The sequence below is a fragment of the Haemaphysalis longicornis genome, unplaced genomic scaffold, assembly GCF_048455015.1.
Source record: "Haemaphysalis longicornis isolate Haplotype H1 unplaced genomic scaffold, Haemaphysalis longicornis Haplotype H1 scaffold_2, whole genome shotgun sequence".
In the NCBI taxonomy this organism is placed as follows: domain Eukaryota; kingdom Metazoa; phylum Arthropoda; class Arachnida; order Ixodida; family Ixodidae; genus Haemaphysalis; species Haemaphysalis longicornis.
In genome coordinates, this window is record NW_027526295.1 from 171,159,023 (window position 1) to 171,231,111 (window position 72,089).

At 46.6% G+C, this 72,089-nt stretch overlaps 1 protein-coding gene across 1 annotated transcript; it reads right to left on the reverse strand.

Moving 5' to 3' along the window:
• Nucleotides 1-18,553: 18,553 nt before the first annotated feature.
• On the reverse strand, nt 18,554-21,720 carry LOC144167521 (uncharacterized). Its single transcript, XM_077696766.1, has 2 exons — nt 21,278-21,720; nt 18,554-18,927 (listed from the first exon to the last, which is right to left on the reverse strand). The coding sequence occupies exons 1-2, from the start codon at nt 21,519-21,521 to the stop codon at nt 18,839-18,841; spliced, it is 333 nt and encodes a 110-aa protein (XP_077552892.1). The 5' UTR covers nt 21,522-21,720; the 3' UTR covers nt 18,554-18,838.
• Nucleotides 21,721-72,089: the final 50,369 nt, after the last annotated feature.

Sequence of the window (72,089 nt, forward strand, 5' to 3'; positions counted from 1 at the left end):
GGTGCTGATTTGCTGTTTGATTGCGTTCAAATTAGTCGTAGTTTCTTCATGGCAGTTCTTTAACAAAGTTAGAACGTCCTCGATCTTAGGCCCTGGGTTGGATTCAACGTCACCTGCACAAAGCAGGAGCAATGCCAAGCACGAGGACAGCAGTAGTGTCGAGGGCCTCGGACCGAGAACGCTGATTAAATTCATTCCAGCGGCGAAACGGCTCTGAGAGAGGCACTGTAGCGAACGACAGGCAAAAAACCTGCCGATGCGCACCCGATAGGTGCAGACGTCGACACCCATAGGAACAAAAGAGGGGGATAAGCGGCCACAGAAGCTTTCAGTACAAGAATTGAGTGGGAAAATTCCTACCTAGAAAGGCAGAACACAGCGGTTACACAGCTGCCACTTGTGGCCGCGAATCCCGAAGGGTTGATGCGTCGCCGGGGGTTTTATAGTGTCCTGGTGGCGCGTGACGTCAGAAGTGACGCCATGCGGCTTGGCTGGATGGGATGATTGTCGATGTCTTCCGTCGGTAATCAGCGGCCAGGCGGCAAGGAGCAGTAGGCACGAGGCAAGGCTCTTCTTGCTAGAAAGGCAGAACACAGCGGTTACACAGCTGCCACTTGTGGCCGCGAATCCCGAAGGGTTGATGTGTCGCCGGGGGTTTTATAGTGTCCTGGTGGCGCGTGACGTCAGAAGTGACGCCATGCGGCTTGGCTGGATGGGATGATTGTCGATGTCTTCCGTCGGTAATCAGCGGCCAGGCGGCAAGGAGCAGTAGGCACGAGGCAAGGCTCTTCTTGCTAGAAAGGCAGAACACAGCGGTTACACAGCTGCCACTTGTGGCCGCGAATCCCGAAGGGTTGATGCGTCGCCGGGGGTTTTATAGTGTCCTGGTGGCGCGTGACGTCAGAAGTGACGCCATGCGGCTTGGCTGGATGGGATGATTGTCGATGTCTTCCGTCGGTAATCAGCGGCCAGGCGGCAAGGAGCAGTAGGCACGAGGCAAGGCTCTTCTTGCTAGAAAGGCAGAACACAGCGGTTACACAGCTGCCACTTGTGGCCGCGAATTAGGGAGAGGTGGGAGCGTGAGAGAGGCTGCGTGCGAGTACGGGTGGAGAGCAGTGGGTGTGAGTGCGAATGGGTGCGACGGTTGAGGGCGAGGAGCGAGCTGAGGGGTGAGTGGTGAATGTGAGTGTGAGTGCCTGCGTTAAGAAAGACGGTTTTTTGGAGAGAGTGAGTGAGTGGCATCGAGTTTTGCTGAGGTATGCCGGTGCAGCAGTCATCAGAGAACAAGGTAGCTCAGCGCGGCAGTACTTACCGTACCGCAGTGGAGACTGAAGCAAAGACATCATCCACGGACGAACCTCGGCAGTAGGGAAAGTTGCCCGTCTACCCCAATGCACCGCAGATAACTCGCAGCAAAACTCGTCATCATTACTCGCAGCACAGCAGTCGAAGAAGGAGCACTCAGCGAGAGCGTTCAAAGGATATTATGCTTTCGCAATCTGAACTCATCACAAATGGTTGTGCCATCTGAGTTTGTTTTAATAATTTGCATAAAAGCGCGAAGTGTGCGCTCAGCGTATTTTCCAACCTATACTCCGTCGCTTCAACTCGGTCGCTTTAACTCGGTCGTTTAACTCTGTCGCTTTGAAGACATAACTCTTCAAACCTTTTTTTATAAACTGATCAGCAGGAGGGGCGGGGAAAGTATATCCGACGTGACGTTGCAGCGTAAAACCGTGAGAGAGGCATTGGCGTTATCACTGAATTTGGAATAATAGAAACGCCGGCCTCCATGCCCAGCTGTTTGTGACATCAGATTATTTGCAAGGTTTATTTGCTCGGGAGCTCTTGAGCTTATTCGAAATTCTCCAAAACAGTTATAAGTGACTGAAAAACCATACTTTCTGCAAAATATCCCGTTTTCTAGTAGTTCCACCATGTTCCATGGAGTTTGACATCACCAGGCATAACCCATGCAGGAAATGTCGGCAAATAATTACGCAAAACAAATGTCGCCTGTACGAAGCGGTTCTACTTAGTGGCTCAGAGTAGCACCCAGCGCCGAAAATAAAAGCTGAACGTGTACTTCTGAGGTACCTCATAGCTCCTCATGAAAATACTACTTTTGTTCAGAAAACGGACCTTTCATAGCCCGGGCAGTTTTGTTATCACCAAGAATAAACTTCACTCTGAGGTCGCCATAACAAGCACCAGATTTTCAAGGAGTCACGAGGAACAAAAATAAACGACACAAGAAAGAAATGGGACATTGATATGTTGCTGAAAGAAACGAGACCGCGCTAGCATAACCGCGAGGATATTCAACAAAGGCCCGGTCTCTTTTCACCATTTGAGAGCACTATGAAAGAATCCACAATTCAGGGCACGTTCATGCCAGCTAAAATGAAAACGGAATGGTGAAGCCGCACGTTTTTCAGTGAGGAGCACCCCAGTGAAATAGCACCGGCAGCCCCGGGAACGAAGGACCGAAATTGGTGATAAAAATTGTACTGCTTCTGAGGCACGCGAAAAACAAACCACAACGTAGAAGGAGCTGGCGACGCTGTATTTTGACTGACTGGACCCACAGATGCCCCCATACCTTACAGATATGAATAATGTGTGTACGTACGTTGGCGGTGAAGAACCTTGAAACTCGAGCGCGAGGAAGAAACGTTAGCAGGCAGAAGTTTTTGCCCTACTTCACAGTTTCAGATATTCGCTTCCTTTTTTTTTCGTACCATGGCGCAGAGTTCCTGGCAGCCATGAGTATCTAGTCATTCTCCATTCCCATCGGTAACGTTTGTAGCTTGGAGATAAAACCTCACGGGACTAATTGGTATTAGCGTCGCCCGGACCGGCTCATTTATCCCCTCTATTTTGAAGAAATACAGCCGTAAATTATCACGTATTCTTGCAGAAGCAACGTAAACTCTTCGTCGCGGTACACATTCTGCATTGTTCGAGCAAATAGCGCAGAAAGACATTTACCTCATATACAAGGATTACACCGTACGAACCGCGAAAAGCATATTCACAGGTATGTTATGTCTCAGTAGTAGGTGCTGAGTAAAACTACTTTAGAGAGAAGGCACTTTGTCTAAGGGGCGGGAAAAATAGGAAGGCGTTAGGCACAAATTTTGGAGTAACGGTGTCCGAAAGAAATGTTGGACTGACTGTGTCTTGAATTTCTTCAATTGTCGGCGCTGTAGAAAGTTTGGTATTGTTTCTTTAAGTACGCCACAGCCTCGTACACAAGTATGGACACCACGCGACAAGTTTGTAGAGCCCGCTTCTCCAAAAGACAAAAGAAAAAAAGGGGAGTAGGGATTACGCGAAAGGAATGCAATGTGCTGCCAGAAAATGAAAAGACTAAGGCGCAGGAACATTGAGTAAAAGTAAAAAAAGTAAAAGAGAGAGTAAAATATTCTGTTTTTGTCTTCTTTCCGAATGTCAAAGAAGCCGCCACTTATGCCGCGGTAGTACGGAGCTCAGATATTGGGTAGAAGCGGCAGCCCGTGGAACCACGCGCTCCAGCCTGTGTCGGTAGGCTTATTACTGCCGGAGCAAACTTTCCATAGATAGGAGTTCTCGCCGGCGTTTTGTGCACCCGCTCCAGCGGGCAGCAAGGCCTCCACACCGGAATCAGCTGTTGGCGGAAGGCGAAGTGCGACGCAACTGTATGTTGTGGCGCACAGCTGGCGGAACAAAAACGGGACGCCTTGTGATGACGGGAGTTTATAAATAACAAAATAGAACAAAGATGGAGGGAGAGTTCTACACCATATGCTGCTTGTACATCACCGGGGATCTTTCAGTTGTCCAACAGAAACTGAGTAGGAAAAGGTAGGTGGTGGTTGAACACGTCCTGGTGCATCCTTCCGGCGTGAAAGGAAAAAGTAGAGTGTTAGAGAGGTAGAGAAAGATATAAAGAGATAAGAAATAATAAAAGATGGAGCTCTCAGTCCGGGCACAACCGTCAGTAACACGACAATCCGGGCTACAGGCGCTCTGTGAGGCCGCTCGTCTCCAAGTAATGCAAAAGATGTGCGAAGGCTTCCCGTAGGGTTGACGCAGGCCCCTTCGGGAACAGAAGGTCCTCCATGCCGGTACTGGGAAGGCCTCGACACTAAAGCGCTCGGTGCAGCTCTGCTCTCAGCCCCGCGTGGTGGGGGCAGAAGGAGGGTAGGTGCTCCAGAGGGGATACAGGAACTAAACTTAGGATAGATAGACAAAACTTCCTTGTCTGAAGTTGGCGATGAAAAAAAAAATTATCTTTTTGCACAACCGTAGCCTGACCCGTTCGTTTGCGTCCTTTTCTTTTTTTTTCTGCTGCAGGCTTGTAGTACAAACCAATTGCCTATTCTAACATATCGTAATAATCATTCCAGACATGTTATTGTACGAACGAGGAAATGTTTCTTTTTGCGTTATTGCTTAGCACGCCACCGGGACAGACATTTCGTTGGAAAAAGGACAATGTACGTCGCAACTACAAGTTGTACAGGTATATCGGGCGCAAGCGAAGAAGACAGGCAGAACGTGGAATTCAACTATACACTGCTGATGATGGCGGCGCAGACACATCCATTTTCTGCTTTCCTCACAGAGGGCTTTCTGTGCGCACTGTGTGAGGTTATTTCAAAGCGTGATGGTTCCTATTCATGCAGAGTATATAAAATTCGAATAGCGCATTAAAAAATGACCTGGGTGACAAAAATCTCTTTTTGCGTTGCGGTGCCTGTCCGTGTCGAAGCTGGTTAAGACATCAAGCAGTTGCTCGCCACTTTTTCCAAGTGTATAGAAGTTAGGCCGACACTAGTTCCACTTCAGTCCCTACCCTTTCAACTACGCCTTCCGTTCTCCATCTCTTATTTGCCCATCTGAAAAAAGAGAAAGACTAAGGTCGAAAAGCATGTTTAATGGAGCAACATGGTTGCCTAATTGTAAAAAAAAATTCACTGACGGAATAAGTATTCCACAGCTGTTTGAATTTTTCTCATTTATCCTCAAGAATGGATAAGAAAACGAAAACAATGAGCCCCTTAAGTTCTCGCTTACGATGTCAGAATGCGCTAGCACCACACATTCTAAGTTATACCGTCGAGTTATATCGCTGTGATTATGGTGCGTTGTTAACTACTACTGCGGTTCTTGTTCCTGAGTGTATGATGTTGCCTAAAACTCAAGACCACGGACCGGGCATATTGTACCATCGCCCGTTTCCATTCACCTTTATTTCATTTGCGTCTTCCCCGTCTTCTCTTTGTTATTACCATCAAGACAGACACCCAGTTTCCCTTGTTAGGCCTATATTCAGGCTTAACGAAAGAAAACCTTAACTTTCTTTTTTCTCCGTCCCATTTCTATTGCGTCCTTTCCTTGCCTCCGTTACAGAGGCTGACAGCCTTAGACGATCGACGATGACCTGCATTTTGGCGAAATGTTGCGTAACCTCAACTTTAGCATGCCGATGTATCAAATAACGTGCAAGCGTACTAAGCTTGATGGTAGTTCCTGGCTTCACTGAACTCGCCAGCTTAAGGTTCGCGATTTCAAAAAAAAAAAAAGCAAAAATGTACTTAGAGGAAGGCCTATATCCCAATTTCTAGGTTTCACGTTCATTCTTTACAATTTGCAACCGGTATTTCCTCTAGCGCTCTTTGAGGCACCCATTAAAGGGCGCTTGATAGAAGCAAGATATGATCATTGGAGGCCAATTAAATGGTGTAAATGAACGAATTAGTGGCCCGTGGCCTAGTTATAAAATTAAAATGACAGGGGTGCCGTTGGGCATCAAGGGGAGCGGTAGCAACCGGCAGAAAGCTATTCTTGGCTGCGGGCTCGCAGCGGCTTATCGTTTCGCTACACAGATGTCGGACTCATGCCCCACACACTGTAATGCATGATGCGCTTTTTTTTTCTTGGGCGGTATAATTTTGCTTGTTGAACCTAATGTTTTTCTGTACTTAAGACCCCGCTTTCCCCCTGCCATAAGCAGGAAGAGAGATTACGCTGGCTGCCGTTTTTGATTGTGGAAAATGAAGTTTATCAATCGTTTTCCTACTCCTCCCTCCTCGGCCATTGCACTGCGAAAAAAAAGGGCTCAAACCTCAGCCGTTGAGGCTCGGCTGGTGTCGTCCGGACGAGGTTGGCCATGATTTACGTAGTTCTCGGCGAAATTCCCGCATTTCACCGCGAAGGCGGTGCGGTGGGCCCCCAACCCCCAAGCTCCTCCCCAGCTTATGATTTTGCCAAGAAAATGTGGCCTTTTACAGCCTTCCCATTCTAAAGGGACAATTTCCTGTGCAAGCCGGGTGAACTTCTCAAGCATTGTAGTACCCCACAAGGGCCGAGCGCCAGGACTGGGAGGCGCTTGTACCTGTCTTGCCGTTAGGTGCCCGACACCACAAAGGCACACGAATGCACATGGTGACTTCCACAGCCACGGTGGACACTCAACTTGGTGACCACCGGAGGATATGCCCCCAGACTCACCCCCCGGCAATGCGATGTTGCAGAAAGCCGGTGTTGCATGAATTCACCTTTCTAAGTTCCGCACTCGACCAGAGACGCCTGTACCCATTGAAAAAACCGGTGGGTGCTCGGGATTCGAATTCGATACTTCCCGCATACCAGGCGACTGCCGTACCTATGAGCTATTGCTGCGGTTCCACCGCCATACTACAGCTTATAATTTGCACATGATACACCTAACAGAATTGACTGAACTTGATGTGAGCAGTACCGCGGTCTTAAAGGGACACTAAAGACTGCAAGTTGGTCTATAACGACAGATTACGGTGCTCAGAATTTAAGCACACCATTCTCGCTACTACGAGTTTAATAAGGCAGGAAATGCCAGTAACGCAAAAACAGGTGAAGATGCTCCGTAAACTTTGAGGTATTACATTCTGTGACGTCAGCGAAGTTGAGAACGGTGAGCGCTCATTCGAGAAGCATCTATAAATGTTTCGCCAAAATAGGCAGTTTCGAAGTGATTGAGCGCGTTAAATAGATATAAATCAAAACTTTCCGTGAGCTGACCTAATTTCAAACACAGACTATAGGTTCCATATATATTGCAAGACTAGCTGCTTCTCTCGCACTGTAGCTGCAGTCATCAAGCTTTCAGTTTCGTTTTGGAAAAGCATTGGTGCGCAATTACCAAAGTCGATCATCCATGATGGTGAACATTTGAGTTTCGGGAAGCAGTATCCTCAGCAGGCAGTGGAAAATGAACAAGATCGACTGCAGGTGCTTTCGTTCTCCACACACGAATGTTGCTGTCAATAAAGCCTTACAGAGCCCGGTTCAAACTTTGTGGGCCGTAAATTGTCCAGGGTACTTACTGCAATGGTTAGCCTATCGGTCGGACCTTGTGCTCTTCCGTTCACCGGGAGCGGGCTGTTCATAAACAATCCTTCAATCACGCGTCGCGTAGCTCTACCCTTGTTACGTTTGGGCCTGGTGGAGCCTCTACCACGAGGACTACTCAACACGGGTGCCGGTAAGCGAGTGTGTATTTCACGCTAGGTTCACGTGAGAATGGAGATTATGAGATGGTCATGATCGCCAGACCTTCCGAGGTCAACGCCCCGCCTGAGCGCCGCCAAGCAGGGCAATCGCGCTTTCACAATATTTGAAATGGTTCCTCTCGCTTCTAAAGGGACTCCACTCGCGGCCTGCTTGAAGAGGTCTTGGTGTCCGGTGTTGGTGGGCATAGCGGTCGCTCTAGAATTGAAAAGCATTTCTCATTCTCTCGGTGCAAATAATAAAAGTCCAAGCCAGTCTCCCCGGCCACAGTTACCGGGGGTAGGTTATGGCTTGTAGGCGTAAAGCAACCGTTGCCAGTGTGAGACCGCCTAGCGCCAGCCCGTACCGGTGCCTTGCTCCTACTATGTGACGTGATGGCTACTTGACGAAAAAATAGAAGGAAACTTAATTCTCCTCAAATAACGCATCGTGGCTCGTCGAAGAAAAACCGAGGGAGCTGCGAAACGTATGGTCTTTCAGCTGAAAAAAAAAATTCACTCAGCCTTTAGTGTCTCTTTAAGCCACGTCCGGAAAACAAATCGCGCCTGCCGTGTGGTCTAACGACAGCATTGCTGCGTGTCGTAAGAGCCTTTTTTTAATGCGAAGCACTATATGTCTACCCTCAGTTTTCATTCCGATTAAGCCGATTTACTCGGCGCAGGTGCAAGCTCCTCCTCGCCACCACCGAAACCGTTTTTACAACTATTATTCCCCTCGCCAACACCGATGCCCTTTCACAAGCTGCGCAATAGAATGATAGTGGCGGTAGCACCCTTATCAGGCGTTACCAGAACAACTTGCCCGGTTTTACACCGTCGTGAGCCCATAATTCTTTTTCAGCATGAAAGGCTTTCCTCACAACATTTCCGCCCATGTATTTCAGGCCCAAGCACGCGCCCATTACCGGTTGCCGCTTTATGCGGGCACTCGTTGGGGTGGAAGCAGGCAGGCGTAAATGCACAACTATTGTTCATGCCGCAACCGATGTCATGCGCGTTGTGCTGCCGGCACTTGTAAACGGGGAATTCTCGCGGCTCACCGCGACCTCTCAGCTGTCCTCACTGGTCGAGCGATTTGGGTTTGGGTTGGTGTGTTACACAAATAGTGAGATGCCTACGACGCGGGACGGAAACGGACAGCCCCATGTCTGTCCACTAGAATAACGCTCATGACCTTCCAGTTTTTAACTGCCTATGGACAGACGCGTGTCGTTCGGTCAGAGGAATAACAGCGGGAATCGAAGGAGTGTCTGCCAGAATAGAAGAGAGAATGGGTGCGAAAACAACAGACAGCCGCTGCCACCGCTGTTTCAACCGAACGTTCCACCTCGCCGAGTCGCTGGGAATCCCTCCCGGATGAAGAGAAACATCTACGTGAGCCGATATTTCTTTGTGCAGCTTGAAAGGCTTGCAGAGCGACATTTTTGGCGGTGCGTTTCGCTTATAAGCAGGCGCACATAACTGGTTGCCGGTTTTTCAGGCACGCGTTGGGAGTGGAGGGAACGGGAAGGGGCGTTCACGCACAGATATAGGCTTCATGCCCTCTCTGATGACGTGTCCGCTGTGGTGGCGACAGGCTTAAGCGTGTAGGTCCACCACCCCAACGCAAACTTTCCGGTGTCCGCAGTGGTCGAGCAGAGTGGCTTGGTGTGTTACGCAGACCACAAGATGGCTGCGGCGAGGGAGTGAAAGACAGCTTCATGTTTGTCCCCTATAATAAATATCGAGTCCTGGAAAGTTTCATTGGGCTTAGGGCTAATTGCTCAATCGCAAGTTGGAAACAAAATTAACGTGCTTTGTTTCGTGCCTTCCGTGCACAACCTCCAGCTTCGTAGGCCGTCCTTCTTCACAGATTGGAAGGGCACGAATTTTTTGTGATTCTGAGTCTTGCCTGTAGAAACTGATTTGTGGAGTAAACGGTTGTGCGAGCGGACACTACTCACGATCAATGTTGGCTGGGGGGTGGCCGGTAGGAAACTCAGGCTGCGCCCCACATCCTCGGCGACATGTTTCTGTATGGTATTGGCGCGGTCACCCGAGATCGCCGCATTCTCGACATTATGGTGGATGCAAAGCAGATACTTAAAATGAACCCATCAATATTCTTCATTGGTGCTCAGGGCAGTAATACCTAGTCCGGGGCCAGTTATTACTACATTTTACGGACAACATCAAAGTAAGGCCGAGTCGTGCGACTCTTTTGCGTTTGCAAATCCAGAGATGAATTTCAATAGCCGGGAATGCAGCTTTCTCGCGTATTGGTGGATTCGACAAATTGAGGCAGCTGCTCCCTTTTATGCCTTTAGTTAAATGGTTATGCCAAACTATAGAAGCTTTCAACAGCTGTTAGAAACCCTCGATTGTCGGCGAAGTAGAGGTCGATATTATTAATTTCGCTGTTACCTTTGTCGTTTCATTTTCAAAATTTGGTTCTTTTCTATAAAGAAGTCAGCCAGGTAGGTTATTTAGGCAAACCCATCGCATGTCTCTTCGCTACCAGTATGTTCGGTAACATTTATAGCTATTTTCCATGTGGGGAGCAATTTTTCGACTTGCACGAAGTTAATGCCTACTTAGGGGCGAACAAGTCTGAAGAAGCGGGATGCTGGCGCCATAGCAACACGAGAACGCATAACGACTCCTTGTGTAGAACCCGTCGCCTATCGGCCAAAGCCCGTTCCCCGAACTCCCAAGGCAATTCCACAGATGGCTAGGGAAATGGAAGCAGATATTACGTTAATGCTCCTTTGGGTCTTCTTCGCCTCATCACGTCGGCTATCGAGTGGCCCAAGCAGGCCCAACTGGAGGAGCATCATGCTGCAAGCCGTCTACACTTTACTCGGGGAGCGTCACGTCTTTTCTATTAAAACGACCGAATAAGCCGTTGCTACCAATAGGGACGTCTCGATACAGAGATGACAAGAACTCTGAAGACGACTCCCTCAAATACTCGTAAAATCGTTGTCGGTACAAAGAAATGGTGTTATTAAAATTTTGTATTATACAAAGCCGTTTACAGTTATTTGTTTTGTCTAACCTGGAAAACTCGGGAGACTAAAATGAACAAAAATAAAGAACTAGCCAAAATAAGAGCATGACTAAGCTAAGCGAGAGGCTGCAATGTTTAAAGCATATTCCATTAATCACTCGCGTCGCTGTCTCTAAACATAGCATCACAGGTATCAGGGTGAAATCGCGTAGCATGTTATGGTCCTATGAAGAAAGTTACCCTCCCAGTTCACCTTATGTGAATACGTAAAGTTCGCTATGATTGGTTGCTCACCAACAATGCTGACCTTTAACAGATTCGGGATATTTACCCCGCCTCTGACTTCCCTCGTTATTATATTTACTTTGCCTGTCCCGGCATCGAGGAGCTTCTACGAGCATACATGGAAATAGCGCAACCTCAGTGGATCCCTTTACCTCACCACCGCCAGCAGCAATTACGAAAGGGTGGTGTGACAAAGCTCCTGCCACATTGCGTGTTCATTCTTATAATGACTGACTGATACCTCAGGTCACGGGTAAAAGCGGCAACAAATATATAAAATAAGAAAACAAAATAGCCCAGGCCACTCGAGGTAGAAAATACCGGGCAAAAGAGGAAAGATGAATGGCTTCATATCATGAATGAAAGAAGGTGGGAAAGAGAATGGGGGAAATAGATCTCCTCTTAACTATTTCTTCTCGGCGAAAATTCGAAAGACGACCACTTGAAGCACACTATCACCAAAACCTTGACCATAGTGTTGGCCAAAAGTTGGCAGTATGAGTGCCCTGCATTCAAATATGAACTAAATGAAACCACATGCCAGGTGTTTATTCTGCATTCTAGATGAACAGAGCTAGGTAATAAAGAAACACCTCCCCATTCATAGATATATACTACCGGCATGTATTCAAAAACAAAAAAAAGAGTATGTGCTCAGCTTATGCGTACAACTCAGAAAGTCAGAGATTGCACTATCTGGAATGAGAATCTCTTGAATTTTAAACAACCCTAGACTATCCGCCGAAAATAAAAGATCACGCGCAGAAATTTACGTTGGGTTCCATCGAAAAACCGGTCAAGGCGTCTCAACATTGAAACTGGCACCAGTGCCGCAGCGAGACAGCGCGGGAAAAGTGCAACACATTTATTTGAATGAATCCTTTGCCGTTGAACCAGTTCTTATGCAAGATTCAGCACGGTGAATCTTCAATACAGTGTAAGAAAGGGAGCTTGAATAGTATGCGGAACGCGAATAATGACGAAACACTATGCTGCTCAAGCAATGCAGAAGTGAAACCTCGAAGTTAATGGATCTTGGTTTTTGGCATAATCAAGGTGGTGTTCCACCGGATATTAAAATTTTGGCATACCTTCAGACATATGCGGTTATAGAAGAAAGGGAGTTGGAGTTCTCACTGTTCGTTTGATAGAGGTGAAAAGAAATGCGTTCGGGGTTTATTAGCGAACTCCAGTTTATCCGCAAGGCAGCCCGAATGAGATATTTGTCACTGGAAAAAAGCACAATTTCTTCGGAAGGCCTTCATTCTCGCGTGTGAGCACATACACGCGCTCTAAAATTGCAGAGTTCGAGGCTTCGTTTCTAGAACGAATTCTGTCGAACGTAACGACCCTGAGCAGCTGTTCTAATGGTATCGTTAATGGCATTTGGAGGGCGTAATGCATTCGCCAAGGTTATACTTCTATAATTAGCACCTCTGTGTGTCAGTGTAGGCAGAATTAACGATCGTTTATTTGTTTCCGCCTTTGCTGTAATTTATTTCCAATGGCGATAAAACACGTGGCCCCATTTCTCTTTTCGTATTAGTTTTATTTTTACTGAACATGCAGGAGATGAATTTGTGCGCTGCGGCGTTAGAGTCCATTTCGTACCTCCCAGAGGATCAGCCGCAGTTTCTGTTAGGACGATTATTTGTGTCTGGTACGATAATTGTCCTCTACGGATACCAACCTTCGTTCGAACTCACCGACTCTTACTCATGCGTAAGAGTCCCCTCACACACTTCTCTTTTACTTGTATTATGGGGTAATGAAATATCCAATCACCTTGTGCGGGCGATTGCAATTCAGTAGGTCACGTCCTTTAAAGCAGCCATGAAAACAAAATGCAAATTTGCTCTTTAGAGATATCGCCTCGTTAGAATAACCCTGGGCATCTTCTATCACCAATTTTGTACTCAGAGCGAACTTCCCGAGCAGCAATCTGATATTTGCTTTCTCTATATCTTCTTGTGGAGTGTAAAATCCTGGGACTGCACAGTTAGTCCGAAGCTGCTAATCGAAGAGCACCACTGACACCAGTTTTAACGTAAGCTTCATTCAAGCAGCGTATATAATGAGGTAAACAGAAAATAGGCATGCGACCTATCAGCTAATTTCCCGCACTGAACATATGGAGGTGCTTGTTGGATTTCGCTGATGCCAAAAATTCAAACGCAACTCAAAGAGTGCTTCCAAGCTGGCAGAACGAGCTGTTTGGGCTCAAACTCAGTGCATATTCATTTTATAAGAGTAAGGATGGTGGGGTAAAATAAAAGTTACGAACGAACACGTAAACATAGAAGCACTGCGTACAGGACGAATCCGGCTAAGATGCCCACCAGAGTCATCGGGTGCGTTGGGTTTGTCTGAGACTGCACTGGCTAACTGCCATAACCGACGCTTCCACTTACGTGGTCTTGTTCATCGAGTCACCTCTAATGTTTTACAAAATGATTACGTTCCATCGCAAAAAAATACGGCAGGTACAAGTCCTGTCAGAAGAAAACTGGGCGCCAACAGCGGTCCTTAAGCGGTGTTGTTGCGCCGTTAAGAAGGCCTATGGCAACCAGGTAACAAAAGGCACGTAGTGCAGGTAGCGGCAGCTTTAGTCAACATACAGGCCTTCGTTTTAAGCACTTGCTGATATTACGTCCTTGTTGTTGCCGCAAATTTTGCTATGCAGCAAGACAATAGAAATTTTGAGTTTCATGGTTTAATTTCTCGGTGAGCTAAACATCTTCGGGCCGCCAGACGAGGGCTGTGGTTGCTATAAAACATCAAATATTCCGCAGAAAACAAACTTGTAGTTCGTCTTCATGACCACTTCCCCCAAGCGCCTCGTTAGCTCCGTAATCTTTAGTTTCTCGAGTGTACCTTAAAAGTAACGACTCCTTGAGGGAAAGCACTATGAAAACACAATCATGTTTTGTCTTAGACAATTCTTTTGTATTCGTTGTTGAGGAACCTCAAAGGCGAATGGAGAACAAAAAGAGTAAGCTGTATTTACATGAAGTGCATAGCATTTAAAACGTTTTTTTGTGGCGACCGAGAACATTTCCACGTGCAGTACCACAGGTGTTCCCGCTCTTTTCAACTCGCTCTGGATCCCACACGCTGCCACCAATTTTAAACCACGTAAAATTCCGTGGCGATAACAAACAGTGGTAATAGATAAGTTAGATTTGGACCTCCTGGTGGGTTAAAATACTTGGTGATATGAGCACAGAGCTCTGGAGGACGTACCGAGTATTCGTGCGCGTAAATAAAAACTACTGGTAAGAAGCAAGGCGAAGTAATTTTTTATAAAACAAAGCTTGCTCATTACATCATCTACGATCTGGAGTCAGAATTCTGTTCAGTAAAAGTTTGACCGAAGAACTTTTAATGATATAAGTCCCTTAAACTTATCGAATAAATAAGATAGAAGCTGAATCGACGACCACGTATCATTTATTGCTGTTAAGAACACACAATTAACGTAGCGTGCACACATCAGGGATCAGCGCTTAAAGGTTTTGCCGGGACGTTCATGCTCTAAAAAAGTTGCTCATTTCAGCCAGCGAAAACGAAACAACTTTCAGTGCATGAAAAATGTAGTTGTTCGGATGTAACAAGTGCGAGGAAAAATGTTTTCATTTATGCGTGCGGGGTAGCACAGCTTTCCCAACTTGCGTTTACGCTTGCAAAATTATGGTTATTCAATCGTGTTAAAGCTTCTCGAATCATTCGGCGGGTTCCCATTTGAACGTTGGTTCGCAGTTGAAAAGCACTTGAAGGCAAACAATGCGTATCAAGGCGCACACATGAATACATAGACTTCGCGGAATTCTAAGACGCTGCTAACATAGATTCTTATTTCAGCGCAAGACGAAATGTACATGAGACTGCATTTTACATCAAAGGGACCCGTAATAGCCTGGAGACGACTGTAAGCAAACGGGTCGCGTGTATATGAACTGCCGTATAGTAAAGCTTCGGCGAGTACTAAAAACGTGACTATTTTATGTGTCACATTCTAGCTGAACAAAAGCAACAAATATATATATATATAAGAGGCAATTATTCCCTCCGCAACTATTGCAGGTCACGCAAGCACTCGGTGCAATATTTAAAGAGGCTCCACGAAAGTACACGGCAAACTGTGTTGCTTTGGGTCAGGCAACGAAGATATTTGTGCCGCACCGAGAAACGTTTAACAGATAAACTGAAGACACGAACCAATATCAAGAAAAAGGCCGCATCACGCTTTTAACCATGACGCCTCACATAACTTCTGGTCACGTAACCATCACTGCTGAGAGAGCACGCTTGCAAAACGATGGAGGCAATCGATGTCAAACCAAAGGCACCGTGAAGGGTTCAGCAAAGCTCCCCAGGCGGAAGAAATCGTTAGTGATCTCGGCAACATTGAAACAAACCTCGCCAAGAAGGGTGGATTCACCAGCTTCAATCAGCTGGAGGCGGCGATCGAAGTTTGTGGACTGTCCACTGACCGGTCGCTGCAAACAAATCGGTCTGCGCATCTGGGCCAGTGCACTTCACGCCCTCCGGACACGCAACTAGGAAGAGGACAATCTCAAAGCCATCACCCGCAAGGTCACTATAGGCGTCTGCAGTGTACGTAAAAGCGGACGCAGGTTGAACAGAGTTGTGCGGCTCTCACGGGCGGTCAACATGAAGACTCGGGGAAGGTGAACGCCTGAAGAAGAAGAACTCGCGGAAATCAATGCCAGAAGCCTGTTCTGCTGTTAGGGGTGACGGGGTTACTCACCAATCGACGTCATTGATCCACGCTTCCTTGTATCGGTTTTCTTTGGTCTTCTTTGTTGTGGGCTGGCCCAGTGGCACACTTTTTTTGACGGTGATAGATGACAGACTTTGAGGAGGGCTACGTTTTTGCTTCATGCCATCGCTGTCGGTGATTGTGGAAACTTGGAGGCTGGGGTGCGTGTCTAAGCGCTTGCGCAGTGGAGACGGCTGCACTTTTTTGTCGTGTGCGGCATATGCATAATGCGAGAAGTTGGAATATGAAACAGTTTCACGCAAGGGCAGCAACTTTTGACACGGAATCAGTATCGAATTTCTTTTCAGTGTCAGGCGGGGATTTTGCACAACGTTACAAAATATATGCTTGATCGTTCCAAATCCTCACCTAAAGTGCAATAACAAAGAACAATTAGCACACTAAATTTAGGACTTTGGGCCTTGTGTGAAGTGCATAGTGTATTCCCCCACTTGACAACTCCCGAACATTTCTCATCTACCCTAATGTTAAAGTTCCTCTTCCGTTTGACGCTATGGTGTTCCCAATGTCGTAAAAAAATGTCGGCGCATGTCCCGTGGACCCGCCAGGAGGGTTTTGGTTTCAAAACAAAACAGACATCGTACAAGCTAACGTTAAAGTAGTTTGTGAATACCGACAAGCTGGCGTAGATTCACAACGGCTTTTCCCCGTGTCGCTCCCAGTAGGGAAGGTAGTGGCAAGTTTCAAAGAAAGAGTTAAGGTGGGAGCTTCCTGCAGAATCTAGATAGGAGGGCCGCTAGAGGAAGTGCAGGGGCCTTTCTTAAAATGCACCCACCTCCAACAAATTTGTGTGAAATGCCTATACAGCTGACCGAAGTCAGCAGGAAAGCATAACGATATTTTAGCAGTCGGTGAGGATTAAGCTCTATCTGTGAAATAAATCAGCGCTCAATCGAACGCACATCTTTAAGCGCGGACAGTCACGATTTGTTTTTTGGTTTGTTTTTCCATCGTCTGGTAAAAAATAGGCACACGAAACAGCAGAGATTACAGAGTGGCTGCATTAGTGGAAGGAAGTAACTGGAGTATAATGAAGACTTCCCTCCACACGAAGAAGAATTGATAGTTCAAATATTGCACAAGGTGCTTTGGTGATCAGCGAGATCAGAACGAGTCATCACACAATAATAAGTAACCGAATTATGTCAGATTTGGGAACGGAATAAAATTACAACTGCTAAAATTTGGATTGATAGTTAGAACTTTCCAAAAATGCGAAGGCGAAAGCCTAGTTGGAAATTGGAGCCAATGGGAGGATGCGAAGCATCATGGGGGTTCCGTGTAGGTTCCATTGTGTTTCCGTTATGTTGTTTTATTTATCGAAGCATGAATGCTAACGTAGTGTGAATCCCCATGTAGATACAGAGAAATGCAGAGAAATGTAGAGAAATGTAGAGACAGCGAACAGACCGACACCCGCGTTACCTTATCGAACACCTCCTGGTTCTCGACTTTCTTTATTACGTGGTCACGCTCCTACCCCGCTGCCCGCCCTCTTCGTCTTCTTCTCTGGTTGAGCTACAAGGCACGTGGCGCTTCCCGCCACAGCTTTCCCAAGGGAAATTCAACATCCTCCTCTGAAGTTTTCAGTTCATCGGTTCCGCTGACGTTCAGCTTCGCATTCCTTCGTTGTATCAATAGCTTCTTGACGTAGTTTGAATAAGTGAAGGACATAAGGCGCGTTCGTAGCACATGGTCCCGTCTCGGTTGGTAGCGCAGTGAGTAGAGCGCCACGTCCCTCCCGTTGAAGCCAGAGAGTCGTGGGTTCGAAACCGGCCGCCGCATAACTATTTCTTTTATTTATAGTGGGCTGCACTGACGTCAGGCCAAACGCTGACGGGGCTGAAGAGAAGCGCATGCGCAGTAGAGTGCGGACGGCGGACGACAAGGGAGGGAGGGACACAGCCCCGAGCATGACATGCTTCGCATCTAAAAATTAGCAGTGGCTTAGCTTGGCTACGCCAGGATATACGTAGCGGGAGCTAAGGTTTAGCTGGTTATTCTTAGGTTTCCTGGTTGTCTAGGATAAGCTGATTATCATGCTTACCTCTGCTAAAATGGTTTCCAACGAGTCCAGTCCAGTCCGGTCCATTTCAGTCCAGTCACTGCTCATGGCGCATGCGCAGCGCGGCTCAACAGGAGCGACGGGAAACAGCTATCAAACGGCTCCGGCGCAGCATCAGGCTTTGCTACTGCGAACGGAGGCGCACAGCTGGACACGCGCCGGCGCCAGTGCGTCTGCCGCGGCTATGACGTCACTACCCTGGAATCCGCAGGCCTGCGAACGTGCAGACCCAATTCTCTACACACCCGTACTCCAATTAAATTGGATTTCCAATCCAATCCAATATAGTACAATTTAATCCAGTCCAATTTAATCTAATCCAACCCCATCCAACGCTCCTCGCTCTTTCGCAGCATGGCCCTTCAAGGACCACGTGAAACTGCTCAACCTCGGCCATTGCAGCTTATGCTACAAAAGTTGCGTTTCTCGTTCCTTTTTTCGTACCATATATCCACTTGGGGGATTGACCAGAAATTGGGAGCTTTGAGGAGTTACAAACCGAGGGGTTACAAAAGTTCACAAAACTGAATTGGAGGCATAAAGGTCGTGGAATAATGTGTTCCCTTAGCGAAAAGATGCCGTATTTTTAATGTATTTTGAATGGATTTAATACATATATTAACTTTGTATTTATTCTGCATTATTTTGTCCGCATTCCAAATGCATTTCGAATACATTTACAATGTATTTAAACTGTACCTCAAAAATACGTCAGCAGTGCATGAAAAATATATATTTAATGCATTTGAAATGCATTAAAAATGCTCAGAAAATGTAATTTTAAATACGTGCAAGATGTATTAGTAATGCATTTTAAATGCACAGAAAATACTGCTTCAAATATACTCAAAATGCGTTACTAGTGTATACTAAATAAAACCTAAATACATTGAGAGATACCATGGCAATGTGTCTTAGGTGGAATTGTTAACGTTCAACTAGAAACTATCATAGTGTGGTTTCAAAAAGTTTAATAGGCACTAGGCTAAAAATATGCTCCATTGTGAAAATGTAAACCGGCCATGCTCGGAATGCGGGCCAGCAAATGACTGAAAAGAACAGCATGTATGCGCACAAATTGGCAGTTTGAAAGTTGTTTATTGTACACCTCAGTCGAGTGGCCAATTTCGCCATTACTAAGTAACAGGAATGAATGCCTTTCAGCCACCTCGGTAGCCAGCGCAGATGAAGCGTTGTGCATCAGAGTCTTCGTACTTCGGATTCTCCACGCTGGAAATTTCACCAGCAGCTGCAGTGAAAAGAAAATGGGAAAATATTAGTGAAACACTTTTTTTAGAGGCAAATAAATGTCAAATCAATCAGGCCTTTTCTCTAGCCGTGCCAACGTCCCTCACGAGCAAGGATTTTTTAGTTTCCCTTGAGAAAAAAAAAAACCCGCCGTGAAGCAATGCCCCTTCGAAGGACGTAAGGCAATTTATGTAATGGTAAGCATAGTTTATATTGTCATGCGGCATCAGATCTTCAATACCATTTTTAAGAAAGAATCGTGGCCGGGAAGGGGGGGGGGGGGGGGGGGGGTGGAGGGAGGCTTATGTTTGGAAATTGTCTAGGGATAAAAATTAGCGAAAATTAGGAAAAAAAAAAGACAGAGCTAAGATAACAACGTTACTAAACATGCAACAGAGTTCTTAGAGTTATGCTACTACTTCTCTTTCTTAGGCGCTTGAGTTAACTTGAAACGGTGGCAATTCTAGTTTTCCAACTAACTAGGACAAAACTGCTCTGTGACCTCCCAGGACGCTAATAAAATAAGATAGGCAGTGATCTTTTTAACTACAATTATTGTTATGTGTTCCATATTTCGGCGTCACCTTCTTCGGAGATTACGTTCTAAAAAAATAGTGCGCAGCGAAACAATTTTAAAATGCATGGGCAGAATTGCAGTAGAAAGCTTACATAAATGTCATTAAATTGGCGTGTGCACTCAACAATGCTTTCAAAGGAACGGCAAAGTAAGGTTATTTCAAAAAACAAGAAAAATTGCACGCTGTCCTTAAAATAACAAGCTCTTATATCGTAGGCACCTAACCGAAGCAATTAAAACAAGCAACGCCAGAACACGTGTATTTGTGCTTGCACACACATGTAATTTTTTTGCTCTCCGCCGCACATCACCAGCAGGTAATTTTATACTTTTTGTTGTACACAGACAACGTCATCATTTAATTAGGGAGCAACGCGGAAAATAATTGTAAATGCTCGCGTCTTTAACATACAAAAAATATAAACACCTGTTAGCTTCAGGGACCATCAAGTAAAAATAGTTGCTTCATAAATACTCGTCGCACCTAAAAGAAACTCGTTTAAGTACACCCTTTAGACGCAAATGGGAAATTGAGGCTTCTAAACACACACAACCGCCAAGCTGCCCATGCTGTTTTCGGTGCCTTTGGGCACATTTCTGAAATTCTCCGGTGCCGTGGTCCAGCGTTAGCGCGTCGGGTTCCGCGTGTCTGTCACTCACGAGCGGCCGAAGGGCCTCTCGGAACGCGCACACGTGTTCGTGAATGCGCTACGAAATGAATACAGCAAGGAGGGAAAAAGTTGCAAGGAAACACAAAAGAGGAAGGGGCCAACGTCCTGAAGTTTCGCGAAGTTTTGGGGGGAGCAATCCAAGGAACAAAAAGAGACGAACCCGCCCGGGGGACCCGTTCCGGGAACCGAGGGGGTCTCGCGCAGGGAACTGGTTGCCTGCCTCGAAGTCCCCCTCCCCACCCGCATTCCTTCTCCTTCCTTCCTTTGCTGGTTCTTGGTTCTGGGTGGCGACAGGAACAGAAACTGATTGTAACTTAGCGGCTACTCTCATACAGTTTGTCTTAGATGGACAAATAATTTGTAGTCCCTGGGCATGAAGCACCTTCGCTACTGCCACATGCACCAAAAATTACGTGGGTTGCTTTTAACACTTTTGGTCACTTCGAAACAGACGGCATAAACTCTTTCATGGCTTTACTTGACAGAACGGCGACATGCGACCGACAAAAATCGCGAAGGCTGCTCGGATTCCCGCCGTATGGCCCGACCACGCGCATTAGTCGGATGAATGTATGCCACAAACCGGCTTCCTTCCCCGTACGGCGGCTGCTGTGAACATGCGCAGCTGTGAGCGGCTGCTGCGAACAGAAAACAAAAGAAAGCTGTGTCCCTGGATACACTTCGCAAATTTCTCAAGCGCGTAAACATGGACGGCGGACTTTCTGTGAACAGGCTGTGCTAAAAACGTTCCTGGCGGTTATGTGTTTAATGCAAGTGTTAGTCCTCAATGAGTACTCGATCTGCAAGGAAACTCGTAGCAACAGTCCCCCGTCCACTCAGCAGGGCCGGAGCTAAAAATTAGGCGCAAAAAGGAAAGCACTAAAATCCATTTTTTTACGTCTTCTTGCTGTCGTTGATTTGTGAGTACATTCCCTTGCACGGCGTAGTTACGGTAGGAAATCTTGCTCGCAGGTGTAGGTAAGCTTAACAACCACGTGCGGATTTTATAAAGGGCATTAGCACTCTTCGATTGCAAGGCAAACATACGTCAATTAATTGTAGTGTGACACCGTAGGCGCAAATAGCCGGTATATCGTGCTTACCTTGGCTAGACGGCCAACGCCGCTGCAACGCGCCGTCCAAGCAGACTGCGTCCACCCGACGACCGCGCGTTGAGGAGTCCGAAAGAGGACAGGCAAAAGAAACGCAGCGAAGGCAGACAAAACGTGAAGGCGGGGTGCGCCGCTCAGCTCGCGCCGCAGGTGCCGGGCACAGAGGAGGAGGTAGTGAGCGGCAGTGAAAGGCGCCGAGCTGCTCGCCCTCCCAAGAATGGCCAGGGTTGTCCATCTAAGGCGAATATTTTTCAGAAAAAGAAAATTTTCCAAGCCTCCACAGCGATACCGTCGTAACAACGCTGGCAAAGTGCAAGTGTTTTCGTACATATATATACACGTTGAATTCGATGTTTTTTCTTTGCCGATTGCGTTGGAACACCGCCGCTTACATATTTGTACGCCGAGTTTCTCTCTAATACGCAGAGTTATGTCTGCTTTAGACAGCGCAGTAACTGAGAGTATCTCCCTCAGTTTCTTTTATTATTAGTAAACATCGAGGAGAAATTCTCAGTACGTTTTTTCATTTGAGATGTATTTTATCCGGCACTTCAGATATGCTTTACGTGAATCTTACAATTCAGCAACTGAAGCAGCGCCTGTAGTGTACTCGAAATGTATTTCGGCAAAGCTTTATGAATACATTTAAAATGTATTTTCTATAAGTATTTTTCATGCATTGAGAGTGTATTTCTACCATGTTCGTTCGACAAACGTAAAAGGCATTTGAAATGTATTTCGAATATATTCGGAGTATATTTCCATGCTTCAGCACACTTTTAAAGCATACTCAGAGTGCTGCTCTAAATGTACTTAGGTAAGTGTATTTTTATAATATTTACAGTGCATTTACACCATGATCGTTTGGCGGGAAGAAATACATTTTCAATATATTCTGAATGCCTTAAGTGCACATTCGTGAGGTTCAATGCATTTTTAATCTATTTGGAGGGTACTTAAAAGCACTGTATTTTTCCCGTATTTTTAATAATGTATTTTCAATATTTACTAAAAATTGAGAAAATGCAATTTTTAATGCACTTAAAATACATTTACAAATACAAAGCATATTTGAAGTGCACTTCAAGCGTACTCGTACGTATTTCAAACGTATTACTTTTCGCTAAGGGTTCCTAAAATTACCGGAAGGTGACGGCTCGTGCGTAGAACAGGCGCTAACCAGCCGCGCTGAACCTCTATTGTGGGGGCGCTTTAGCGTGTAACAGTCTGCTTGATGACACAATTAATGCCATAAGACGAAGAAACGGACGCAAAGACGCACAAATGCGCTGTAGCATAAAATAAGACGGTCGAAGCTATTCGCACCAAACGCGCTCCCTGCCGTCTCTTCCTTAATTTATGATAAAATACACTTGTTTTTATCACCAATCCGTCACAAAGCAAGAACAAAATACAAACCAAATCTAAGAAAACGACGCAACTATGATGTAGGAGTAACACTTCACTAAGTTAAAGAAGAAGCTGTTATAAGGAACGCCAGACTTTCGCTTTCAAAGCACGTCAGCAAACGGTACTGTCCTTAGGAATTTTATTGCGTAGCATTCTTTGCCGAGTACCCCAACACCCAAGACAGTGTTACGCCCTGCATTCGCAAAAAAATGCTGATTTTTTGGAAGTTCCACCTGTAATAGTTATACAAACGTAAATGTGGATAATTGGCGGAACAGAATTTGGAAAAACCACGGAATAAGGAAATAGTAAAAAATAGTAACAAATAGTAAAAAATGACCAACCATGTAACGACCAGCATTTCCGCAAAAATACAGTTTTGGAGGTAGTTTTACCTGGAATAATAGGGAAGATGGAGATAAATGGTCGAACACAATTTTCAAAATATAAGAATAAATAAGAAATAAGAAAAAATAAGAATGATGAAAAAAAGTAGCAAGAAGAGCGAATGCTGTAAATCCCTAGATTTCCCCAAAAATTCTGATTTGGCCGAAGCACGACCTGTAATAGCTATAATAGCGTAAATGCAGAAAATTGGTCTAACACAATTTTGAAAAGCCAGATCAGCAAAATGGAAAACAATAGGGAGAAGTAGCGAACCGTGTAACGCCCTGCATTACTTCAAAAATGCTGATTTGGGGGAAGTTCCACGTTTAATCGTTATAATAGCGTAAATGAATAGCGTAAATTGTTATAATACCATAAATAATTTTGAAAAAAAAGAAAAATAAAAAAATCGCGAGTCGCAAACCGTGTGCCGCCCTGCATTTATACAAAAATCAAACTTGGCGCAAGTTCCGCTTGTAATCGTTATAATAGCGTAAATGGAGAAACTGGATGAATAGATTTTGAAAAATTTTTTAAAATAGGCTGTCAAGAACTCACACACAAGACAAGCGGGATAAGAATGCTATGCATTAGTGGACAATTCTCTGAATTTCCGCATATTTTTTGTTCCAAGGTTGACGTGTGCAGGTCACCACAGAGCCCGTGCACGTCTTTTCCGCATATTTGGCCAAGACGACCAGCTTGGGTGTCCACGTCACCGGCCTGGTAAAAAGAAGACCGAAGCTGGGGAACGCGCCCGGCAGGGTTAGGCTCCTGTGGCAGATTCACACTGGGTACAGCCGCACAGTCAAGACACCAGCCCAGCTGCGCCCTCTGCTAGAACGGTCGATGTTCTAGTTCCAGGCGACTCTCATTACCTGCCGCAGTAAGAAGGGTGAGAGTACTCGATTTCTATCAGTAGGCCTTGCGTCGAAAGGCAGCAAGGAAACCGTTTGGTTCCCGATAGACTGGCCACCTTCCGCAGAAGCTACCAAATGCTGTTCCGTATGCGTAGAGCAAACGTATGGCGAGAGACCCAGAGAAGGGCAGCATATTAAGTTTGTGGCTAATCACAGACTCCTCGACTGTGGCTCTGTCTTCCTCTACGAAGTGAACATGAGCCGACCACTCCTCTCCCTCGTGGGCCAGATGCAATCAGAAAGTGGGACGTCATTCTTATCCCTTCCAGGCTTTTTGCTCCGTGAAAAGCTCGGCGAACCTGAAGGCATGAGGGGAAATGGCCGTGTTAGCAGACTGCGTGTTCCGGTCCCGGTTCGAGCTTAATACTTCAGCCCCGCTAACATCCACGAGCTCATGGTTGTCGCTCACCACAACGACGGCCTTCCGACCCTCATAGACAGTGCGAAGTGGAGAGTGAGTCGAATGGAGTGGGTTGCCTACTCGCGCGAATCGATCGCTTTTGTTATGAGCGCAGCCTGTAGAAGACTCACCTGGTTCGCCGGGGTTGCCTTTGCGCTCGATGCTTGGGAAAAGACACTCGGGAGATCTCGGCTTCTATTTCCGCACACTACTCGTCGCACGCTCAGCGACAGTGTCCACCGCGGGAGAATGAGTGATTGTGTGAGTGCTTTATTGATACAGATACAGAAAGTGGAAAATAAGTGGCCTGGAGACATTTTGAACTCATTTGGAGATCACTAGCATACAACCCAGTCCGGGGGGAAGGGGAGAAAAGGAATGAAAGGGGATAGGAAAAAAACAAATAGGGATCGAGAAAGAGAGAGAGAGAAAGAAAGAGCTAAGGAGTGCGTAAGGCTGGCCGCAGGCATTGGCCTACAGTCATTGTATGAGGTTCGTCTCCTCGAGGAAGGCCAGGAGAAGTCGGAATGCTGCCCGACGGATGCAATTGGGGCCCCTCGGGAAAAGCAGGTCCATCAGGGTGTGGCTTGGCAGCCTGAGACGCTGGAGTGCTGCCCGAAGCTCTGCTCGCGGGGCATCGTGCTGGCGGCAGGAGCAGAGCAGGTGCTCCAGGGTCTCGGCTTCAGGGCAGTGAGCACATGGGGGCGAGAACCGGCGGCCTGGTCGGTGCAAGTGGGCTGCCACGTTGCAGCAATAAAGCCTCATGCGGAGGAGTATGGAGCGGGCTTCCCTGCTGATGAGGCCATGCAGGACCTGTGGAGCTTGGCCGCTGATAACTCTGGGGTCCGGGTGCATCGTCTCCACCTCCCGCTCCTGGGTGGGTTGTCAAAGGGCCGTCAAAGGGCCTCAGGTCACTGGAGGCAGGGACCCCATCCTGGCGAGCAGCACCTCTGGCGAGGGCGTCAGCCACCTCATTGCCGGTAATTCCTACATTAGATGGCAACCAGTGGAGCCGCAGGTCACAACGACTGGACTCCACCAGGTGAAGCTTAGCCGCCAGCGACCGCTCCCCGTAGCCGCTGGAGCTCAATGGCTGGTCCGCGGCTCGCAGTCGCAAGAGAGCGGGCCGGGTGTTGGTGAAGATGACGATCCCTTGAATGTGGTTGGCCTTCTCAAGGAGCAGGTCTGCAGCAAGGTGCAGCCCGGCCAGCTCTGAATGGGTGCACGAGGCGGGGAAAGGCAGGCAGCAGACGCGACTGGTGCCAAGCTCCATTGCCGTCCAGGCGGCTCCAGCTCTGCCCATGGACGGTTGCACGGATCCGTCTGTGTAGAGCTGCAGGAGGCCGACCGTCTCGTCCTGCAGCAGGGCAGCAACCTCCTGTTGGATAGCCTGTGTTGGTGTTGACCGCTTGCTGCGAGTCCCCGGGAGAGTGGTGCTGGTGCGAAGAGCTCGCCCGGTGCCAGGTGAATCATCTATAGTTACATCTATAGTTACATTTGAGAACAAATATACGTAATTAACCGGCAGCGCCCACGTTCCTTTAGTACCAGGGACCAGGGACCAGGGACAGGGACGTACCAGGGACACTACTCCAGACCTCACGCTGACTCACAACGTCCCGCATGCAGTATGGTCCCGCCACGACGAAACCCTGGGCAGTGACCATCACATCATTCAACTCACGATATCGCACTACCGCCCCAAATCCCCCTCAATTGGCACGGCCTGCATCATCAATTGGAAAGAGTTCCGTAAACAAACACCGGCTCAGAAAATTGATTGCATCGACACATGGACAACTAAATTACTGGACCTCTGTCGGCAACACACTACCACTGTCAACCTAACGCAAGAATCCCCTGCGGCAGACTCTCACCTCCTCCACATATGGGAAGATCGCCGCAGCCTCACCAAACGGTGGAAGCGCAATCGCACTAACCGTAAGCTTAGGATCCGCATTGCAAAGCTGACGGAAGAGGCAGAGAACTACGCTCGCCAGCTCAGCCGGCAGAACTGGACAGAATTCTGTGTGAGACTTCAGGGTACCTTGGGCACCCGCCGTACCTGGCACCTGCTCCGCTCCCTTATGGGCAAGACGGAAACGAAGGCTACCACACACCATCACATCAGGCGCCTCATCCACTCCTACCCCGGTACGGAAGACCAGCTGCTGAGTAGTCTCAAGCAGTCCCTCCAGGAAGACCCCACGCAACCCCCAGCCCGCTACCCGCCCTACAAGGGACCCCCTAATCCCTCTCTCGACGCCCCATTCACGCTGCAGGAGCTGGAAGCTGCACTCCTGAAGCTCACACGAAACACCACCCCAGGCAATGACCAAATTTCCAACAAGCTTCTCCGGAACCTTGATCACGGAGAAATTGACCATCTTTTAGATTACTATAACCACCATTGGGCTGCTGGCACTCTCCCCCAGCAGTGGCGGCATGCGGACATTACGCTGGTCCCTAAACCAAACAAACCCATTACCACCGCAAACCTTCGTCCCATCTCCCTCACGTCCGGCGTTGGCAAGCTTTTAGAACACATGGTTCTTAACCGCCTCACTCCTTACATCGAGGACAATGGTTACCTCCACACTACCATGTTTGGATTCCGCCCGCACCTGTCTACTCAGGACATACTCTTACAAATCAAAGCGGACATCATCGATCACCTCACCACCTCGAGCAAGAAGTCTATCCTTGCCCTTGACATTAAAGGTGCATTCGATAACGTCACACACGAGACCATACTCAAGGGACTAGCAACCACAAACTGCGGTCCGCGAATGCACGCCTATTTCACTGCATTTCTCCAAAACCGCACGGCCACCATCCGCCTCGGGCATCTCCGATCCACGACTTTCACTCTCCGCTCCAGAGGGACACCGCAAGGATCAGTGGTGTCTCCGCTACTATTCAACCTAGCGATGCGAGAGTTGCCACCATTACTTAGCGCAATCCCTACGGTCAATCATGCTCTGTATGCTGACGACCTTACACTGTGGGTGGCACAGGGCTCCACCGGCCGGCAGCAGGATTCGCTCCAAGCTGCTATTGATGTCATTCAGGAGTACCTGCAGGAGAGGGGCCTCAAGTGCGCCCCAGAAAAGTCTGCGCTCATCACACTGCGCGCTCGCACGTACAAGAAACGCACTGACCCAATTCCAGATCCTGACCTCTTCATCGACAACCACCCAGTACCCAATGTCGCCTCACTAAGAATACTAGGACTAAACATCTCTAAGAACGGTAGCGGGTCTAGCACCATCCCCCAACTCCAGCGGACGCTCACTCAACTAGTCCGCCGTGTTGCCCACCGTCGGTTCGGCCTTCAAGAACACGATGCGGTTCGCATCATTCAGGCATTACTGACCAGCCGCCTTATGTACGGGACCCCTTACCTGGCCATCAAACCTGCGGAGCGAGACAAGCTCGACGTGATCATTCGCCAGGCTTATAAGACCGCTCTCGCCCTTCCGCCCACTACATCCATCCGCAAGTTGCTCCAATTAGGAATCCACAATACCTGGGAAGAACTTCTTGAAGCGCACAAGCTGTCACAGCAACGACGCCTTCTCCTTACATATACGGGGCGCTGCACTCTTCAACGCTTGGGTTATGCCACTCCCCAAGCCGACGACTGCCCGGTTGGCATACCGCCTGATATCCGGAATCGAATCACGGTGGCTCCTGCCCCAGAAATTTGCATCCGGAATACAACGTCGCCCGCCGAGCTACTCGTGCGGCCGCGTTGCACCGGCTACATTCCACTAGCCCCATCACTCGGTACACGGACGCTGCCCGCTAATCCACCCAGCGAGCTTTCGCCGTTGCCGTTGTCGACCACCGCTTTCAACAACTTTCGGCAGCCACTATCCGCACCACCACTGCCACAACGGCCGAAGAAGCAGCCATTGCGCTAGCAGCGACTACAGCCAAAGACTACGTCACCGTACTTAGTGGCTCGCAAGAGGCATGCCGCCGATATCTTCGCGGCCGAATTACTCACACAGCTCTCCGCATCCTTCAGGCTAATCACGAACTACCCGACATCCAACTCATCTGGGCACCCGGCCACGCTGACCTCCCCGGAAACCATGCGGCCCACGCCGCTGCCTGCGAGTATGCACGCCAGGACGTCTCCGACCAGCAGTCTCCTTGCCCAGATACCCCTCTCACGCCCCCTGATCTCCTCACCCACTACCGCCTCAGCCGCCGCAGATATCCTCCCCCTCACCCTCGCCTTAGTCGTCTCGAAGCCACTACCCTCCGAAGGCTACAAACTAACTCTTACCCCCACCGTACACTCCTCCACAAAATGTACCCTACCCAATACTACGCGACCTGTGCCTACTGCCCATCCCCTGGCACCCTCTACCACCTGGTATGGGAATGCCATCAATCCCCGTCTTTATCTCCAATCCCCAACCCTACTTACGAGCAGTGGGCGGACCGGCTGACCAGCTCGGACCTTGCGGCGCAACAAGAAGTCGTCGCTAGAGCCCGGGAAGCCAGCCAGGACCAGGGCATCCCGGACTAAGGTTGCCCCCCACAAGGCTGGTGCCCCTGCCATCTAGCACCAAATTTGCTCGTTTTTATTAAACGTTTATTTCTCTCTCTCTCCTTTAGTTAAGGAAGCCCGTTGGGTTAGTTTTAAGATAGTAAACGCAAAATATGGACGTCCAACCCTGGTACGCGCAGGGAGAAAAGCACAAGGAGAACAGAACTCCCGCTGACGCAATTTCAGGCTAAAGGCGCGCGAGCACTACGAAGGCGGGAAATTTGAATTGCATGGGGTGGTAGCAGTAAGTGGATAACGGCGGTACAGCCTATTATGGCGAATCACTGCTCTGCACTTCCGACAGCGTTCACATTGAGTGGGACGGCTTTAATTTTTTCTTGATTGATGGTGTTGCCCGCTCTATTCTTCAATATTTCGCAATTACTTGCAACAGGGTGCGCACATGGGTAATATTAATTCATTGCACACAACGCCTGTAAACCTTGTCGGTACCACCTTCACAATCTTTAAGAATTATAAACTCGTCAACGTTCACAAAAACATGCAGACAACCACCGAAACCAGAATAACCAAAGACAAAATTTAAACCTAAGCAGAAACGTTAAGTCCTAATGCTGTCATTTAATGGTGCTTAGCAGGTTTCGCTACACTTGCAATGTAAGGAGTTGCGTCGTCAAGTGAGTTCTTTTGTGGTCAATTTTATGTGGTTCTTTAGGTGATGTGCATGTGTACAGAATGCGTGAATCAGCATTAGCATAGTATCAGAACCGGAGGCTGTCCAGCATTAGTGATACTTGTGTTCTCTGATTAGGTTCTTGCTAAATGATGAGGCAAAAGAGCAATTGGACTTCGCCGAAATTACTGCTTACCTTGGGATGTTGGTAAGTGATCCTCAGGATTCGTAATTGCACAGAATCACGGTACACAAATCCAAGGCTGCAAAATAAACGGAGTAATCAGGTGTGAGTTTTACCTGAAGAGTAAGTCTTATTCCAGCAAATCATCCATGGACGAAAAAAGCGTTCTTCAGCCGACGGCCAGATAATGACATATTTCAGGAGGTGACGGGTTCGAATTTGTTATTACCAGTGAGTACTATTTTCTTCTTACACGCCGAACTTCTACGTATTATTCGCTGAGAGGCCCAGGGCTGTGCGACTTATTTATGAAAAAAAAAGATGGCGCAGCTTGCACTAGTCGTGCAAGGCTGGAGAAACAGCCGGGCTGGCGGCCCCTCTCCCTTTGTCGGAGGCACAGCTGTTACACCTCACATGGATAACGCCTCACATTGTTACACCTCACAGGCCCGAATCGTTTGGTCCTCAGGCTTTTACATCTCTCCAAAGTAAACTGCGTTAGAATGCAGTAGAACCCACGACAAGCAGCTTCGTGAACTGGGCGTCTGTAGCGCGAACTCAGTGTCCGTGCTCCACCACTTCAGGCGCAAATTCACGTGAACTAGCGAGGTGAGCAGGAAGCGGGAGATCACGCCACAAACGCCGGAAGAGTGTTCTCGAAGGTCAAGTTAGCCGACACCAGTTCCTCGTCACGAGGTGCGTGTTCACGTGCGCTCGGCATTTTTTAGATGCAGAGCATCTGATTCACTCGCCTGGTCCCTCCGGCGTCGTCGTCGGCGTTGTCCGCCCCTCCCCCATTCTCCTCGCCGCGCCAGCTGCGCTCTCCGCCGCTCACCCCCTCTCCTGTCCGATAGCTAACACTCTCTCGCGAGGGTCATTAGATTGGATTCGATTGGATTGGCTTGGACCGGATTGGATTGGATTGGTTTGGCTTGGATTGGATTTGGATTGGATTGGATTAAAGTGGATTGTGTTGGATTGTGCTGCGTCATAGCCGCGGCACGTTGCGTCATAGCCGCGGCAGACGCGCTGGGGCCGGCGCATGTGCAGTACGCTCTCTTCCGCGGTTTCCTCTCCTTCGGGCGCGCTGCTCATATAACCGGTGTGCCGTTCTCCGGTGAAGCAACATCCACGCTTGGCTCAAACACCTAGAGTCCACGCCGCTTTACAAGTACGCCAACGTCATCATCGACTGGGACCGGCTTACACAGTCCCCTCAACGTTATGCGCGCTATAAAACGCGTTCCCTTCACCGCTCCGCCTATGCGTCGCATCTACTCAGGGGTTCCCGCGAGGGAAGGTGGGAGTTTTTTCTTGGTATTTTTGTCTCGTAACGCTCAACGGCGGAAGTAAAAGCTTAAACAGCTCTGCAATTAAAAATAATACAGGTATTTACACCTCAAAGGACGCTTCAGGAAACGTTGTAGAAGCAAATAGCATTCTTTCTCGTGGTCTTCAAACGCGCAGTAAACCGCGGAAACCATCGCTCAGCCAAGACACCCGAGGCGCAGGGTGCGAATGCGCTTGGTGACGCCCTACAACGCCGAACACAGCTCCTAACAGCACAAACGAGAGCTCAGGAAAATATGCTGCTAATGCTTCTTAGTCCTCACATTCTTCCAGAGTACCTCTGGTGACGTCTTCAAGCTTCTGCGTGCTGTAGTCATAAACAAAGCACATGAAAACATGAAAATATGAACCAGAACACGAAAAATTGAAAAATGCTGTTCGTGGAGGTCCGATAATTGCGCGCAATGGGTATCATTGAAACTGAGCATTTCACAACTTTATTTTTTATCATTAAGGCACGCGCTAGTTTGACTTGCGTGGAAAGGAATCGCTGTAGTTGTGTGTTCCGGTTCATATTTGTGCGTTTGTGTTTCGTTTGGCCATAGCTGTACGCCGCCAGTTGCCTTTCCTCTTCTCTTGCGCTTTTTGCAGTCGCCGATCCTTTGCGCGGTGCGTTTGTACACGGTGTGTGAAGACACCAGCAGAGCGGGCGTGTTAGTTGTCAGCACGGTTCGCAAAGGAGAGCAGCGCAGGGCAGGGAATTTCTAGACACCAGTAGCCGAACCTTGTTTTCACGGTGGGTTGAGACACCACGCGCATTCCCAGCAACAACTAAATAGCAAGGAAACTCATATTGTGATTCAGCTAGTCAATAGTTTGAATCACCCGCGAACAAATGCCCGAGCTACGTCGAGATGGCGCGAGATCTCGCGACCTCCAGACCTTGCTGGAGAAACGGGTGGTCAGAAATCAGCAGGACAGAAATGAATATGAGTCAAAGGTGACTGGAGTAAAAGGGACTACTTGCGAGGAAAAACTGCGCATAGTGGACCGGACGGGAAATAATGCACTGCGTCCAGGGAGTATTAGGACCGCATGTACACAGGATGAAACATATCACACCTGCATTAACCAATGATGCCGCAGCGATCGTCTATTCGAAGTTATAGCAGATAAAAATCAATGAGCTCGCCTTGACATGGAGTTAGCAGCTGCAACACGCCACTTCACCACCTTGGCGACCTGTACAAAGGAAACAAAAACCTAACTTTGTCCCCCCGGCATTTTTTCCTTTTTTCGTTCTAGATGCTGGGCAATTCTTTGTCCTTCAAGTGTAAGCGTGATTTGTTCACTGATATGTATTTAAGGCTCACACTTATAGTTCCTCCAGACTTACAAAACCTGGGAATCAGGCACTCCAGTCATTTGTGGGGCCGTACTTTGTGGGGGCGTTAAGTATTTATTCTTGCGTTTGGAGCACAGACAGAGATTTTGTGCTAACCTAATTTTTAAAATGAAGAAGCCAGCGAATTTGCCGTCCTGCCAGTTTCGCCGCGCCCGTTCCTGTATCCACTACGCGACGCGCCCAGGGCCCAGATATCATTTTCAGAAAGGGGGGACGTGGTGGCCACATTGAAGGAATCAATCGGCCGTGGGCTTAATCACCCCTGTCGGGTCACAATGACGAGGAACTGCAGGGCGAGCAGACAATGAGCCTGGACAGGTTCAACGGCAAGAGAGGCGACAGGTGTAGTTCCCGCTTTGTTTGTTGTCACTTGCAACTTGTGCCTAATGATACAGACAACGTGGCGCTTAAAGCTCACCATCTGCTACCAACGCTTCCCACCACTAGCAGTGCCATTAAGCTTCGCATACATAAAAAGAGAAGCTGAAGCAACAGCAAGCCGACGACGGCCGAAAGTGAAAGGGGAATAAAAAGGTTGAGGAAGATTAAGAATATGCAGAGGGAAAATAAAAAAAATAGCCGAAAGAAGGCGTGAAGCAGCAGTGTTGGCACGACCACGCTATTGCGGGGCGTGCCTTCAATGTTTATTTTGTGTCGACCGAGAAATAATTAAACCGGCGCACAGTTTCGCGCTTATCTCTAGAAGGGGCGCCCATTAACTCACCCCGCGTTCCTTTTTCATGTTTCAGTCATCCACCTCGTCCTTTCTTTCCGATTTTCGTACACCCACGCACTGTTCTTTGCACGCAGCGTGTCTACAAGGACTAAACCACACGCAAGAAAAGTATGCTGGTCGAGTTATTTCTATTCTTTCTTTTTTAAAGACGATAGGCTTTTTGGGCTACTTAAACCCAGAAATTTTGGTCTGTCTGTATGTCTGTCTGTCCGTCTGTCTGTCTGTCTGTAACTCGATTCAGCCACCCGGCCAAAGTAAAATGCAATAGTCTTATATACTCACAGCCAAACGTAAACGTCTAAGCCCGGTTTATATGTTCATACTTGTCAACTTTGTTCAACAAGAACAAGGCATTACGCAAATATAAGACAGGAAATTAGTACACAAGGGATATTTACAGTGTAAGTTTAATAAAAATTCCTGGATGCTTGGTTTTTCGATAGCAAATGATATTGTACATCTACTGCAGAACAGTGCGTACCGCCTGCTGTTGCCCGCGCCACCTCCTGGCGGTATATGAGAAATCACGTCGCAACAGCAAAGAAAGGTTCCACTAGCTGATTGCACGTTATGCTTGTAACGAACGTGGAGCACGGCAACACGGTTATATAAACCTTGAAGTCGGCCGCCTCGATTCACGCGCGTTTCCGCCGTACTGCAGCGCTGGCATCGAGAAACCCCACCTGTAGCAGTAGAACGCGGTAAATTCAAATCGCATTGAGCAAAACTTTAGTATCTTTACCTTGGGATGACCGTGACGGAACAGGAACAACATGAGAGGTGAGTGGGAAAGCGAAGGGGGGCATTTCTTTGGCAAATGTCTACAAAGACTATCGTCTTTTGACGACATTTGTAACGAAAGGAGCAGATACGCGGCCAATTTTTCTTTCTGTCACACCAGGTTATTGCGGTCTCATTCACGGTGCCCTAAAGAGGCAGCTGGTGGCCGCTGAGCCGTGAAGCTTTGGCTGCGTAAAATTGCGGAAGACTGCATATTGTGCTCAACAGTTTGAACGTCGGTTGGGGCTGTTTTCTTCAGTGTTTTTGTTACAACGGGGATTTCAAATAGTTCTTGTTGTCTAATATCCAAATCTCGAGCTTTGAAGGAAATAATTTCCGGTGGGCAATTTAGATTATTTCTCAGCACGCAATTTTAAATATTCCCTCTGCAAGTATATATTCTTTTTGGCTCTCTTGGAGAAAGCAATGTCGTATAAACATGGAAGTACAATGTCCTACATTCTACATCGAAGGTGGCGGCGAATCGCCGTGGATGATAATTTACCATTATTCTGGTGCGCAATGTCAACAGCATAAATGCAGGAAAAATGGTTGGTTGCTCGGGTGAAGGAAATGGTAAAGTGAGGAAAAAATGAGGACATGCAATGGAGTAGGGTTCAAGGCACATCAGTAAGATGAATATGAGTGTGACGCCTTATATTACGACGGCTCGCCATTCTGTTCTTCAAGAGGAACAATGGCGCTGGCTTGAAGTCACCCTTCAACTCCCAACCCCCCTTTCAGAGTTTCTAATGGGAACAGGGATCACGCTCTCACGCAAGCTCCGCTCATCCACCTATTCTTCCACTAATGACGTATGTAGAACACGGACATCCTTCGTGATGAATGTGTGATAGGAATGATCATGATCACAATGAAGACGGTACTGACTGAATTAGGTACTTACAATTTTCGCATAGGGAGAGGCTAACATGGTATTGTAATATTAATAAAGAAATAGGATTGAAAATGCTAGCCGGCGGGGATGCAGTGGTATGTTTGACAACTCTGGTAACTTTGTTCTAAAGATACTAATGAAGTCACTGCAGCAGCACGCGAAGAAAAAAGGCCGCTAAGGCACCTGAACAATTTTTGTGATGACGAAAGCGTTGTTGTCCGACTGAATGCTACTGAAACGGCGTATATAAAACCTGAAACGGTTTACCCTGATGAGTTTCGGCTGTTCCTGCGTCATACTTGCGAATGTCAGATTCCAAGTGGCACGAAAAAGCTTTTGACTTTAGCTCATTGAACTCGGAACAAAGAGGCTCCATGTAGTGACATTTCGCAATACGGGAGCAGTGTACAGTGGAATGTGCGTATGCAAAAAAGAATTCTTGCGGTGTAATCAATGTCGTTGCATTCTTAGTGCCCCTTTCCGTCTCGGGACAGAATGGAATCCGGGACGCTTATGTAAACACTAGCGGTAGTACCCGGCGGTGCCCGGGTGGGCCATTATATTCAGGACAGCAATTGGTATTTCTTAGTCACCATATTAGGCTACTTCATTGGTAAATGGTACACAGTCGGCAGCGCCTGCCTGCTGTCAGTACATAGGCTCCTACTGCAGGCGCGTCGTGGTAATGTGAAAGGACTGGTACTCGGGTTTTACTCCAACTCTCGCTAAACAAATTGCACCAAGATGGCGCGTTTGAGCGAATGAGTCAGTGAGTGAAAAATGCTTTATTGAGCCGGCGAAGTGGGACTGGTTCCCAATTTCAGAAAGCCATGTGGGGAGTGGGCAGCCTTCGCTCTGGAGGAAGTATTGTCTGGACATCCAGATCGCTGTTAGTCACCAGGTTCTCCCACAGCTCAAGGTTTGGAAAAGTGGATGGAAGAAGGAGGAGCTTGGTTTGCTTGCATTCTTAATATGATATGAGAAAGAGTGCCAGATTGCAAACACAACTTGAATTCGGCAGGAGATTGCGCTGGGAACACATGATGGAGGCCCGCTGGGTGAGGGGTATTCTTCCTCGTAGGAAGTGCTATCTCAGAAGATATGAACGATGCTCATTGGTACAGTTTTTTCATAAGTAACATGGGCTCCCTACGGGAGGCGCGAGGTTGCAGGAAGTCACAGCAGATGCCGAGGGCTAACCTTTGCGCTTTTTACTGGTACATCTTCCCGTTTACATTTATGATATATGACACCTGCTCCTACGGGGGACGCGTAGATGACGACCGCTAAGCGAACGCGGGAAAACTCGACTGAATTTTATGTCCAGAAGGATGCAGATTAAAAAAACTCGCTGGCCTTCTTATCCGCATGTTAGGACAAAATCCTGAAAGTGGTTTTTGGGCAAATAAATGGGCAGCATTTTCAAGAAAAAGCGAATAGGAGATATCAACTGGCTGGGTGGGTATTTACGAAAGTGTAAAAACACAGTGTTTTCCCGAAATCCCACTTGCCTCTATTGGGAGGGTGTCATTGAAAAATGTTGTATAACAGTGCTGAGATACGGGAGTAAGTTGCCTTTATCAACAAAAACCAGTTCGATATCTCAGATGGCGGGCGGTAAAAAAATTATTATCTGAAAAACTATTTTACCGCTTTTCACCCTCTCCATGGTGGAATTGTTAAAATTTTAAGAAATATCGACCTCCAACACCGTGATCAGAATGCAATCTGTAGCCGTTTGAAAGAGCAGTTTGGCTAGACGTGTACATAACCTGTCAGGCCTTTTTGGCTCATCAGCCGTGTCATTCGTAAAAAACAATTTGACCCTTTTAGCGGCGTCGCAGAGCGAAATCCTTGAAATCGTTTCTGTGCATTTGTATGAGTAACACATTCTAGCAAAAATCAGTTGGATTACTGAATCGGTGAAAGATTTATTTGAGAATCTTTAGGAACACCGTTTTAGTTCCGGAATGCGGAATCGCCCCGCTGGTGTAGGTTAGGGCGAAATCAAAAAACTGCTTTTTAGATATTCTTAACGGCTACCTATATCAGCAAAAAGAGCTTCGATATGTTAACGCGTGACCGAGAAAATGACGAATTCGCGAAACCACAATTTCGCCCTTTTCTTCGGTTAGGAGGGCAATTTCTGAAAAACCCGCCTTAGTGAGCACCTACTCAATGACGCCAATAAACTCGTGAAATTTCAAGTCTCTAGCTCTAACGGTTTTGGCTGGGCGTTGATGAGTCAGTCAGTCAGTCAGTCGGACACGTCTTTTAATAGGTATAGATGACACCTGCTCCTACGGGGGACGCGTAGGTGGCGAAGGTGTCAACAGATGGCGACCGCTAAGCGAACGCGGGAAAACTCAACTGAATTTTATGTCCAGAAGGATGCAGATTAAAAAATCTCGCTGGCCTTCTTATCCTCATGTTAGGACAATATCCTGAAAGTGGTTCTTGGGCAATTAAATGGGCAACATTTTCAAGAAAAAACGAATGGGAGATATCAACTGGCTGGGCGGGTATATACAAGTGTAAAAACACAGTGTTTTCCCGAAACCCCAGTTGCCTCTATTGGAAGGGTGGCATTGAAAAAGGTTGTATAACAGTGCTATGATACGTGAGTAAGTTGCTTATATGAGCAAAAACCAGTTCGATATCTCAGATGGCGCGCGGTAAAAAAATTACTATCTGAAAAACTATTTTACCGCTTTTCACTATCTCCATGGTGGAATTTTTAAAATTAAAAAAAATATTGACCTTCAACACCGTGATCAGAATGTGCCCTTGAAATCTGTAGCCGTTTGAAAGAGCAGTTTGGCTGGACGTGTACATAACCTGTCAGGACGTTTTGGCTCATCAGCCATGTCATTTGTAAATAACAATTTGACCCTTTTAGCGGCGTCGCAGAGCGAAATCCTTAAAAACGGTTCTGTGAATTTGTATGAGTAACATATTCAAGCAAAAATCAGTTGGATTACTGAATCGGTGAAAGATTTATTCGAGAATCTTTAGGAACAGCGTTTTAGTTCCGGAATGCGGAATCACCTCGCTGGTGTAGATTAGGGCGAAATCCAAAAACTACTTTTTAGGTATTCTTAAGGGCTACCTATATCAGCAAAAAGCGCTTCGATATGTGAATGGGTGACCGAGAAAATCACGTATTCGCGAAACCACAATTTTGCCCTTTTCTTCGGTTAGGAGGGCAATTTCTGAAAAACGCGCCTTAGTGAGCACCTACTCAATGACGCCAATAAACTCGTGAAATTTCAAGTCTCTAGGTCTAACGGTTTTGGCTGGGCGTTGATGAGTCAGTCAGTCAGTCAGTCAGTGAGTCAGTCGGGCACTTCTTTTTATAGGTATAGATTGGCCTATATACGTATTGCATAGCCCCTGGAGTGTCAACAAAACTGCAGGCAGTGTGTAGCTGTAGGCACAGAGAAGTGGGCAGAGTGAAATTACAGCACCTAAGCAGCTCCATCATCCCCACCTGTACGAGTTCACACCCTTATCTCTTCTTTAATCTGGTGCTCCAACTCGCTATTGTCGTGCACTGTGGCGGAACCATGGACTTTCCTTTTACGCCGATTGCATTCTGTGCACATACACAACCGTACGCACACGCCCGCACGCATGCACTCCCGCACAAAGGTGTTCAGGTAAGCTCGAATTTTAAATGCGGAGCATTTCTTAGGCTCACCTGGTCCTGCGTCGTTGATGGCGGCGCCGTCCACACGCTCACTGCGCATTCGCAACTCTCCTCCTTACACCCACAGCTCTGCGATACTACCCGGTTTCGATCCCACGACTCTCTGGCCGCAACGGGAGGGGGAGGTTCCCGTTTGAACCCATTCCCATTTCACCCTTCCCGCTTGTTCCGTCCCGTTTCAGCCCGGCGCAAAACGACCTTCCCGTTTCGCCCTTTCCCACTTGGCCCGTTCCCGTTTGAACCCATTCCCATTTCAACCTTCCTGTTTGTTCCTTCCCATTTCAACCTGGGGCGAAAGAACCTTCCCGGTTCGTATTTTCCTATTTAGCCCGTTCCCGGAATAACGTACCCAGTTTATGAAACGTTATAAAAAACATTTTCATATTATTTTTAATTGATTTCCGTTTGTTCACAGCCGCTATAATAGCATGCTCAGTACATCCAGAGTCCTTGACTGCTTTTCAAACCTGGGCTTCACTTTTTGAACCTAGAGACGACGACATTTGGTTACAATTCGGCATACCAATTAAATCTTTTAAATTAACAAAGCCTAACAGACAAATAAACAATTAACAAATTAATAAACAAATATTTTAAATTAAGAAACAAATCTTTTAAATTAACAAACCAAAAAATGATAAAATCAAAAAGCCCAGAAAAGCACCGCGGAAGTACAAATAAAAAATCGCAAAAACACCCTCACTTTGAAAGAAATCGTATTTGGCAGACTAACACATTTAATCGTTATAGTAGCGCAAGTGTACATCAATGTCGAAAAGACACAGATGAAAACTGTAAAAGATAAAAAGATGTATAAAAGTAAAGTAACCCTATGTATCTGGATACATATGCCACATGTGGCTATAAAAAATCGCAGTCATGAGAAGTGGCGAAAATTGTAAACTTAGCTTTGCGTTTTATTGATTCTGTTTATTCTCGTCACTCTAGCGTACTCAATTTGCATAATAGGGCAAAACTTCAGAAACTTAAGCAGCGCAGGGTCGTCGCGAGCCTAAATTTTCTTTGCTACAGAAACTTAAAATTGTCGCGGGAATACTACCTCCAAGGGCCTTTCAGACGTTCAGCGAGAAGACATCATAGTAAGACTATTAGGCAGCCAATCAGCTGAATTACTATTCGAAAGTTATCTTTGTTTCCTCGTGCAATTTCTTACAGGAATAAGTTAACTGAACGAACAGTGAACTCGGTATCGTTAGAAGAATTCTCCCCACGTATTGTAAATATGTATTCTAGTTGAATCGTCGTATTTTCAAACTGGAATACATTACGAATGCATATCCTTGTTCGGACCCCTTTGCGTCTATTACATATTTATGTCTTTTACTTATTTGTGTGGGGCGTTTTTAAACTACGCCAACCAATACTGATGTCTTTTATGTTCACTCCTGCATGAGCCCGACCAGGCCGTAAAGTATCGGTAAATAAATAAAAATATCTGTTCATTACTCACGTAGAAAAGGCATTAGTAGCCAATTCTCAGATTTCTGCACATGTTTTTGCCTTTTTTAAAGTCTCTCCTACGGACATCTTTGATCTATAGATCTCTCGAACCCGAAGACAAAGCTACGCTCCCAACAATGGGCATAAGAGTGGCTGATAAATAAATTTCAGCCGCACGTACAAACACCAACTGCAGAAAAATCCAATGCGTGCATTACTCAAGATATTGGGTATCTTTATAGTACACTTTCGCCGCTACAAATTTTGTGTCAAGAGGGCAGTATCGGCCTAAGGCATTTGGAAACTTTTATCGGCCGGAAGTATCGGTCGATTCCGGAAAATTTGGTGCATATAAGTTTTTAGCGCATGACCCATTGCTTGTAAGCACATTTTGGGGAACAGTTTCGAAGACAGTAAGGCATATTTTCAGAAATTCAAATGGGTTGCAACGACGCGGGTTCAAATGAGAAGGGCGCTTTGGGAGCGAGTTGTAACGGGAAGGGTGTTTTGGGAACGGGCTGAAACAGGAAGCTCCCAAACGGGAAGGTCGTTTCGGGAACGGGCGCACACGGTACGGGTCAAGCGGGAAGGGCGTTTCGGGAATGGGTTCAAACGGGAAGGGGTCAAACGGGAATGGGTTCTTTCGGGCTACACCCACGGGAGGTACGCAGTGCTCTTCCCACTCCGCTACAAATCCGGGACAGGAGCAAGTGCTACGAACGCGCTTTATGTCCTTGACTCATTCAAACTACGTCAAGAAGCTACTGATACAACGAAGGCACGCGAAGCTGAACGTCAACTGAAACAACGAAGTGAAAACTTTAGAGGGAGATGCTGAATTTCCCGTGGGAAAGCTGTGGCGGGAAGCGCCACGCGTCCTGCAGCTCAACCAGACCCGTCCGCAGCGCCTGTGATGCTGATTGTGGCAGGATGCCCCTAGGGATTGGCCAACCAAAGAATCCATCACGAGATAGGTTCGCGTTCAACCACCGTCGTCATCTTCCCGTAGGGGAATCGCCGAAGAACAACAAGAACGAGAAGACGTTTGTTATGCTCTTCTGCGCTTCATAGAAAATTCCAAAAGATTCACAACCTAATTCGTATCTTATTCTGGAACCTCACCAGAGCCCTCCAAACGTATCCATTGCCGTTTTTTTTGTATTATTATTATTGTCGTCCTCCTCCTCCTCCTCCTCCTTCTCCTCCTCCTCCTCCTCCTCCTCCTCCTCCTCCTTCTTCTTCTTCTTCTTCTTCTTCTTCTTCTTCTTCTTCTTCTTCTTCTTTCTTTCTTTCTTTCTTTATTAATTTTGTTTCAATATTGACTAATTTCCAATCTCGATTCCTCAAAAACAAGAAGAAAAAAGCTTCCCAAATTCTCTAACTTTCCTCGAATCATCCACCTAGGCAGCAATCTCATTCGAATTAGCGATTGATGTTTGGCCCATCCCCTGATTGGGTATGCGCCATTTTGTGAAGGAACAACAACAACAATAAAGCTGCGAAGAGGAGGGCGTGTACATTGCTCTCAGCTGGTGCACCAATGTCAACAGCCTTTACCTCACCAAAGCTGACGGAGACTACCGATTCTACCACACAGACAACATCGACAAGTGCATGATGGACGAGTTTCGGCGCCTCGAGAACCACCGCCTACTCACCGTAACGCAACAGCACTTGCGTGCCTTTGCCACCGGTGTGGACCCGGACGCGGAATTCCCTCTGGCGCTAGTAAAAACCAGATCACTCAACATAACGGCAACACAATAGAACCACACAGAACCGCCACGATGCTTCGCATCCTCATCAGGGTTCCCCACGGGAACATGGTGTAATTTTTTTTATCTACACTTCGCGAGAAAAAGGTGCCGCTACAACGTGCAAACAGCCGGCTTCCTGGATATCCATGCTCATGTATTGCAGTTAGACTTGGTGGCACATCGGTTCCGACAGGAATCAGAACATGACGGCAAACCCGCTCCATTATTGAAAACGTGTTACTTGCGACTGGCTTTATTATAAAGTCACCTGGCTTCATACCAAATCCCAAAACAACCTTCAAACAAAAACTTCTTACGTGTAACAAACCCACGCTTCATAGTCTGTTCAGAGTAAGTTACCGTGAACAAGAGCTCGACATGTTTGAGAGAAGAAAAAGATGCAAGACGTAATCGAACGCCCAATTTAGGTTGCCGTAAAGAATGTTTATCCGATGCATCTGTGGGAGTAATCAGAGAAAATAATTTCGTGACCCCCAACATATATCACGCGAGTAAACCTTGATCGCGTGAAAAAAAAGCAAGCGAAAATCAGAAAATAGAAAACAAAAATGGATGGCGATGATTCTAAGGTAAGACATGACCCTAGGTAGGAAGGGCGAATGGAAGAAAAGAGATAGATAGATAGATAGATAGATAGATAGATAGATAGATAGATAGATAGATAGATAGATAGATAGATAGATAGATAGAGAGAGAGAGAGAGAGAGAGAGAGAGAGAGAGAGAGAGAGAGAGAGAGAGAGAGAGAGAGGTAGCATTTGTGTTTCATTGGTCTTCTTGGGACACAGGGACGCATAAGGTTCTGGAACGGAGGAAAATCAAAAGCTTGCAGGTACAATTTTTCGCTCTTCTCAGGACTCGGCAGTGCATTCACCTTGTGCCAACTTTATGATAAGAATGCCCCAGCAACAATTCTTCAGAATTTACTCACTCGCACAACATGACAGGCCTAATTAAAGAAAAGCTTAATTCTTAACAGGCTAGCAGGCAGGACTCTTCGAATGAATGGCCTTTAACCATTTTAGAGATAACTGTTTGGGTACCCATTGTTAGGCTTTATTATTTAGTTGAAGTTGCCCCACCTCCGCGTCTCTGGTCAGGCGAAAAACGGCGGTATGCTGGCTTCTACTACTACGATATATATGGCTTTTAATGCACAACACTCCATGAACACAGGAAACGGCTTCAAACGTACGGGAAAGAAACGTTTGGTTCTAAAAGAATATAGCATGTTGACACGGTTACTGTTACACTAAAAGGAGTACACTGGTCAATTCGCCCACTTCCGGCAAGAAGGATAATTAGCCACCTCACGCCCTCCTTAGAGCTTCACCTAAATCCTGGCTTAATGGCGCCTGGTTCGTTAACGTGGCGCCGTAACTAATGCAAGAGGAACGAGTGCCGCGTTAGTGATACCAGGGACCCTGATGCAACAGTAGAAATTCCAAGCCACACGCGACAAATGAAAAGAAGACGGCCATGCCCATCGCACCCCATGAAGCGCGGGGTGAGCAGGGCAACGTCTGCTTGCCGGCACAGCGCTTTGGTTGCAGACGCTGAGCATTAGTTTTTATTTCGTTACTCTGCCTTTGGTTCACACGACTCTGGCTATACGCGCTGTTCGGAGGCCCATTCGAACTGGGCATCTCGTACAGCTGTTGGACAGCTTCTAGATTTTTCGGTGCTGTCGGTAAAGCGTCGGCATTGTACCATTGATAATGCTGCAGAAAAAGTAATAACAAAATTAAACATTTAAGCGGATTAACTGACCCATGTCTTAACAAGCACTCTGTGTTCCAGGGTTCGTTTTGTTCCTTTTTTTACAGAAACATCAAAAGTTGAACGGGGGCACGTTTCACATTGCATAGATAATGTAAATTTTACAAATCACACTCAGCAGGAGAAGCTTTTGGCTAAATTAATATATGGCATACATTTGCATATAACTGTGCGCAGGATGTATTAATTTGCTCGTAACCTAACAAATCCCATTTCAATCCCTAGGTTTCTTCGCAAGTTAGGTTTAGCTGCGGCAAACGGCCGTTCAATAAGGCCTAAACCATTTTAAGCTAATGAATAAGTGACGCTTTAAATGTTACTTAACAAGAAGTTCTTGTTGGGCGAGTTGGCGAATACTTGAGAACATTGTTTAAGCGCGAAAAAAGAAGGCCACATAAAGGGTGACAGGACCAACTTCTGTTATGTCGCCTTTCATGTGTTCCTTTTTAAGTAGTTAAACCACGTTCACACACTTTATGTGTTCTTGAAGTGTTAGTGTTGCTTTTTATTCACGATGCCCCAGTGGATCTCAGTGCGTAATATGTGTTGCGGCTAATTTAAGGAAGTTTCTTTGGCGGTTCACTCGGAGACTCCCTTAAAGAACTGGAATGAGCGCGCTACCGGTGTTGACTGTTCACGCAGAAATATGGCGCCTAACTAAACACCTTTGAAAGAAAACTTGGTTTACCACAACGAGCCGTAGCAAGATTGATTATAGACGTAGCTCTAATCTAAGGAATAGAAACAGTCGCTTTGGATTACGAAACTTACTCGGTGGAAGTCATATTAGCTCGAATTAAGACAAAAAAGTAAAAATATTTGTACGCTTAACATGCAGAAGCACCACCTGGGCTCTCTGGCACGCCATAGTACCGTACGTCGGAATAATTTAGACCACCTGCGAATTTTTAGGTGAACCATAGTAGTTGGTTTTTTTAATATTCCTGGTTTATTAATTCGCCACGAAGGCATTGTAGGCATGTGCGCAGCAATCGCCGTTGTCTTGCTGGGTGTGTTTTATGCTTTATTGGTGCCTACAAGTCCTTACTTTTTCAGCATTTGCTTCTTCGAGCGATATAACCTTCATGCGTGTACTATTAGTAAGTGGACAAATATTGATATCGCCGTCGAAACCTGGATCATAAAGGAAACATACAGAATATTCTAGATTGGGTGAATAGTTCGCTGCATATAAACGTCCGACGGTGTTACAACCTGCGTTACGTCAAAGCGGTGGGAATCGGAATGCGTTTAACACCAGGAGTTAAATAGAATGAAGAATTGGTTCCTGAACTCTGCCTTATGTTTCAGCACGCATTCATGCAGTGTTCCGTCGTAGCGGTGTCGTAGACATCCCAAACGTTTTTGCTTTTCCGCAAGCTTACTTGATTAATGCATCTTGACCCTTAGGTGATCGTACTCAATGTGTCCTTCATGAGATACGCTGGTCGGCACTCTGCTGTGTTCGAGGATACAGTACTTCGCAATGAAGCCTCCATCACGGTTTGACAATGTCCAAATAGAGGGATCAATCTGGCTGGGCAATCCGCAAGCAGGCTTTAAGAGTGACCCAAGGCTATTCAAGGATACAATCGATCAGGGACTCAAGCAGCGTTTCCCCGCTCGTAGAAGAGTGCGGAAGGTTAGCGGCAGAAGTATCGAAGCTAAGTGTAATCCAGTGAAGACAGCGGTTTATAAATGTCTGCGTATGACACCAGTTGTAGAAAGAAAAAGCCCAATGGTAGGAAGAATCTGTCATATTTTTAATATTGCACGGAGTGTGAAAAAAGACACACACACGAGATAGGAACGGTGAGTACAGGTTCGCAATCTCCAACCGGTGAGACGTTGGGACTTATGTCGGGACCCCTAAGTGCATCTCAAGGCAAAATTGTCTTAACTTTTTCATGCAGTAAAAGAAGAACATTTTTGCGAGACCTGGGGCACGTAAGGCGCCAAAGCACTTACGTGTTAGTCCTCAGAGGTGAACACAAAGAGAGAGGTGTAGCGCGTCATCTTTCACTCGCATTTCTCTCTCATTCGTTCTCCATGGGTTATTCGATTTGCTGAATATTTATTCTGCTTTTAGCCGTCTTCTGCCGTGTTCGTATGCCCGATGAGGTATTTTGTCTTTCTGTAACGTACAACAAATAAAGGCGCAGGTCAAAGTGACGCAAGTGCAGCTGAGAAAAAAAGTAAAACGCCGGATTCCCGTGCCTTAAATTTCGAGGGAGATTTGCGAAGAAAAAAATTGCGCTAGTTTGAACCGGATAACGATTCAGTTGATGTTATCCTCAGCTGAACCTTTTTGATCCAGTTATATATGAGCCAGAACCCTGGCTGTTCTTACCTATGTGAAGTCTAGCTCAATCAGCGTTATTTATATCGGGTTATGCAACCTCTTTTCGACCACCATATTTGCAACGCACCCTTAAGTTTCTGAAGCTGCACACCATGATATCTATTTTAAAACGAGCCTTTCTATGCCTTACTGGTGCCGTCCATTGTTACGCCAAAGCGCACTGCAGGAAAGCCAACTTACAAAATGAATGCCTCCAGATAAAAACGCGTACCGTGATCGGAACTGAACCTGCATCCCTCACGTCATGACGCCGTCGTCTATTCGATTGCGTCCTTCCGGCACGGTGAAGCCGTTTGGATTTTGTACTTTAACTTTGACTTAGGTTGCATGGAAGAAAGCTTCGTCTTTTAACCGTATTTCTCCCGAGACAGGGGCTTTATTTTTGTTTATTTCTCCAGCGGACCTTCTTTTCCAAGCTCAGTCAAGTACGTTCTGTTTATTCTAAAAACGCCTAACTTGGCTCAAAAACTGCGGGGTATTGGGCAAAACATTTTAAATGTTTTGTGCTCTTTAGCCGACAGTGTAGTGGTGAAACACTTACTGGGAGAACCGACGATAGCACTGAAAATAGGCTTCCCTATTTTTTAAGGCATCATGCAGGCTGGTTAGAGACACGTAACCCCTTTCCTTGCGACATAAATTTGTTGGAAAAAATGATTGCTCCATTAGCAATGTTTAAGTGGAAGGTAGGAAGTTGGGTTAGATATTTGTAGCTAAGTACTTATTTCGGGAGCATGCTACTGGTGCTTACATTGCGGAATGTACCGTCGTAAGCTGAAGTATACGGACCACGGGAGCAGTGACCAAAACTAACCGATGCGCTATCTGGTTGCGCGGCACCTGCTTTCGGGACCCCGCACAGCGCAGGCGCGGCAAAGCAGTATTGCATGCATGCCACCATCACTTGCTCCTTAACGATTGCTTCTTGCTTTGATAAATAATACCAGGGGAACCGTGCCGCGCCGTTAGGGGAACACTTCCGGCAATCGCGGTATCATTGAAAACGGTGCAATTGTGCTTCGCTGTCACACATAGCCTGCTGGGGTTGCGTTGGGCTCGTAGTCTTTTTTATTCTTCGGTATCCCAAACTCGCAGCGGGAAAGCTTTCCAGTAAATACATCCGAACGAAATGACCAAGTAATATTGGGGCTTTATCTTAGCTCTTGTTGCTGTACACGCTATTTTGCTTGTTTGGATATATTTGCACCTGCTGCAGGGCAAAAGATGTACCGTAATGAAACAGGCTTCATATTACAATACAATCAATTCTATCGTCTTCAGCTGCCACAACCCCTCACGCCCCGTCACCAAATGCCGCAGTTGTTCACATCGCACCTTGTTATAGCACATAGATTTTCGGAAAGGATGCCCACCGAATCGAGCTTATTCGTGACCAATTGCCACAACCCCTCACGCCCCGTCACCAAATGCCGCAGTTGTTCACATCGCACCTTGTTATAGCACATAGATTTTCGGAAAGGATGCCCACCGAATCGAGCTTATTCGTGACCAATGTGTCGCTGTGTGTGTGGGCTTGGGTTGCTCGTATATTTTCCGTAAACTGAACAACTGAAAAAAAAAAATACCTCACGGGTGATTGGTCAGGTGAAGCACAGTGCGTCTTCCTTTTGGAGAATTTAATAACTGCTTACAAATTATCAAAACCAAAATAAAAAATGGCGGCCAACTAATTCCCTATTAACGCCAATGCATCCAGAGAAGCTGACCTGGCCACGTTGCTTTATTTCTTAGTAAACTGAAGTTATTAAGATGCACGATATATACAAAAACGGCTAACTTTTTTCCCATTTTTACGAAGGTATTAGGCAAATTAGCTCAAGAAACTAAAAGGAATCACTTCTAGTCTGCAATTAACCTACTTTTGTGCGATTGATGAAACTTGGAATTACTACATAATTATCCTAGCAGGCAGAAATGGGGATGCTCTAAGGCACAGTGGTTTCACAGTGGTTTCGGCGAACATGGTGAGGCTGCTTGAGCGGGTTCGGAAGCAGTACTTTTTTTAGTTGGCGGAAGGGTTCGCAAGAAAAAGAATTTGGGAGTGTAGAGGAGAGACCCTCGGATTCTGAAGTGTATTCACGGACCCCTTTTTGTCTGCTGACCCCCCTCTAAGAACGACGGCTCTGCGAAATGCTTTGCAAATAACACGTATAAATAAACTGGGCTTTTTTGAAGTATACCATCGTTTGCTTGCCGCATGCCATCGACCATAATCTAGTAGCGTTTATATCTTCAATCATCGACTGGCCGATCGTGCTTTGGATCACATCCGTCAATTTCAACTACTGTCACACAATGCACAAGAACTGTCAATGGTGTTTTCAAGTGCAAATAAATATAATTGAAGAATGTAGCTTCACGCGTTTCAATAGTAGCTGGGCATTCAAAGCCATGTTCGATGGTATCTCATATCGCAATGGAGATTTTGGACACCAAATGTATGCGTGGGTGCCTCGAACTTGCAAAAATTGCAAAGCTGGATTTTCGCAGCCAGTTGCAAAATGGCACATATGCCCCATACGGCAAATGAAGCTTCATGCAGCAATGCAGTACATACCTATACAGAGCAGTAGTATTTGTCAAAACCTCAGCATGTAACCTTAGCATGAATATTTTTTCCAGTTTGCTTACATTCTCAGGACAGCATAATTTTGCGACTATCCTCAAATCCGGCAAAGATGGTGTTTTGTCTTATTTTCTTCGACTGCACATTGATCTTTTTCTGCTTCAATATATAACGCGGGGAGGTGCAAAAAAAATTCCCCCGCATTTCCCCGAGGGGGAGAATGTGAAAGTGCGAATGCACGGTTGTCGGCCCGCTTGCGGCGCTTGCGCTCGGCCCCCGCAGCCCACCGCCTCGCCGCCTTCTCTTCCATCTCTTCCATCGGGTTTGTAGTATCACGTGTACACCACGCAGTTATCAAGCCGCTATAACGCCGCTGAGTCGCCAACGCACGCCGCTGACGACGTAGTTTGAATGCGTTAAAGATATAAGGCGCGTCACTAACACTGATATCACCGTCGCGTCCGTGGCTTGGTCGGTAGAGCGTCGCGCTGCGGCCACAAAGTCCTCGGATCGAAACCTGGCGCCAGATGCTGTTTCGTTTTTAAATATAGAGGAGCACTGCGGACGCCGCTGCCGCCGCCGCCGGCGGTGATTGGTTTGGGGTCGCTTATAAAGTGCATTCGCACTTAAAAACACCCCTTCAAGCTGGAGATGATCACCAGCGCACTCACTCGGCCAGCGGAGCAGCGTTTCCGCCGACTGCGCTTGCCCGCCGTTTCCACGGAAGTGGTCTTGACCAGCAGACAGCAAAAAGGTCGCGAGATTCCACTGGCGTCAATTTATCGGTGCGGGAGGTAATCGCGAAGAAGCGAGAGATAGCAGCATGTGTGCTGTACTGCTCCACAGCAGGCGCAGCGCAACCAGATGGCGCAGCGATTAGTTTTGGCCACCGCTCCCGTGGTCCGTATACTTCAGCTCATGACTGTACATCTGTCGCTGCAGTTGCGATGCGATTAAAGGGGCGGTGTGACTGTTTTCTTGTTTTTTTACGTTTGGTTGTTAGTGAACCAGTGTCGATGATCGCAATAGCTTAAGTTGATTCGTCCCGTCTACATCAGTCCTCATTCGCGGTTTTTTAAAGATAACAAATGCAGGTTTGGTTGTTGGTATAGCTTTAGTTTATTTGTCCCATCGACATCAATCCTAATTCACGGTTTTTAAAGAATAAAAATGCTTTGAGTCCGAGAGTTTTCTTTTTTACCATACCTTCCAATATTTTTTATTGCGCTGGTCTAGTTAGAAAGCTCTTTCAGTTAAAAAGTCAGTTTATTATAGTTCTGTGTAGTTCAACGGCATTCAGTTTTGTTTCCATATTCAAGGAGTGTCAGAATAACAGGTATAGATTGTTTCTCTCTATTTCGGGACTTCCAAGTTTTAAAATTTTTCTTATTGTCTAGAACTTTAGGTACGTTCGAAAGCATCTTCTTTCTCAAATCTTTTTCTAAGGTTGGAGGATTTTATTGCGTGCTCGAGTACTTTAGGCACAGGTGCGCTTGGCCTCATGCCAAGGATTTAACATCATCGCGTTACCTTGAAGGGTGAGACTTTCTGAGGGCGACAAAAGAGGTAGTATTGCCTTTGAGAAACCTTTGTGCAAGTTTAGTTCCTGCCGAGAGATGTCAACTATTCTACTCCTTAAGCGCCTTAAGGATATGACGTCGAACTGGCGTGCTTCTAACGTTTTATTGCCGACACAGAGCTTGAGCCTGTACGTCGCTCTTCCGTCCACATATCCGTAAAATCTGAACGTGCCACACTTATGGGACTAAATTGTGCTGATTAACCCTCTCTGTAGTCAAAACAGAGAAGGCGCTGCCCGGTCTGCAAGTGTAATTGCGAGATTTCAGAGCTTGTGAGTAATGTTCAAACTGCTCTGGGACCAGGCAATTTTTTTTCAGAACTTGTTCATAGTCAAACGTGCTTCCCGTGCTCCTCTGCAAGGACTCAATGCTCCGGCTCGTCTACATTGTTAGGACCTCTGCACTCAGTGTCGCACCCACGACGAGCAAGAATTTATGATCCCGGGGAAAACAGCCTCTGAGATGCTTCATTATTCTCAATTTGTGGCAAGTGTGATGAATAGAGCCCAGGGCCTCCCGTCCGCACTGTGTGTCCCCTTACCACATTAATCAGCCCTTCCAAGGAGAAAGCCAAGTGCACGCAAGGCTATTGCGACGTCATAGATGTCCAAATCATGCGGAGATAAAAACGAAAGCTTTTCCCGTCCATTCTCGTTGCGCACAGGATATTCCTGGCAGCAGGCGGCCACGAAAACAATCGCATTTTTTTATGTGTCAAGCTACTCGTGTCCGCAAAATTAGTGTTAGGCTGTGCTATAGTTTGTAATCTTGAAACTCCTGAGAGGAGCAGGGAAGCATGCCGTTTCGTACTTAGGTAAGAGAAAGCGTAAGAAGAGAGAGAATCTACAGCCCAGCTGAGTACTCGAAAATGTCGAGTTTCATTTTTGTAGAAAGTATAGTGCAGTACCGATAGCGGAGAATGGGATACTGCATCTTTACGTAAATTACAAAAAACACCGGATGTCAGTTTTGGCTCCTTGTTTCTTTGGACATCACCTGAAACTCTCTCTGGGCTTTCTTTACACTATGAGAACAACCCCCGTAAAAAAGGAAATGGTAAGGCCAAAACGGAAAGCCGAAGTTTACAAAACAACCGCCTTTTTAAAGCGCAGCTTTTATTGCGTCCCTGATGATGGCTGTACGCAACAACGCACTGCATAAAAGCCAACTTTACACAATTGGAGGGCACAAGATGCTGAGGGGTTTGCACAAGACATATGAAGCCCTAAAAAATGCTTCCCGTGGTCCGAATCGAACCTTGGTCCCTAATTTTATGAATCTGATGTCTGTCCTATTGTGGCATTGGGACACAATTTTTTTGAATAAAAATGCCATTTCGGCCCAGGTGCTTCTTTTGAGAGTTCCGAATGAGAGATGCTCCTCTGCAGTTCAGTTTGGATGTCGCCCACCATATGGAAGCTCTTACTAAGCGATTTTATTTTCTCCTCTGGTTGGGGCGCTGTTTTGACTGAAAACATGGCGTCCATTGGCGGCGACCCATGCGTAGCTGGCTCGTCAACCGAAATAAAGAATTCGCTTTCTGCCTTTTTTATCTTGATCCTATGAAGGTGATTCGGATGCTGAGGTTTTTATTGAGTCCGGAAGTGACGAATTCTGCGATGACGCTCAATTGAGCAGTTCTTCTGGTAATGATAAGGGCATCTCTGAGGCGAACATGACGGGTGCTCGTAAGCCGCTTTGCCCCACTCTCTACATTGGAATTTACAACCCAGAAGCAGGATCTCTCAATGTGAATTAGCCAAAGATTGATTAGCCTACTCAAGTGAAGAATAACGAGGCCTATGTGACTGCTTTTTTGGGTTTGTATTTTTATTTGCAGAGGCAACTGATGTGCTATGTGTTGTACAGATACAAACTGTATTGTGTTGGGTGGACCTATTATGTGGTACAAATACCTACTGAGCACTGAACAGCTTCTTTTTACCGCAATATAAATCAATGTGAGCAATAAGAAGGTAGGCACTTTTGGTGAGAACATCTTCAAGAAAGTGATACACTTGAGTGGTGAAGCTGATCCGCTACAACCAAAAGCAAAAGAAAGCTATAAAACCGTGCTTAATTACGTTTCATTGCTGGCCTGAAAAGATGATTGGGGTGTGGAGCAGGGCTGTATCATCAATGAAAAGTTATTTTTGTTGTTATTTATAAAGAAAATTTTACAAGCGAGCTTTCAAATCTGTGGTCACGAAAGGGGACAAAGTTTTGAAGTAAACATTATTTTTACTTTGGGTCGTTTAAAAAAACAGCATATAAAATATCCTCTCATGTTATTATCAGCCGGGTTATAGTTTTCTATTCAGGTTAAAATATGAGATACTGTTGAGGCTTCTACTCGACCAGGTTTCACAAACAGGAACGGAAACGTAGCCAGTTCTTTTTTTCACTCCTGCAAAATGAGAAACTGGCACGATGTAAAAAGAAGCAGGCTGACACTAAACGTTTTAAGCATCCCCTCTGCCCGCCGCAATGCGCCTAAAAGCCACAAAAACTCCGGCGCCCTCGCTGCCGGACTCACTGTCACAGCTAAAAGCATAAGATAAGGTACATACCGTGCACCCGCAAGCTGGGCAATATACGAGGTCGACGCAGCGAAAAAAATTTCCTGCGGTGGAACCGAGCAATATTGTCAGCACGCGCGTCATGGTCCCTGCGGGGGATCACGCTCGCTGCCACGGGTCTTATTGATACCGCCATCTAAGGATGCTCTCGGGAGAAACAGTCTCGCGCACTTTCCCTTCTCATTTCTCCTGCATACTGCAAATAACTTGCGCCTTTTTGTGCAATTCCAATCTCGGACTGCGATGTTTGCTGCATACAAAGCGCCGGAGGGGACAGGGTGCTGACAGACGAGCCTTTTAATGGAGGATTTTGTTTTCTGTCCCCGCGATAAATCGTCGAGTTTTCGAAACACCGACATGCCCTGGTTGTCACTGTCGCAGCCTTCATTCTGTTTTGTTCCTTCGAGTCGTCATCTGTGCGTTTTCCTAGTCTGTGGTATCTGTGCGCTGCCTTAATCAGTTACTAACTGTTTAAAGCAGTTTCGAATAACTTTCGTTTTCAATATTAATCCTGCGAGGCTTTTATGTCTTCCGAGGCTTTAATTCTTCTTTAGTTCCGCCGTTTTTATTGGTTTTATAAAGTTGTTTGTTTTCCTGTGGTTAAGGACGGGGGCATTAACAGAGGGCACGCAGGAACTGTAACCAGTGAAAGAATTGCTTTCAATATGGACTTTGTTGAACATAACAGTGCATCTCATCTCAGCTAAGCTCCCTCCTTTCGCACCAACTGCGAACTCAAGCGGGATTCTTGAGGCAGTTAATGCAGGCTACGCCCAAGATATACTACATGGTTGATATGTAGCTTCTTCAACGATAAAAAGCTCCGTAGCTGCGCTGCCGCCGGTTACCTACTGCAGACGGCCACGAGCTTATCGCGTGTCGGCAGGAGAACATATACTTACAGGGAAACCAGTGAAACAGAGGCTAGCAATTGATGCCAATTCACCAGAGTAACAGTGAATAGAATAAGTGTGCGGCCTCACTGCATCAAGGGACCTTTATAGTAGACACTACATGAACCACGGATGCGAAATAAGAAAAAAACACCACGTTATGCACAACTTGCGGAACGTAAGTCTATGGCACCTTGGTAGAGATGGGTAGAGAATGTGAACCGAGATGAGTTCGCAGATGATTGGCTCTTTGATTTCCGTCAAAAGACGAGGGGCGCGGGTCGTCGCCCTGAAGTATGCCGTCTGGCATGCTCCTTCTAATCGTGACTAGCTTAAACCGTCGGGCGAAACATACACGAGCTCTAACACACGCCGGGAAAGTGGTTGCTCAGCGAATTGCTGTGGCGATCGCCTGCAACGATTTGCCAAATTTGCTAAACGAAATTATTGACCGAAGACAAGTAAAGGCAGTTTAGAAGAACTTGTTGGTGGGCGAGTTGGTGCATCTTCAACGTAAAGTAAAAAACTGCGCGATTTTGGACGGCCACAAAAAGGGAGGGAACACAGGACTGCGCCTGTCCTGTGTTCCCTCCCCTTTTGTGGCCGTCCAAAATCGCGCAGTTTTTTACTTTACGTTGAAGTAAAGGCAGTTTACGAAACCATAAATCATGCAGTAGTTTCTCCCCCTTTCACTGCCACTCGCAGTAACGTTGCTCTTCAGATGACCTCACTCTGATATCATAACACACAACATATCTGTTGTGACAGCACAGTGACTTCACAACAGAAACAAGTCTTCAACTAGGCGGTAGAGCAAAACACGGGCTCGGGCTTACCTGACAGCCCATTCCAGCGCGGTCCATGATCCACGCCGGGTAAAGGAGCTTCTTCGTGGACATAGGCATGGCTGAGGCTTTTACAGCGAAACTGTAGATGCTAAACTTGTCCTAACCCCCCCCTTCACCACCACAAACATAACCGTGAGCAATGAAAAGTCGGCGTGTGGAATAAAAACTCGGGGGCTTCTGTTCGCTTATGGAAAGAATTCATAAAACTTAAAAAGACTGTACTTGGGACCTCCATATTTAGATATGTCTGATATTGCCTCAAAAAACTGCATTCCCAGCAATGCTTTTGTGTTTAGAGGTGAGTCCGAGGTTAAAAAGATCGCTTTGGGTTTGGTCTTTGTAAGTCGGCTTTCCCGTATTGCCGGTTGCTCAGCGAAACATGCACATCTACGGAGGGAGTATGGTTACAGCCCCTTTTGATACTCGTTTCTAACGCCGCCGACTTTTTTCCGAGAGAGAGAGAGAGAGAGAGAGAGAGAGAGAGAGAGAGAGAGAGAGAGAGAGAGAGAGAGAGAGACGATCTTTAATGAAACTGGCGATGTCAGCCGAGCTAAGCTGCTTGACTTGCTACGCCAGTTGAATGCGATGACGATCATGATTATAATGGTGAAGAGGAATACATATGATTTTAACTATTTACAAAGTCTGACCAAGGCTTGTGTCTGTTAGGTATTCCAACATTTTAGTGAGCTCAAATGTGAGAGTGGAACCCTAGTCCGGGAATCCATGCGTTGCCCTCACCTTCTTGGCCAGTGTCACCGAGTAGTGTATACTGCTCGCCACGCGCGGCGACCATCTTCCCCATGCAATTTTTATGCGTGCATTTTGTCCGTGGGGGCCGGATGCATGCTCGTGCAGGAGGCTCCACGCGCTCCCCGTTGACGTAGCCGTTCTCATAGAGGGAGAATTCAACGTGGACATCTCGCTCACGGCTCGATGCGACCTGACTGCTCTCCTCTGGGATAAAGTGAATTGGGTCGGGGCGTTACGTAGGCACTGAGATGCTTACGACGCAGGAGGGAAACATACAGCCGCATGTTTGTCGTCTAGAGTAAAATTGTAGTTCTAAGTTTCATTTAGCTAATTAGCTAGAAAGTATGCACAATCGCAAAGTGCAAACAAACATGTGTTTATTTCGTGCACTCCTTGCACTGCGCCCACATTCGCTAATCGTCCTTCTTCACAGATTGGAAGGGCACTGAATTTTTGTTTCACTGCACCCGGATTGGCCTCGGTATTGTGGAAGGTTAGGTGCAACGCAGAACCAGTTATCTTCGCGTGATCGAAGAACCTTCTCCTCGGTGCAGTTTAAATTTAACTATTCCTTTCTTGTCTATATCCTTTTAAGCGAATCTTACTACTGCAGGTGTAAACCCAGTAACGCCTGGTAGCGTCCCCATAACTTTCAACCAAGTGCCTGGCGCGGTTTCGTGGTTCTGGCGGAGTTCCCACCAACTGCGCTTCGGCGACCGAGTGATCCAATCCGCGGCGCTGACGGCTTCCGCAGTGAAAGCGTATAACCACTAGTTTATTCTGGGATCGGGTTCGGAGAGGGTGATAGGGAAGAAGTGTGAGGACTCGTGCCATTATAAAATGATACAAGATGGTGGTAGCGGCGTCAAAGTTCACTGTGTGTTCCCCCCACAGCTGCGACAGGGCCGATCAGTGCGTGTGGTTTGTATTGCGGTGCAGTTTGTGCGTTCACTGCGCCCTCTGGCCTGAAATCGTAGCTTTCGTTCGATAAATTTGGCTTAACCGCATTCAACAACAGAAATTTATGGCTGTGGTTGCATGTGTCTATCGTCTCCGAGACAAAAACTCATTCTTATGGATAACTGCAGTCCACGCTCGAGAGAAATAAAATTGCTCATACCTTTCATCCCAATTTTGTGTCATGTTTATGTCGTTCGCTAAAAATCTTCGCTAGTTATCCAACCGCACCGTGGAATGGCTTCTATTTTTTACAGCGAAGCGGCGTATGGCTATAGGTACTTCGTGTCCATAGGTTAAAACTCTCAACCCTATACTCTTAAAAACAGCTAGGACATCGTTCGGGGTTGCATATCATTCGTCACCAGGTTTTGGCTCGGCTGTATGATGCATGGGCGTCGTGGTGCCGATGTGACGTACGGTGCCGTCCTGAGAGAGATACCCGAGTTGTGTCTCTCAGATAAGTCCTCAGATTATTTGGTTTCGTTTCAAGTCGATGGTTATGCTGGTATCGCTGGTATGGTCTGGGGCAAGGGCGCGCACCCGAAAATGGGTTGCACCGTGGTTGTTAAGATTCAGTGCGCCGCTAACCTGTGCGCGCGTTCTAAAAGTTTGGAGTAGTGCAATGAAGTTTTCTTGCGCTTTGCGGCAAAGCCTGCCTCCCTCAAACATGTCACTGCAAGCCGAACTATGTCCGTCGCGCGAGCACCTCGCTGGCAGTCAGTCACGCTCACGGCAGGTGTAAAATACGAAGAACGCTGTTCTAGCGGAGGCGTGCAGAGACTTGAATCTGTGAGCAGACTCCGCTCATCGAGATCCAGTTTTGTACGGAACGGCGTACCAAGGAACGGCGTTCCTGGAACAAGTTCCTTTTTGGAGGAACGTAGGAACGCCACCATTCCATTAATGGTCGGTGGAACTGTAACGGTAACTCGTTAGGTCTTTGAAGGAATGGCAGGAACAGCGTTCCTTCTACAAACGTTACATCGCTAGGAATTGGCTGTTTTTGGTGCCATGGCCCGAGTTCAAAAATGCACAAGACGCTACTGTGTTTCTCCTCATACAAGGTGGCAAATTTGCCCGCCCTTCAGCGAAACGTGCTTCCTCGCAGGCCAAAGGCAGGAGAATAACCAAGCAGCGGGCCGCAGCTTGTGCATGCTTTCATGCCAATTAATGTTACGCGGCGTTCGACGGGTGAATAGCGGAGCCGCGGAAAATTCTTTTCACCTTTCATCGTTTGTGTGGAGAGGCCAGGATGAGAATCTAGCCGATAGAATTGTTCCCTGCAGGGGAAAGGTTTCTAAGTCCGAGCGTTACTGCAGGTACCTCTTGAAACCAGCGTATATTGTCAGGGGTAATTACCGCATTATTGCGCAAGAGGCGCGGGGGCTTTGTTGTCGAGGAAGTTGTTCTCGCTGTGAGGTCATTCGAAGGGTCACCGGGAGTGCAGGGTCACCAGGTCACCGGGACTTGTTTGGGATTGCAGGTTTGAACCCCTCAAAGGAAAGCGTGAGCTTGTTGTCGCCAGTTGCATAACCCAAGGTTTAAGCTATCATGGATCCCACACAGTTCTATGCGAGACAAGGAGACCAACGACATAAAGACAGAGCCAGCTGTGATGACCGAGCCATCCAGCGCAGATTTTGCCGAGGTACCTGGTCCGCGCCCGAGGATTTCTTTTTCTTTGGAAAGCAGACCCTTCCAGCTGAGGCGCCGGAAGGGCTGTCGCGGTACCTGCTGGTACCAGTTGACTACCCGCTGTCGCAGAGGAAGACCTTCCGGGGACTGAACCAACTTTTCTTCAAGTACAACACGTCAGTACCCTCTAGCGCTTCCGTGGAACGCCTACTCAACATGCCAACGAAGTGTTGACGAAAAAACAGGTTCGTCTGTCTGACTCCAATATCAAGATGCAACTTTTGCTGAGTTCAAACAAGAGACTCTATTTGGTTTTGCGACTATGCATCCGGGCATTTTCTTTCCCACTAATTGTTTTCACATTTCTTGATTCATTTTACATTTTCTTCTCTTCGGGTATATCCTATAACTTTGTTATGTACTTCATATTTTTCTGCTTGAGCAACCAAAGAATCTGACGTTCCTGTATCAGGGCACGTGTGTTCTTGTTTTCTCATTACTTTTTATTTGTTTGTTGCTGTTTCTTTTACTTTATAATGGGCACTTTGTATCCGACTATATTTTTATACTGTAAATGTTTCTTGCCCACGTGATTATGCACTGTGTTGTTTCCTGTGCTTTTTTTTTCTAACCACAGAAGCTGATTTGCGCGTCGCGTCCCCATACTTGGCTATCTTTGGTTGTTTTTTTTACCTACTACCCTGATTGTGTTCAGCATACTTTGTAATTCTTGGGCGTAGGTTTCGTATGTGACTACGCTGCTGGCTTTTCTTTTTCTTGTTATTGTTTTCTGACCTAAACTTGGATTGCGAACCTCGTAGTCATTACTTGTTCTGCGGTACTTTGTAACTCGCAAATTTGTGCTGTATGATCCGCGAAGATTCACTTCTGTGACCCACTTTCTAAATCCCCTGCAAAGGGGCCTGTAAGGTATTATAAATAAACAGCAATATTCAATCAGCATTCAATAAAGGCCTATGTATTGTTCTTTTTTCTTATGCAAGACATTTAATCGCGTTGCTGAATGTGAGTAACTTTCTATTTGCATATCTGAAGCGCAGTAACCTTACTGCGCATTTGTAAGACCGAAGTGGAAAGTGTCATATGTGTTGCACCTATAATAAAGGAGCACCAAAATCGCAGTTAGACATGTCTGGAGTTGTCTGGTGCTCCCTGAAAAAAATCATCTAGCAGCGTTTCTTTGGATTCTTGTCTCCGGATAAACTGCCGCTGGCGGCGTACATATTCGTATAATATACATAGTTCGAAGTGAGTTTTAAATTTCTCACGTTATTTCGCCTTAGGAATCCAACGCTATATTTAATTAAAAAATTAAATGTCACGTTAATGTAACGACAGGTTCCAATGTTCGAAGTGGAACTGGAACGCGTTCCTTTCGCAATAAAGGAACTTGTAAGGGGAACTCGTTTCAAAACTGGGAAGAAAAGAGGAACGAGCTTTTGTTCCTGTATCTTCGCTCTTCATCTCTGCCATGCCGTAAAACCAGTTAAGTTTTTTTCTCTGCTTTTTGTCGGCAACACACAGGCAGCTCATCTGCTCGCCGCTCATTAACCACGCTAACACTACATGACGGAGGTGAAGAAGCTCGTGTTGGGTGCGCCTTCACCAATGTAACACGTTATGCGTAAAAGACATGACATTTTAGTACCCGGAAATCCCTGCAAAAGCGCGAACACGTTGATTTAGATGATGTCTGTAGCGTGAAGACCAATGATAAAATTGTGATATCCACAGCGCCCATTTAGCCAGGCCCGTTCTTGGGTAATGTTGAGAGGTTCAAGACTTGAAGATTTGTACGGGTATCTGCTGACGACAGCACAAGTGTTATGACTGTTTGAGGTTTTAGTTTTGCAAATTTGAGAGGATAGTTCACGCAGTTTGTGGTGGAGGAATCTGCCACACTGATTGAACACAACAACGAAGCTGTGGTCGTTCATGAACCTGGCTTGTCAAACAATGTGTCGTCGGCTGCAAATGCACCACTCAGCATCCCTTACCAATGACTTTCGCCGAACGGAATTGCGTTAATTTCTTCTATCGCGCGTCGTATTCTATTCTGTTCGACCCGAATGAACAGGCTCATTCGCCATCTTGTTTCTCCTCCGTTGGCATCTGTTGGTTCCCATCTTCAGAGCCGCCAGCAGCTGTTTCGACTGTGGCGGCTGAGTCGTACAGAGCGTACTGTGTTGAATAAAGTTTTTATCTATGTTTAATTATTGTATTGTCTGCCACGGGCGGAGTGGGCTACTGAATTGACAAAGAGGGCCGTGAACTTTAATAGGACCAGACATTATAGACTTTCGGTGCCACTTGCAGCGAAGCGAGAAAATACCAGGCCATTTGTTTGGTGCAGTTATCTGCCCTTTTTTGGCATTCTTTTAGTCAAGATTCAGTGATCATAATTTTTTCTGGTAAAACGCAAATCGACGTGTAATTTTGTACGACACTGGCACTCGCATTATGTACCCAGATGTTGCTTGAAATGTACCAATGTTTTCATTTTTTTGCTTTACGTAATGATGAAATGTATGCACTATGGCATCTCTACTTGCATGTTTGTCATTCATACACACTTTCCCCCCAGAAGAATGTTTCTTTCCAAACGTGGGCTGCCCATGAGCTACAATAAGTATAAAAAAACTGACACCAAGAGAAAAAAAATATGCGTGGGTCTGAAAGAGATATAGTCCGCATATAAACCCGCGAACGAATTGGCAGTATAACAACCAGCCCCTTATCTTCCATCAGGTCAACTGGAAACAGGTCGTTTCAGCCAGATCCCTCGCGTTTTCCGTGGTGCCGGCAATACCGTCAGGGGCGGTGAAGCGGCTCCTTGAGGCCATAATAATCCGTGCGCCGAGCAAACCAGGAACGAGATGACGCGGAGCAATGGATCCAGAAATAACGACAGGGCCGCAGACGCTGTCTTCGGAGTGAGCTAAATGCAAAAGCATTGGGGAGGAAAGAAGGGCTTTCGACCTCGCCGGCGTGCATTTTCTTAAACGTTTTGATCGCTGTTCCTTGCTTTAGTTTGCTTACTTATGTTTCTCAATTTCCATTCCTTTCATTGCTTCAATCTGGAAGAACGTTTCCAAAGAACCACTCGCACTCAGCGCGCGTGTTTATAATAAAAAGTCGAATGCCATGTCACGGAAGGTTGAACGACGTAGAGACGCTCGTTAGCGCAGAACTGAAGTACCAAAATATTTCGTATTCGCTTCAGAGGTGCCCCATAGATGCGAATCATATAACGAATTTATGGGGCACAGACGTCGCGTCGTCGGAGATCCTTAATTTGTTTCACTTCAGGAAGTGAGCCTGCACGAAATTAGCAGAAGCTGTTTTCATAAGAAGCTTACATGGCTCGGGTTACATGTACTTTTCATGTCTCCGAAGAAAAGCTCCGGAGGCTCCCCGTGGTCCACGTGTCTTTGAAGCGCAAGGCATTCTAGAGCGCGAGAAGTTTCAAAGCGAACGTTCTTGTTGTATCTGCTATTACACGCATACACCACCGAAGTCGCGCGCCATTTACGACTTAATTTGTACCTCAAGCCAATAGGACGCACATCCAAAGGTGTCAATGCTTGGATATGCATCCTATGTTTTTAGTTAATAATAGGCACTATTTTGAAGATCAAAACATCATTTAGACCCTAACCTTATACGTCTCATCCCTGCTATATGTATTTTGAGTTGATTAGTCGTTAATAGGAACCGTTTTCAAGATAAGTGAGGTCAAATAAACGTGTTCGCGAGTGTGTATGGGTCAATTACAAATAAAAAAAATTTTTGCATCTTTACCTAAATTCCGTGTCACCTCTACGTCGTGTGTTTAAAAAGCTTTGCTGCTCACCTCCTTTACAAAGTGGAATGGCTCATCACTTTTAGAGGGAGAGCTCTACTACGCTACATCCGCGAAGGTCCTTCATCACGTAACAAGTGAACTTCAGCCGCCGGCGCGCTTGCTACGCCTTTTTGATCGCTTCGGTCACTCAGCGTTGGCTGGGCCGTGTGTGTGTGCCCTTCGGCGCGAGTGAACCACGTGACAAGGCCAGGGTTTAACGCCTGCTTCGCTCGCGCCTTGTTCCCCAGTTTCGCCACAGATGGCGCGCCACCTGGGTTGGGATTAGAATGCTGGTGGAGGAAAATCAGAGAGGGGAATATTGCCTAGGACAGTTTTGCCTTGGATAGGAACGAAAAAGTATTTTCTGCCTAATAACTTTGTGGTTGCCCTAAGCGGAGCTAGTATGAAACCAAGAGTATAAAACAGGTATGTTAGTCTTTTTTGGTAAGATGACACGTCATCACCCCACCACAAAGGAAAAACCAATAGAAATCATCATCATTATCATAATTATAATCACAACAGTTAAGCCCCTGTATTCAGGGACCTTAGCTGTCAATGCGTGCCCTTCAGCGCAAGCTACCAAGTGACTAGGCTAAAGTTTAACGGCTGCTTCGCGTGCGCTTTGTCCCCAAGTCTCGCTATCGATGGCACGCCAGCTGGGCTGTCTGTACGAATCCAATCATCCAGTAGATATTGCTAAACGACAGGCTGCAAAATCTGAAGCAAGTGCAACTTTCATTAGACACTGTGTGTACAGTTATTGCTTTCTGACACGGTTTAGGGCTAAAAAATACATGGAAGGCGACAGGACAAGCCTTCACCAAATTTCCCGGCAACAAGATATCCTGAAGTATTTACTATCATACATGATAACTAGGTTTAAATATCTTACACATGAGCCTTTTTTGGAGAGGGGGACGAGATTTGTTTTTCTCGTTTCCGTTGATTTTGCGATCTTCTTCACCAGTTGCAGTTACCTTTGTGTAGCTCCTTACGCACGTTTTACATTTTTCTCTACATTTTTCTACATTGTTTGGTTATATCAGAGTCTTTCAATGCTTTTCTGGTCACGAAACTTCTCCGTAACGCTATGGGAGAGCTTCATATGGGGACCAAAGCTCCCGCGCGGTGGCGCTACGAGTCCGGTAAAGGCGGCTTCGACGGCGGCGGCTGCATTTGCAGTGCGTTGGAGCGCGAGCTTGCTGGTGTTTGTTGTGTGATATAGCTTTCTACGCTGATCACGAAGGGCAAACTATGTGAACTACCATGCCTCTGACGTGCTGTGTACCTGGTTGCCGCTCTGGCTATCGGAATACAATGAAAAAGGCTTCGCTGTTCTGCCCCCCAAGCGACCGCGAGCAACGCGACAAGTGGAAGCGAGCCATTCCACGACAGGAGACGGACGCTTTCAGCTTCGAGTCGAATGCCGTTCGTGTGTGCGAGAAACATTCGACCCTACGGACATTATTCGAGCCGATGAGTTCAAAATAAGTGGGCAATCTGTGCTTCTGCAGCGCGAGGAGCTCAAGCTCCGCGCCGATGCCATACCCCGGACATTTGAAAACCTGCCGACGTATTTTACGAAGCCCAAGCCACGGTCGCGCTCACAACGAGAAAATCCGTCTGCAAAATATTGTCGCGTTTGGGCGCTGAACAATGATGGGACTGCAGCTACTGTAATTTTGGTTATCCAATCAGACATTTTGAATTTGGAAAGCGGAGCATGGCTATCTTTGTTTGCATATGTTTTTCTTATTTTGAACTTGACCGCCGCGCTTTCCCAGGGGCTAAGGCGTTGTGCTGATAAGCCGAAGGACGCGGGTTCCCAGCCGCTTTTCTGATGGAGGCGAAAAGAGGAAACGCTTGTGTGTTCTATATTTCCGCGAAAGTTTAAGATACCTGAGAGGTTAAAATTAATCCGGAGCGCTACACTACGGCGCGCGCCCCATTGCCGGTGTAGCGTCGGCACCTTAAACCTCCTTATCACTCAATCAATGTTTTTTAACTTGCCGTTTGGGTGGGAGGGGTGTGACAGACACTGAGCGGGCGAGTTTTTATCTGTTGACACCCTATGCCTATGAGGACAGCCGAGAAAGTCGCTCAAGGCTGTAGCATTTACTCCTACCCTGGCCCCTCCGCGCGCCCATTATGCTGCTTCCATTTTGTGAGCGTTTTTTTTCCTGCTGTCCACGCTCACTTTCCGAATCGCGAATATTTTTAGATGCAGAGCATCTGATTCACTCGCCTTGTCCCTCCGGCATCGTCGTCGTCGTCGTCGTCGGCGTTGTCCACCCCTCCCCCATTCTCCTCGCCGCGCCAGCTGCGCTCTCCGCCGCTCACCCCCTCTCCTCTCCGATAGCGAACACTCTCTCGCGAGGGGCATTGGATTGGATTCGATTGGATTGGATTGGCTTGGCTTGGTTTGGCTTGGATTGGATTTGGATTAGATTGGAATAAAGTTGATTGTGTTGCGTCATAGCCGCGGCACGTTGCGTCATAGCCGCGGCAGACGCGCTGGGGCCGGCGCATGTGCAGTCCTCTCTCTTCAGCGGTTTCCTCTCCTTCGGGCGCGCTGCGCATATAACCGGTGTGCCGTTCTCCGGCGAAGCAACATCCACGCTTGGCTCAAAGTCCACGCCGCTTTACAAGTACGTCAACGTCGTCATCGACTGGGACCGGCTTACGCAGTCCCCTGAACGTTATGCGCGCTATAAAACGCGGTCCCTTCGCCGCTCCGCCTATGCGTCGCATCTACACAGGGGTTCCCGCGAGGGGAGGTGGGAGTTTTTTTTACATTATTATCGCGCTATAACATGGCGCAAACACAGCGCTAACCCAACGTGCTGTATGTTTGCACACCTATTTGCTCAGCGCAGCATGTCGCCCGGGGCTGAATACATATTTAATTCTGGTGCTAGTTAACTCAAGTAATGAAGCGGCTGCAAAGGCTAGTAAAAAACTGAAAACGTCAGATGTCCGCTTTCTCAAAGCGAGAACGTAGCGGTGCCTGCCGCAACGAACGAACACTGCAACATATACGCCTCAGTAACACCCGGGGTCTTGCCTCATTTCCACAGCTGAGCTACGCGACAACTGACTCAAAAACTTGCACACTTCGCTCGTGTTTTTCAAGGTGAAATGAAGAGCAGATGAAAGTAGGCGCGTTGCCGACGGAGAAACAGCCGGCCCGCAAGAGTCGTCGCCCGCCGGCGAAGCCTTCACGTTAACAGGGGCGATCCTAGCGGCAGCTTTTGTCCCTGAATGAAACTTCGGCCGGAGTTTCGTGACCAGAAAAGCATTGAAGGACTCTGGTTATATTTATATATATCTACTTCTCCTACTTCCAGTGGAATGGCTCACATTTTTTTCTGGTGTTGAAAGCATCCTGTGCGCCACTGCTCTAAGTTTGCACTATAAGAAAAAAACAATAATAGTGGTCTCCCAAGTGCAGCTGAAATAATTTCTTGTAATGAGACTAATTATACGTAGCTGCAGTGTACCGTGAGGGCAGCTGGGATGTCATTATTTTGCAGTACATGAAATGTCAAAACTGTTTTTTAGGAGCTATGACAATTCCGATTTCACTGAAGTGAAAAGCATTGCTATTTTCAGCAAAATTTATCATCACGGCGGAAACGCAGGGTACAGACTTCAATTTTGTGTACTGTTCAGTACATACGCTCGTTCTGCTTGGGAGGAAGTTGTTAGGTTTATTGGATATCGGCTGGTTAGATGACGGTATGCGCACTACTTCATGTGGTGTAACTCAGGCAGCACAAATGATTTAAAGAAGTACAATTGGGCAAAGAGGAAGTTGTCGAACACTTGGAAAAATAAAAGCCTTTACCTAGGGATGTTTCTTTCTGCTTACGTAATCTGTCTTTGCCGATATTGCTCCGTTTTGTTTATCAGCCCTTATTTTGTCGTGTGCCGAAACAACGCTGATATAAAAGGGATGACTGCTCCCGGATGTTGTGAGGCGTGAAATCCGACCATTCTTGAAACATAAATTCAGGGTACCGTGTGACGCAGGCAGAGAGAGAGAGAGAGAGAGAGTGAGAGAGAGAAATTAATTGTGCCGGAATTCTTCACGTGTTTGGCAGCCTTCAGATATGCACATGGTTGTTATTCTGAACGTTCACGTGCCTCACCGTGGCCCCCATTCACGCATTATATCCCGTAGGGGCCCATGAGATGTACTGCCATATAGACGCACGTTTGAGCATTTATACGAGGGCTTCTTTTACCCTCCTTAAGCGATTACGGTGCGGCTGGTCTCGTAGTATGGTAGTTCCATTTCAGGGGAGCAGTAGCATCAATCGAGTTCGAATCCCCTCGGCGGCTGTTCTCTTTTTCTTTTTAATTATTTGATTTAATAACTGACTTCTATAATATATATTTCTACCTCATGATATCTATTTAAGGCACATTTGTGAAAAAAAATAAATTTCGGTTTTTTTTTGTTTTTAGGTCACCTTCAGCTCTTCGTTTGTACTTATTCGTGGTTTGGTCTCTATAATGTCGGTTTCTACTATTTGTAGGTGCGGAGTACCTTAGGATCGCACGATGTCTGTCCGCGTCCGAGCGCATATCATTTATAATTGCAAAACATCACACAGACACCGGTAGAATTCGAGCCTGTGTCTGGTAGACCAGACAGAGTTAGTGTCAGTCGTCCAACTCATCGGGCTACGACCGTGAGTTAGTACACGAGAGTCAAACGGCTTACTCTCGCGCCTGTAACGGTGCGGAGTATATATACCGTAGGACCTCCCTATGTCCGTCCGAGCCCATCCATGCGCACGTCACCATCAAGCGAAAATGAATCGAAATTCGATTTGAGTTGTGAGTTGCAGTTTAATTTTGGGAAATAATCAAAGTGAAACTCAAGGCTGAAATCAAATGACGGTCGGGGCGCAAATCGGATGTCACTCGGGGCACAACTTGGATCTTATTTCGAGTCCCCGTACTCCGCACCCTCGCCATCATCCACGGAGTTCAGATGCTGCCATTTTTTTCAATATTTTTGCGCATGAGCATGATTTTGTTTGCGGTGAGGTGAGTTTTTGTTCCGAGTTTTTTGTTTAGTTTGCGTGGTTTTGTCTTCTTTAGTTCGGTTTTAACACTACTTTAGGTAGATGAGCGAAGGCTGCCCGAGAAGCCGTATGAGTATGATGGCTGTTTTGAAATTGGGGTTGTTTTGCCCGTTTTAGGTTTGTCTCACCTTCTGTTATTTAACCCACGATTCTTTTTACCTGCTTTAGTACGTTTATCCTGACAAACATTCCCCCAGCTGGCACGGGCCCCTAAGGGATATGGTATGTGAATGCGCCACCGGGGCCGGAGTCATGTTTCCATGGGTTGGGAGTAGCTGCGATTTTACCAGACAGAAGGTCGTAGATTAGGACATGAAAATGAATTTGCTTAGTTGAGAAGATGTGATTTCTTGGGGGAATAAGAGAGGAAACTTTACGTAGAAACCATCTCCGACCACAGTTCACGTCACTTTCGATAACTGCCATCAGTCCAGCCGGAAATGGGTGACTTAATGTCGGATGGCGTAACATCATCACACCAGGAACCCTGGCGCGTAACTTCGCTTGACCTTAACTGGACGAGCAGAACAACTGAAGCGAATCTGACAGCGCTGGGAGTCTTTACCAATGGTTTCCAATGTCAGGTATATAGCAAGTGGATCTCAGAGTCAATAAACAAAGTTGAGAAGTTGCACTCAGTTTTCTACTCTAGAAGGTTTCATATGTTATGTGAAACCAGGTAGGACAATTGTCACGACTTATTCATATATTTTTGTTCCTAGCCTAGTTTGTCAAAATGCTAGGTCCACAAATAAACCGCGAAAGTCAAACTGATCTAACGTGGCAGCGCATGCAAATGATAGATCCTGAAGTCGCAGTTGCTCGAGGAGAACAACAACCACTCTACCTTGGTGTGGTGCAGAAATTCGTGCAACTGGCTCATTTATTAGCACATTTGTACTGGATATTAGGATACTTTGGCTATATTACTCAGCTTGTAGTATTTTTCTTTCATTTATGTTCATCCTTGCGGGATATATACGTTTTTTTCCCGGACTACACCTGTTCTTCTTTTTGTCTGCTTGACTTGGTGCACTTGCTTTCATGCTTTACCAAAGATTCCTTTTATTGTACTTCAAAGTCATAGAAAGTCTGCTATTTGAATAAAATAATGTCACAAAGTTGTATTCTGACAATGATACGAAATTTCGGTTACGCCAATTTCCGCTATCACTTCTTTATAAAAATATTCAGCAATGCACGAGTAATTATTTAACCCTTTCGGTATTAACATTTTTACATTGTTAGTATTATAATTAAGTTAATATTATAGAACAAGCTATAAGTACTTCCAGTTTGATTGCGTTCCAATAGGAAATATTTCAGAAGCCTGCTGGATGCGTTCAGTCCGCCTTTGGCCTGATAACTTGCCCCGGTGTATTTCTGAGAAATAATGTACAATTCTATTCAATTTAAAAATGAGACCTTGGTATCTTGCTCTCCCTTGAAACCCTATATACGATTGTTTTTAAACTCGTCAAGCGTTCGGATTAATTTTTTGTTCTTGTGTCAATAAAGCTCCTTATCACGTCCCGAAAAAGAATTTTCGGCGTATCCCTCAATCGTTTCATGCATGTCAGTCTGCATCAGTGCCAGCCACAGTTCATCGTACTGGGATCGGAATTCCAGGCCCGTAGTGCTAGGCTGTTGAAAGGAAAGAATCTTTCGTCGTAATAATGTGACAACGGAATTGACGAGAACCACACGGATGAGAAAACGTTTACTGCACTAGTAGGCAATGAAGCATAAAAGCAACGACCCTGGAACTCTGCTTATAATATAGAAAAACACAAGCCGCGCAGCGGCAAACAACAAAGAAATATCTCTGCCGGAAGCGTCGACACCAACTATGCCTGTCCGATTGGCAAGCGGCCAGGCACGGACGAGCCTCCCGGACAACCAGGAATGTTCGCTCTCTGGAACGCCGGCTCCAACTCTGCGCGACAAGTAACTACCAGATGACAACAAACGGAACCAAACCGAAACCTCCGGAAGCAACAAGCACTGGAGGACAAAACGTGGCCCTCGGGGATGCGAGCAACCGAATGGCGCAAGATAGATACTGTGGACGTGAGAACTTCAATGCGGGGTCGGTCTTTCTCGATCCATTCGTCCCGAGTGACGCTTCACGTGTTGCCAACGGAAGGGTCACGGAACCGCTACGGGTAAGAAAGCACGCGAAAGGCGGAAACACTTGCGGAAGTTGTGCATTCCAGAGGGACGGAATGCGTGGTTCAGGGGAGGACTTCGCGGAAAAGGTAGCCACAGAACTGCGCAGTGTGAACGCAATGGGGAAGCTGCTGTCGACCGAGGCCGTTCGAAACTTTTTTCGATTGTTACCGTGCACTTCTCAGACCCCGGATGCCTGTCGTGTTTTGAACAGCTGCGCAGTGAGGTTCGTTGTACCTATACTTGTGCGGCTTTCACGGGCGTACCGTCTAGTGGCCATGCTCTGGGTTGGCTCTTTGTTTCGGCCCCAGCCTTTTGTCTTGACTTCATACCGCTTTGCATCAATTTCGTATTATCGATACCTATTTATTCCTAAATCCGGCTTCTGATGAGAGCGAGTGTTTGTCGGAGCTGCTTTATAGCCTAAAATCGGAAAAATGACAGTATAATTTGTGTGGCACTTAAAGTTAGGCCTCATGCCCCAATCCAGTCACCGGGATTTATTAATAATGACGGACTATAAATTGAGGCAGTAACCATTCGTTGGGGGACAATTAACTACGTAAGTGCGATCAGCCCCCTATTGGTGGTCATCCCTAAGAGTCAAGCGAACTGTGCTTAACAGAGTACAGGACGAGCCAATCAAGTGAAATCTTGTACATTAACTGTTATCAACCACAAGTGTGCCTGGGACCCCTTTCGTTCTTTTAAATTCGATGGTGCAGGACTCCATGATGTCTTATATCCATCCGTGTTGTAATGCCAAGTGATTGACACATGCAACTTAAATCGCCCATGCATATTTAATGTCCGCATTCTGAGGCTGGTTTTTATGCGGATGCATATCATATCGTTGGAGAATTCGCTCTTACAGCTAACAGCCACCCAAACACCCATTCGCGGCGTTTTGTGTGTCTGTGTTTTTTACATAGCTAGCGTTTTGTGGAAACGGGAGACGTAAAACGTGTGTTACGCGAAGACAAAATAAACACAGATGTCACGTAGCGAAGCCACGTATTTGCATTGGCTGAAAGGTATGGCCGAAAAGATCAATCAATTGTGTGTGTGGGGGGGGGGGGGTGGCTGTGGCAAGAGAAAGTTTGGGGAAACCTTGGCATACGCCTGGAAGGGTCTCGCGGACCCCGTTTGACATGAAAGATAAATAATAGTGGGGGAAAGCTCGGCCATGTATTTTCTTGCCTCGCTGTAGATGCCACCTTTAGCACGCAGCACTCTCTTCACTTTCCCCTGCAGCCCCTCCCGCTCCTCCTATGAGGAATTAAAACGGAAATTCCGTCAATTCGATTCAATTTTTCCGAGTTCACACTACTCGTGCGATATCTGGTAGGGCGTTTGGTTTCTATTATGCCTGGAAAAACAATGGAGACTTTTTTTACCGTTAACTTCTCATTCTCAAAAACCGGATTGGCTTCTACGCTAGCAAATACGGGATATGGTAGTACGGGATCTCCCGTACTAATTTCTAATTGAGAGAATGCTGCTTCTGTCAGTTATGTACTCATAGTTTGCCTCAAATCTGTCGTAAGGAGAGCCATGAACATACAATACAGCTTTGCTCAATTTCAAATGGCTAGATTTTAGTAACTCAGTCTGCCGCACTCCAACGCCGAAATACGCTTTTTAAGCAAAAAATAAAAAAAAATAAACACAGAATGGTTTAATCTTTACTTTCTGGGCTAGAGTAACCTAATAAGGCCAGGAGTGACCTATTGTAAGCCAGTGATGTATTGTAGTCCAAAAACATGGTTATCAGTGCGTTAACTGCGTGTTAAAATTAGAATAATTCAATTAAATGAAACTAGATAGCCCACGTACTACATTCGCCCAGAGATGTATCTTGGCGGTGACTTCGATCGGCGACGGCTCGTCGCACAAAAAAGATTCTGTGGCATCATAGCAAAATCGCTGGAAAGTGCCTGCCACTGGTTCATTGGTGTTGTTTATTACCTCTACTATTTCTTTCGAGTGGGCGATACAATTGGTGTGATTGTTATCGGGACGGCGCATCCTTTTTAACGAACCAATCTTGTTTTTTACCTCATGGTACCTTAAATATTTTCTTTCTGCTTAGAGATCTATAAGGGTACGACGCATTCCATCAGTTTGAGTTGTTTAGAAAGGTATTGCCTACATATTCTAATTGTTCAAAAGTACCGTTGGTCAGTCGGCTGGACCAATTGACAGACATATTGAGATACAGACGAAAATTTCTGCGTTTAAGTACTTCAAAAAAGACTCCCGCATTTAAAAAGAAGTGTTGACTTCTAATTTGATCTTTTTAAAGACTACCGCCTTAAGAAAGGGCTCCCAAATTTAGAATAATGCGCCGGCTAAACAAAGTGGGCCTGGTGTGCCATTTAGCACAGCTGTTTTCGAGGGATTTAAATCTATTTCCAGAACACCTTTTTCCACTGTCTCGACTTTCCTCCTACCCCAAGTGGCCGTGTTGGAGAACTTGGGGCATCTCAATAGCGGTGGCAACAGCTGCAAGCAGAGCTCCTGAATGAACCACCTATCATCACTCGAAAGAGCAAGGCACATAGGAGCACTCGCGAGCACGGATATCATGGTTCTCACAGCCGCGCGTCTAAGCCTAACGCGAGAAATGCTCCCTTTACCTGCGCCCAGCCGCTGTCCGACTGCCTGTTAACTAGGAAGGACCGCCACACCTAAAAAAAAAACTGTTTGCCTTGCCAGTGTCTTCCGCCAGGTTACTGCACAACCATTCCATTCTGTTGCCTCTCATCATTAGCGATTCATAAGTGATCGTGATGTCAAATACCCATGTTCAAATTCCACAGTTCAAGCTAAAATCTGAGATGCTCTCAATATTAAAATCTACCATTATCCTAAAAGTTCTCGCACAGCAGTTAGGCGGCCGCTCTACGCCTCCAGGCGCACGTTTGTCATACGTTGCGTGGGTCACCTTGCGACATCGTCTGGCACTATACAAAGTCCGCGTGCAATGAACTATTTACATACGCAGGCAGTGACAGGTATATCTGCAGTTACATTTTTAAGACGTGCATCCAGTCCTTAATGTAGCGAGCCTTGACACCTAGCGCTATAAATTCTAATTTAAGGTTTACTGGTATGTGGCATATCGAATGAGGCACACC

Excerpts from the sequence above, each read along its gene's own strand:
- LOC144167521 (XM_077696766.1), bottom strand. The coding sequence starts at position 21,521 with ATGGACAACCCTGGCCATTCTTGGGAGGGCGAGCAGCTCGGCGCCTTT. Across the intron at positions 18,928-21,277 it reads GCGTTGGCCGTCTAGCCAAG|CTGCTGGTGAAATTTCCAGC; the intron begins GTAAGCACGATA and ends TTTTCACTGCAG.